Source organism: Cryptomeria japonica, chromosome 9 (assembly GCF_030272615.1).
Source record: "Cryptomeria japonica chromosome 9, Sugi_1.0, whole genome shotgun sequence".
Taxonomy (NCBI): Eukaryota; Viridiplantae; Streptophyta; class Pinopsida; order Cupressales; family Cupressaceae; genus Cryptomeria; species Cryptomeria japonica.
In genome coordinates, this window is record NC_081413.1 from 219708574 (window position 1) to 219780662 (window position 72089).

The 72089-nt window shown below is 36.0% G+C and overlaps 2 protein-coding genes across 3 annotated transcripts; one reads left to right on the forward strand and one right to left on the reverse strand.

The window, feature by feature from the left end:
- Positions 1–5056: 5056 nt before the first annotated feature.
- Positions 5057–46275, forward strand: LOC131044583 (CBS domain-containing protein CBSCBSPB3). Of its 2 annotated transcripts, none has more exons than XM_057977939.2 (14): positions 5057–5506; positions 12962–13121; positions 13315–13447; positions 13531–13692; positions 22036–22114; positions 22293–22406; positions 22548–22614; positions 23525–23630; positions 23704–23762; positions 42739–42836; positions 42968–43098; positions 43209–43294; positions 43426–43515; positions 45205–46275. In XM_057977939.2, the coding sequence occupies exons 1-14, from the start codon at positions 5373–5375 to the stop codon at positions 45385–45387; spliced, it is 1602 nt and encodes a 533-aa protein (XP_057833922.1). In that variant the 5' UTR covers positions 5057–5372; the 3' UTR covers positions 45388–46275. The 2 variants fall into 2 exon arrangements, with proteins under 2 accessions (XP_057833922.1, XP_057833921.1); XM_057977938.2 differs by lacking the exon at positions 5057–5506 and adding an exon at positions 11007–11444.
- Positions 30492–31460, reverse strand: LOC131858189 (uncharacterized). The gene is made up of 4 exons (XM_059211310.1): positions 31275–31460; positions 30923–31155; positions 30670–30822; positions 30492–30573 (listed from the first exon to the last, which is right to left on the reverse strand). The coding sequence occupies exons 1-4, from the start codon at positions 31361–31363 to the stop codon at positions 30566–30568; spliced, it is 483 nt and encodes a 160-aa protein (XP_059067293.1). The 5' UTR covers positions 31364–31460; the 3' UTR covers positions 30492–30565.
- Positions 46276–72089: the final 25814 nt, after the last annotated feature.

The following is a 72089-nucleotide window of genomic DNA, read 5'->3' on the forward strand; positions in this document are numbered from 1 at the left end:
GACTCAAGAAGGACAATGGAAGTCAATCAAGAAAGGGGGATGGAAGATAGAAGATATGAAAGTGAAAGAGCTTCTTGTGCGTTATCATCATTGAGCTTTATTATGGCAAGATAGGTTATGACAATCGAGGCATATGTTTGACCCACAAAGTCATTGTACCTTTTTGCATGAAGATAAGACAGTTGCAAACAAGGAATGCCCCCGTTCATACTAGACTCACAGTGTCCTCATATCCTTGGACAAGTCATAGCATTACTAAGAGACAATCCACAGACAACAAAGAAAAATAGGTGACGATACCCCATCCTCGCCTTTCTAGTCAAAGACATCCTGGAGATAAAATCTCTAGTCAGAGACATCCTGGAAAAGCTAAAAGACATGTCACCAAAAGATAAAATCAAAATGAAAACCAAGACTCGACACCAACATCCATTGTAGTCCTCAAGTTTAGTGTCTCTTGTCACTTGTATAAGTCTAGCTGATTGTGGTCACAATGTTTACTTTCACAAAAGGATATATAGCACTTAACCATAATGTTGTCTAAGTCTGTTGAAAGATTTGATTTGTTGAAGCCCATTGTTGTTGTTGTACCTCATTTGAAACTGACTAAATTCATGAAACTGATACTTTATTGTGGAGAATACAAAACTTTATTGCGGTCTGGTGATGCAAATGCTGCTTTATTGCGAATTGTGCGCGGATAGACTGAAAAAAACTGGAAGAAACTATACTCCTCAAAGCGTGTGATACTCTAAGTTCCACACCCATCACTAGACGTAGGATTAGCCTTAGCCACAGATAGGATCTGATTTATTATGGATGGAAAAGGGGTGAAAAGGGAGGTTTATTATGAATGGCTAACCAAGCTTAGGTAGATCAATAACAAGCCATGATGGGAATGGGTAAGTTTATTATGGATGGATAGGTTGTGAGTGTGTGCAAAGTGAAGTGATGAAAGAGAATCCTGAAGGAGGGAGGAGCAATGTCTCTACACATGGCACCGGTGACCCGGTTTTCACCATGGTACTTGCCCAGGGCACCACCAAAGTGGTTTTCACTATTGGACGAAATGTTTTTCTATTTTTCAAATTTTTTGTGTCACAAGGCGCCTGTTTGCTAGGTTTTCACCAAGTAACGATTTTTTTTGTATTTTGAATTTTTTGATTTTTTTGTATTTTTGAATTAGGATACTCTAAAGAGCTATGTGTAAAACCTGCGAAGGTGCATGCTGTTGATAGGATCCTCCAAAGATTCTCCCTCTGTGGTTGAGAGCTGATATGCACCGGATCCATAGGCTGCTGTGATGATGTAAGGACCAAGCCAATTTGGTTTGAACTTGCCCTTCTTCTCTCTATCTTGCTGATTTCTTGGATTCTCATTGAGAACTAAGTCACCTACCTCAAATGTATGAGGCTTAACCTTATGATTGTAGCTGCGTTGTTCCTTGACTGAATGATGTGTAGCTCGAGTGACTATCTTCCTTGATAAAGGAACTGAGATAGAATTACTAGCGTGTGGACTACACAAGCCCACATGCGTGTCACCTAAAGAAGTTTGGGCATCCCTGATAACAAAGTCCTTCAAGGAAGCTCCATTAAAGGTCCACGATGCATCGCCAAAAGGGGATGGATTTATGGAACAAGTGGATGAGGAATGAAGGCTTATGATTGCGAAAAGAAGTGAAAGTAGGATGGCATGATGAAGACTTAGGATCAACAAGTATGCTTTTTGACTTAAATTTGTTGAATTTTTGCCCCTAGTTATTTTTATATTAGGGGAGATCATCTCTTTCTCTTTTTTGTTCATAGGATTTTTATCCTTGACCTTGATTTTTGCAGAGTTCAATAGCTTTTGATTTTGCAGACGCGCCTAGCTAACCTAGATGCGCCTGACACTAGCACAGACGCGCCTCAACATTTTTTGACCTTGTTTGACATATTCTAGAATGCATTTATTGCATTACCTACCCTTTCATTATTTTCTTATTTCCTTTACCTACCCTCTAATCATAGCTGACCATTTATCTCCTACACCTCTCAATCTTATCCCTCCATTTCTTATAGTATCTTCTATATAAGGAGATGCTTCCTTCATTATCAAGGCCCTCATGACACACCCGACTACTCTACGTTTTCGAACTTGCATATGCGATCAAGCCTACTTGCAACCACATTTTCGTTCTTTGTTGAGCTCTTGTGCACACATATAATCTAAGAGCAAATATATCAAGCAAGATCAATGGAGATAGGAAGAATAGAGATCCAAATCCTATTGGACATGTGATGGTATAATCTTTGTGATTTCATTTGATTTGCATTGTCTTAGGTAATCTTCATATGTTATGGTGGATCTTTGTTGTTGTTAGGCTAGGGTTTTGTGGTCGAATCCATTTAGTCTTTCAATATTGTTATTGTTGTTATCCATTTTCACCTTAAACACAAACAATTTGTGGAAAGCAGATAATCTATCATCATAAAGTATTTAAAATAATCAGGAAGTTAAGAGGTGCCCTAACCAACAACCCGAAGCAATCCTATCCTATGAAGCCTTGTAAGAACCTGTAATGCTGTAACTTCACTCAACAGTAAAGGTTAGGATAAAAAGATATCATTATTCATCCTATCCTCATCCCCTGCTAACCTTACTCAATGCTGAATTAAATTTTCAATCATCTAAAATGGAATTTAACCATCTTGAAAATATCAAGCCTAATTTAGCCTTCTATAAAATGAAATTTAAGCCATCCTTGATATGTTAACATTTATACTCAGGGCAGATTAGCCAAATATGACTTGCTGAGATAGACATAACCAAGTGCCCATCCTTATGAAGCATAATCTTGTTAGATATAGGCCATAACTAACTGAAATCAGAGTAAAACTACGTGCAAACAAATATGAAATGCCAGAGAGATAAAACTACGTGCAAACAGATATGAAATGCCAAAGAGACAAGAATATAACTAGAGAAGGAATCTACCATTACTGGTGCATAATGAGGATAAAACTTAAGAAAACAAGAGCCAACCCAATATTGGAATCTGCAGAATAGGAAACAAACAAGAATCCATCATACAATTCTACATAACAAGAAACAAACAAAACAAAGACCAAAAACTCATACGGAAGGAGCCAAGAAAGCTTAACCACGAAATAACATAGCAACCCACACAATATTAAGCTACTAGATATTTCACAATAATATTAGCAGAGAATAGTCAGTAGATTTTACGAGTTCACCACCATAAAAACCATCATAGATACCATCAGAATACCATATAACCAAGTCTAGTTAGTTATAAAGTCTAGATAACTAAAGCAGTTGGAATGATAAGTATAAAACCATCATAGAGAAGATATTAAGTTCTGGGTGAATCTCAAAGCCAAAATGCCCTTCCTCTATAGGGTTTAGTTCGACATATTTCTTTTACCCTTGCAGTCAATGTCAGCGAAGCCAACAAATTTCTCATCAAAAATATCAGTTACTGCCCTTCTCTTATGGCTACCCCCACTTTCACGCTTGGAAGAACTCATTTTCTTTTTAGCTAGCTCCGTAGTGTCCTCATCATCATTCAAGAAGGAGGCATTGGGTATGTTTAAGACTTCATCATACCCATAAATCCCTTCCTCCATGAGTTATTGAGCAAACCATTGGTGACAATTTGGCCTCTTAATGTGAAACAACTAAAACAGGAAATTCAAATTCTGGGTAATTTCAGGCACCCTCAAATTTCAAACCTGTCCCAGTCCTCAATATCTAGGATGAGATATTTTGGAATTGCTTTACTTCGCCATACTAACCTATCATAATGCCTAGGTTTGGGGATTGTGAAGTCTTCATAGATGTTAATCAAAACTCTATCTAGATTACCCAATATTAAATCTTTGAATAGGCTCTTGCAGATACCTTTAACCACCTCTCTATCTTTCTCAAAGTACATAGCTAAAGCTAAAAAGATAGATGCAATATCAGAGTTAGTCCTAGTTTTGTCCTCATTAAGGGCATATTCGTCCCCAAACATTTTTAAAATGACACCAATTACCAGATCATGAGGGAATTGACAATCCCTACCAGATGGTCCCAAGTGACCACATTCAAAATTGCCATTTGCCTCTTACTACAAGACAGTTTTACCGGAGCATCCATTTATAGTAAGGTCTTGCTAAACTTGGAATTAGATGGGAAAATAACATAAACTGGATGAGGAGGACGCCACACAAGTCACTTATAGAATCGCTTATGAGAAAAGTTGTCCCTTTCATAATGATCTGGTATAATAAAATAGTGTGCATTAAACACCCCAAGCCTTCGAAAAGCGAAAAGCCGACGCTAATCTCATATAATCATATGATATCACATATTATGCCTACCAAAAGGACATGTAAATATGAAAAATCCAGTCGTAACACATATGGAGATTAAAACTTGTCCCTAGGCCACTATCGGAGATCGCTAGATTATCCTCTATCCTTCAAAAGGAGGCCCTACTAATTAATGATTAGATGTATCACATGAGTGCCGAGTAGATCGCAACAAAGGGATAAATGCCCATACGAGAAGAAACAATAAAAATGCATGCCCCCAAAAAACAACGAAGGCAGCTTAAGTTAGTTAACTTCCTAACTAAGAAATGAAAAAGGCTGAATATAGAGATATATATATACATACATACATATAAGTATTATCATATATTATATGAAACCAAAACAGCACATTCTATGATCCATCCTTAAAAAATAAAAAACATGAGAAAAAAAGATTTGTAATTTTTTCTAAATTTAACTCTTAAACTTTTAAAATCTATGATCTATCATTAAAAAACGAAAGAAAAAAAAAAGAAGTTAGTAATTTTTTCGCTTAACACTTTGGAAAACCGACAAATCAGAACTAACTTACAAAAGCTCTTGCGAAGCTCGCGTCCTGAACGATTACTTTTCGCTGTAGTAAGACACTTTTGGAGGCAGACAGAAAAGCACCTTTACGGAAGAAGGGCGCGTGGGCCACATTTTGGCATTTGGTGCGAAAATGCCTCATCAAAAACTTGTGGAAGACCGCACGAATCGTATTACAAATGGAAGGCCACTATCTCTAAATTCAAAGCAACCACACATTTAATAACGTTGCTCCATTTCACTGTGACAAGACTAAAGATTTAGCGTATAATATCAGCATGAGCTTCTGAAGATGCGAAAAATAAAACAAATTGGATTACTTACTAGAGATTAACATGCTGTTAGGGTTTAAATTCCTAGAGAGATGTCGGCTGCTGTAAACCTTTAGCTCATTAGGTTTTAGGGTGAAGGCTTCGAACCCTGGTCGCCCTGTAGACAGCAATTTAAATTCTAAGTCATTAATATATTTTGAATTAAAGGATGGAAAAGGGGAACGGCGGCTCTGCTACGAAACAGGGAATACTGCAGAGAAAGACAGCGATGACTTCAACAGTGGCGAAGCCCCTCGAAAATGGAAACACTCCAATGCCTCAGAATTCCACTTCTCTCTTGCCGTATGTAGATTCTCTCTGTTTCGTTGAAAGTTGTTTTACTTTTTCCCTATTTTCTTATTCAGTCAAAATTTCTGTGCTCTGTTGATGTAAAGGAAGAAATATTTAAGAGCCTCTCGATTTTCGTCGCCCTAAGCACAATTTTCTATGTTAGGGAATTAAAATCCTTTATGTTTCCATTCAGGCGGCTGTCAGTTCTGTTTCTTGCAAGTTTTCACTTTTCTGTTCATGTAATGAAAATTTTGTTCTGTTGCAATTCCAGGAATTTTCTGGATTGTAGATGTTTGAGAAATTTAGGTTTTTCTAGTTTCAATGACGCAATTATTCAACCTGTAATAGGCTGTAGGCAATTTTGCAGCCACTCAAACCACATGCTAGGAGCTCACACTCCGCTCACCTGCTGCTGCAGGTTAATGGCAATACAGAACGATTTGTTCTTCATTTTGTGGATAGAAAATATATCTACATAACATACAATTCTGCATTAAATGATAGAATACTTAAATGGCGGCCCCCTTTCAGCTATTTTCTTTTCCCAAAACAAGAACTTAAACCGAGCATCTAGAAACGAAGAACGAAGTTTAACATTTTATCATACAACTAGGAGGAACTTAGAACAAAGGATTTGTATATCATCATAAAACCAGAAGGAACTTAGAACAAAGGATTTGCATATCATCATAGAACCAGAAGGAATTTGATTTGCATGTTTTAGAAATAAAGTTGAAACGGCATGCCTTCCCTATGAGCACTTTTCACATATTGCAAATGATGTCATTGCTTGAGATGAGCTTTTTAAAGTCCTCATTCGAGGGCTCAAATTTCCATTGGAGACGTCAGCTATGCACCGAATTTGACCCCTCATTTGTGGGAAAGACATGGCATGATATTTTGTTTCTTGTTTAGAATTTGAGACCAAGGAACAACTTTTTTAGATGCTTATTTCTATTTTGAGAAGTTTTTTCTTTTTCTTTATTTTTGAATTTAAATATTTTTTTAATATTTTTATTAACTTATTTAAAATTGTATTTTTTTTAGTCATGAATGGTGCATATTTAATTCAAAGAGTTTGGAATGCAATTTATAGAATTTTGTAGTATGTGTATTTTGTCTTTTATAATATTTTTAACAAAGAAATTTGTACAATTTTAATATATTTTAAAAAATATAAATACATCTTGTTTTAAAGGATTTTTTAAGATATTAGATTTATTAGTTTTAGGTCTTCCTTTATTTATTTATTTATTTAAGAGATATATATTAACAATAAAAAAGAGTATAAAATTTAATTTGTTATAGATCACAATGTTTAAAAACAATAGTATTATTCTTAAGTTTGATTTTTTAAAATTTGCTTTAAAATATCATTTAAAATAACATTCAATTGTTTTCAATAGTTTTCATGGTCTAAAATATCGATCTTCAAAATAAATCAATTTTTTTAGAGGCTCTTTATTGTTTTAATTGTTTAAATTCACATAATTAAAATTCTTGAAATTTATTTTATAACAATAAAACAATTTTTTTTTTTTATATTAGAAATCGAGAGACCGATAATAGAGTTTATACAAAAGAGATCAAGGGAGGCAGAGCCTCAACCACCAAATAGTGAAACCAAAGAGACTAACCGAGTAGCATATACAGTCACCTACTAAACCCAAAAAAGAGGAGAGATTGAGGAGTATATATAGCTATGTTACTATCATAAGGCACTAATGCAGAATCTCATCCTGATCCTCCAGCCATGTAGTCCAGCCTTGTGGTCCTTCCATCCAGACCACCTTTTTTCGCTCCAGGATTTGGGTGCACATCTCTATCTTATTGAAGGGAAGAACTCTGGTATCTTGAAGTTCCTTGATCAGTTTCTTCACTGCATCCTCAAAGGCGGTTTGGTTCTCTGCGATCTTGGCCCATTCATATCCATCTTGCATTTCGTAGATAAACATGGTTGCTCGACCGTCTTTGAGTAACTGCATCAATTTGTTCTTCTCAACGTTCATCAGAAAGCATACCTGCACAACAATTTTGTAATGTGTGAGTTTTTTTAAAAAACCAGTAAGCTCCCTATCATTGCCTTGAAACTTCTCCTCATTTCTGAGTTTTCAAATAAACCAAAGTATGAAAGAAGATAGAATTTGCCAGACTAAGTTAGCATCCTTCTTAAGCCCATGGACGAGACCAGTAACTATATCAAGAGTAAAGACATGTTCAGTGATAGAGATTCCAAACATTAACCAAACCTCTCTAGCAAAAGGGCAGTCAAGGAAGATGTGTCGAGTAGTCTCAGGCTTCTTGCGGACAGAGCATAGGTTGTATGCAGCCAAATTATTCTTAATAGGCAGTCTATCTAGTATGAGTTGCCACCTGAAGCATTTGATCTTAGGGGGGATGGGAGATTTCTAAAGCTTCTCAAAGGTTTTCTGCCATGCAATGGAGTTATGGTCAACATACCACATAGTATTAACATGATCGATCACCGAGGTGTCATGGTTGAGCAAGTTATAAATAACCTTGGCTTTGTTCTTGGGGAGGGGGGAGCCATCCTTCCATAGTAATGAGAGGTATCTGTGAGCGTCTACATGAGTGTTTCTGGGAAGATTGAAGGTAGCACATGCATTTCTAATCATATTGTAGGTCCTCTTATGCGGAGCAAGGAGATCATACTTATTACTAAGATTCTCCCAGCTGATGAGATTATCATGCTCCAGAATATCCATAAGATACTTAATTCCCATATTATGCTAGTACCTAGCAGAGCATCCTTGGGTTAAGGCTAGAGGTTTAGATTTATGATATAGATTCCACCATATAGATCTTTCACCATGGAGAGTGTTATCACAGTCAACGCTAGAGTTATCAATAAGTCTACGCACATGCTCCCAGGCTTTCCAGATGGACTTAAACACCCAAGTGCCTTGGACAGACACAGAAACTGCCAGCAACCAAATCACTGAACGAGAGAGCTTTCCAGGATTTGGCAGCCTTAGGGACACCATTTTGTATGTTGTTTCTGACGAGAATCTTCCAAGGTTCTTGACCTTCCAGTGCATGGAATATCCATTTGGTCGTGAGGGAAATTCCTTGCATTCTGAGATCCTTAAGGCCCAACCCACCAAGTTTTTTGTTTAAGTGGCACCAGGCCCATTTTATCGCATGAGCTTTTCTTTTTCCCTTGCCATCAGACCATAGGAAGCGTCTGATAGCTTTTTGGATTTCAAAAACTTGTTAGTTGCTGAATATCCAAACCGAGGAGTAGTAAATACTGTACGAGGAGAGGATTTTCTAGCAGACTTGAATCCTACCAACTAGGGAGAGGATCCTATTGTTCCACTTGTTAAGATTTCTATCAATTTTTTCTTTGACCCAAATCCACATGTCTCTAAGAGAGGGAGATACAGAGAAGGGGATACCGAGGTATCTGACTATCATATTAGGTCCTCCCCATGGATATCCAAACTGCTGAAGCCAGTCCGGTGGTTTATCTTTCCACCCAAGTAGAATAGATTTGGAGCTGGAGATTTGGGCACTAGAGGCTCTACCAAAGGTGTCAAGTTTTTGATTGAGGGAGTCAATATTATGCCTAGAGAGCTCTAGGAAGAGCGAGGTATCATCGGCAAACTGGATATTGAGCAATTCAGAGTCATCCGACATCTTAATTCCATGAACTCTAGGGGATAGGGTGTCATCTCTAAGGAGATAGAATAAGGCATCCGATGCAATAACAAACAAAGCATGGGCAAGAGGGCAACCCTGCCTAATGGATCTAGAGAGAGGAATAGGTTGGGAAAGAGTCCCATTGACTTCAATCAGGGCGGAAGCATCTTTGAGGAGGATTCGAACATACTCACAAAATTCGTTAAGGAAGCCAAAGACTTTGAGCATCATAAGGATGAAGTCCCATTCCACCATGTCATAGGCTTTTTCAAAGTCAACAAGGAACATGGTTGAGTAAAGACTAAATGGTTTGAAATAATGATCTAGAATATATATAGTATTTCAATATATGGAGTAAAGAATTTTGACTCAATATTTACTTCATGATTAGAATATTTTATATTTAGTGCTCAAGCTTGAATTCATGATCGTCTTGTCTTTCACTTGTGGACTTGATATGGTGACTGAAAAAAATCTCCACTTTGCACAATTTGCCTTGACCTCTTTTGCATATGACGATGATACTTAAGAACACCTTGGTAGGGGCATTGCTACGTCATAAGGGAACATGTTCTTTTAGTCAACTTCCGTAAGTGTTTACATAAGATCAAATACAACACTACTTAGAAATGCATATGCTCTTAGGAGTACTCATGCAGATCTAGATTCTTTTTATTGTACTAATTAGAGTTTAAAATGTAGATGATAAGCGAATTTATCATTCAAAGTCATGGATGTTTAGAATGCATTGAATACACTAAAATATAAGAACACACTAATAAACTTTGTGAATTTATGTTTAATTGATCCTTGAACCAAAATGTTTTACTCATATTTGACTCAAATTTAAATTTAAAAAGGTCAAGTTTACAATTAACCTCATGATCATAATTTTGACATAATATAGTAGTAGCCATATATATTAGACAAAATATAGTTTACAAAAATAAGTATAACAATAAAGACAAAAATACAATATAAATTATATAACATAAAAAAAATAAAAAGAAAAGCATTACGAGTATAGTAAAACACTCTCCTTAGAAAACCAATTACAATGCTTTCGATAATTTTTTTATCTTCGCATGATTCAATTTAAAAATAATCAATCACAAATAACATCATAAATAATCATAACAAAAAGATAACTTTACTCCAGATATGTCCGTTCCCTTATAACATCAATATATTTTCAACCCTAGAACTTGGCCCACATGCTATGTAACTTTGCTTGCACATATGATTTAGTTGTCTAAAATTTTGGCATTACTCCATGCAGCATTTGACTTTTTGAAAGTGGGCCCATGCTATAGTATACCATCCCTATGTCTTTCGGATGCACATTCCATGCTGAGAGCTTGGAGCGCATTCCATAGAGCTCGGAGTGCATGTAGACCGTCCCTTACGATTTTTCTGATGGGGAAACTTAAGCAACTAAAAACAATTTTTTTTGTTATAGCCTTTTAAGCAAGTTTTAGACAACCACTCACGAATAAATCAAAGAGTTATGACATGGATTCCGTAAAAGTTGCTTAGTCTTTAAAAAGCATTAGTTGCATTCGCAATTTTAGTATCTCTTTTTTCCATGCGTCAACATGCAGCGATTTCGATCCCTAAAAAAGACACAAAAAAACACCGAAGAACGCTTCAAATTTTGTCCTATTGGAGATGAACCGATTAATAAGAAAAGCATCTTCGAATCAAGCAATGGCGCGAAAAACGTGTTTTGTCCCGGGTACACGAGTAGTGAGCGAGTCGGAACTTACCTCTTAATAAATATTCGTCCACACAACCTAAATTTTTAATAAATAATAAATAAACTGGGAGACGATCTCGTCGACCACTTTAATGGAAGCCAACTAACTCAAATTTCAAACGACTAATTTTTAATTTTTAACCTTTCTGTTTTTGACTGCTTGGAAGGAAGATGAAGAGTTAACCCTAAAATACTATCTCCTAGTTGTCGTTTACTGCGGAGAGTATGGGGCGTGGCGAAAGATAAATTAATTGAACTCGAGCTTCGCCTTGGATTGAAATAAATAGTGCTATCAGCTGCAGAAGACTTTTAATTTATAATTTCAGTTCAAGATTCGAACGCGGGTGGCCTAGCAGCTAGGGTTTTAGAGCCTGAAACGTTTAAAATGGAGAAAGGATTAACCTTTCCAGGTAAAAGACAGACCATAATGCAGAAAAAAACGACGCCGGCGGCTTCAACTATAGCGAAACAGCAGGTTCCAGCTGAAAATGGAAGCACTGTTCCACGAAATTCTACCTCGCCTAGTTCGCCGTATGTAAAATTACCGTCTTTCTTTGAAAATTTCATTTTTTTAGCTCTTTGTTGAAAATATTTTCTCGTTGAATGAAAAATTTGAGAATCTCTACGTTTTCGGGGCCTTGTAATTTATCTTGAGTGTTTTAAGCCGATGTGAAATCCCTTTGTGCTTTTCTGGTCTGCCAATTTTTGTGTGTCTGGGGTTAAAAACCACTTCCCGCTAGTAGAGGCATATTAATAGTAGTGCCCTGCGATTACCTTTGGTTCAGAACCCACTTATGTCCATGGATGAGATTGAATTTTTAAATTTGCTGATTCCTGCGTCCGTATGAAAGAACTTTTATAATTGTTGCCTTTTTCCGTTTTTGGCAGTCGCTGTAAAATTATTTTCATTTTTGCTTTGTGGACAAATTTCTTTGTTTTTGTTATGGAATTTGAGACCATTACTGTATATAAAAGTTTTCTCTGGCTAATAATTCTAATCCTCTTAACACTACATTCTGTAAATATGTTTTATATATTTTTCGTCTGAAAAAAGTTATTTTATCTGCCTACGTTTCACCAAGTTCCCTTTTTTCATGAGAGAAGGGCAGGTGAACACAGGGACGCATAAAAGAACTCTCTTAAATCTAGAATGAAACTGAATTAGAAATAGAATGAAACTGAATTATAAAATAGCACGGGGACATAAATAGCAGTCACATTTTAGTTGAGCATGGTTAACGTTTAGCTTGCAACATGTATAACAGAGTGATCATCCATCTCATTTCTGTGAAAGGGATTTTAAACTGAGCCATATTCTTGTAAGTTATTTGTGTCTCCAAAATTTATGACACCTCATGGATGGTCTTAGATGAAATTAATTTGTTAATTCACTGTAAAATCATTTGCTGCTCTTCGCTAAATGTAAAACTTCTGTTTTAGCTATGGTATGTAATAATCTAAGTCTCAATTCTGGTTTTGGGTTTGGGCATGGGAGCTTGATATGTTGCTTGGACACCGTGTATGGCAGAGGTTATGCTAGTCTGTACAAAAAATATAAAAGGTAAAGAGAAAATAAACAAAATTAACCATAAAAGCAATTTTCTTTGGATTAAAAGAAAAACATTACTGATAAATGATAATTTAAAATCAATTTTCATTATTTAGCCTTTCTGTCAAAATTTCCATGTTTTCAACATAGAATAAACCTATACGTATGTTATGTAGTGTTTGTTGTAAAACTATTTTCTTTTAAATTTTTTTCCCTTTCGTGGTGAAATTACTTGTTTTTTTTTGGTTCAGAGATGAAGAATTTTCTTTTGCAAATTTCTATGTTTTAATTTCATGGATTGAAGTAAATATTTAATTCTGTATCCCTCTTTAAACTCAAATTTCTTAATTTCTTAGTTTTTGCAAGATAATTTTTATTTCTGGTTCAACCACTGTAAAGTTGATTTGAGTTTCTGACCTTGTGGCACAGTTGTTGTTTTCTGGTGATGGAATGAAATTAAATGTTTGTTATTTACATTTTTGTGGCTTTTTTCAAATAGAGGTGAGAGGACTGTTAGGAGGCTGAGATTGTCAAGGGCACTGACTATTTCAGAGGACACAAAAGTCTCTGATGCATGCCGTCGCATGGTCCTGCGCAAGGTGGATGCTGTACTACTCACAGATTCAAAATCTGTTCTTTGTGGGATTATGACCGACAAGGTTTGTATCCAAATAAATTAATATCTTTTTCCCTTCAATTTTCCTTCTATAAATTATAGCATGGAGCATGATTTTCTTTCTGTCCTTTCAAGATAAGGTTTGTGTTCAATATTAGTTTCTTTTGATTATTTGCATTTTTTATCGTATATTTCAATATTTCTAATGTGAGCTCAATTTTGTGTTTTCTTTTTAGGATATAGCAACCAGGGTTATAGCAGAAGGTTTGAAGCCAGACTTGACACCGGTTTCAAAGGTTATGACAAAGGATCCCACCTATGTTATGATGGACACCTCAGCTGTTGAAGCCCTTGAGAAGATGGTTCAAGGTGGGAATCTTATATTAATTTGCTTTCAAGCTGTGCTTTACTTCTTTTGCAATGTACTTATTTTACTTATGGAATGTGTGCAGGTAAATTCAGGCACCTGCCTGTTGTGGAAAATTCTGAAGTCAAAGCATTGCTTGATATTACAAAGTGCCTCTATGATGCCATAGCAAGAATGGAAAAGGCTGCAGAGAAGGGAAGTGCCATTGCAGCTGCAGTTGAAGGTGTTGAACGGCAGTATGGAGATGGTTAGTTTTTACTTGTATTTTTGAATGGAACTTTTTTAAGGTTAACTAAATTAAAACTACTGCAAATGTTCAGTATGGAGGCGAGGCATTAAAACACCACCTGAAATCCAAAGACAAAAAAGCTTCATGTTCTGCGGAGACACAAAAATCATATATTCTGAATCTCTCATCCACTTAATAGTACTTTCTGTTGCGAGGTATTCACACATCGCCCCATTGCAAATGGGGACCCCCACTTTTTTTTTCTACTTTCTAGGTAGTGTTTGGATCTTTTGCTATTAGCCTTTGCATTCGAAGGGTGTAAGTTGTCAAGAATGGCTAAGGAGTCAAGTAGATAGTCTTGCATGAGTGTGAAGTAAGTAAGTTTGTAAGGTCTAGATGTCAAAAGTACAATCATGAGTAATTTGCAGGTCACTTCAATTGCTGCTCTTAAAGAGCAAACTTCACTTCATGAACACTCCTTGTGTAGTGAATTTCTTACACTTCTCCCACAGAGCGAAGACTCACTCTAAGATCTCATGTGGAGCAAGTTACAGGGTATTGAAGTTGAGAGCGTAAGTGAAAATGAACAAAAGGGAGTTTGGTCTTGGTTTGAAATCCACTTCATGAACTTAACCTCAGAAGCGAACTTCATCCTCAAAGCCTCAGGAGTGAATTTCACCTTCAAAACTTCATGAACTCAGGGTTTGGAGTGAACTTCATGCTTGAGAGGCTTGGAGGGAACCTCATGCTTGAGAGGTTTGGAGTGAGGTTCTTCATGTTGGAAGTGGAGGAATGGAGGAAATTGCCTACTTCATGATCAAATACTCAAGAGCAAGCTTCATGAGTTCACCATTTGAATCGAAATTCACACTTCATGACTTCACCTTTTGGAGCAAATTCTTAACTTAATGACTAGATGATCTCAAGCTAACTTCATGAGTTGGGGTATTGGAGCGAATTTCACCTTCAAGGCTTCACAAGCGAAATAGAAGATAAGGAGATGAAAGAAGTTTAGAATCACTCACTTCATGTTCTAGCATTCACAAGCAAACTTTAGGAGTTAGCATCTTGGAGCAAACTTCATGAGTTGTCTTCTTGGAGCGAAATTCATGACTTGCCTTCTTGAAGCGAACTTCATGACCATGTCTTTTGGAGGGAACTTCATGACTTTGTCTTTTGGAGGGAACTTCATGACTTTGTGGTTTGGAGCGAACTTCATGATTTCACTTCTTGGAGCGAAATTCCCTACCTCATGAGTTACTAAGTTGGAGCAAACTTTAACTTCCTGAGTTGGAGTGATGGAGCGAATTTTAGGTTGGAGAGATTTGGAGTGGATTTCACATTTAAGAAACTTCATGAGCTGGAGTGATGGAACGAACTTCAGGTTGGAAAGTTTTGAAGCGGATTTCATGTTTGGGAAAGACCAGCAAGTCTAGCAGCCAAGGCAATGGAAATAAGACTTCATGTGCACACTCCTTAGAGCGGATTTTGTAACTTCATGAGTTGCCACTTTGTAGTGGATTTTTACAACTTCGTGAATTGCCATTTTGGAGCGAATTTTCTTTACTTCATGAGTTGCCTTCCAGGAGCAAAATTCACAACTTCATGAGTTGCAAGCTTCAAGAAAAATTTCTATTTCATGAATTAAGCTATTGGAGCAAAATTCCTACTTCTGGAGTTGATGATTTGGAGCGAATTTCTACATGGGCGAATTTCATGACTTCAAGGTAGGAAGCGAACTTCATGAATCAAGGAGGAGCGAATTTCATGCAAGACTTAACTTCATGAGTTGCCTTCCAGGAACGAAATTCACAACTTCATGAGTTGCAAGACTGAAGCGGAATCTTTACTTCATGAGTTGAGCAACAAGAGCGAAATTCCTACTTCATGATCTCATAGTTTGGAGCGAAATTCACATTTAGGGCAACTTCATGAGTTGAATTATTAGAGCGAACTTCAGGCTGGAGAGTTTTGGGGTGAATTTCACAACTTCATGAGTTGCTAGGTTGCAGCGAATTTCATGTATGAGATACTTGGAGCAAATTTCAAACATACTTCATGAGTTAAGGGTCTCAAGCAAACTTCATGAATCACTAAGGAGGAGTGAATTTTATACTTCATGAGTTCATAATCACAAGCGAACTTCAGGAGTTTAGGAGTTGGAGCGAATTCCATATAACAAGCAACTTCATGAGTTGATAAAATGGAACAAAATTGACTAATGCATGACTTAGGCGTCCAAAACAAATTTGAAATCAAATGGGGCAGGTCGGCCAAAGCTAATTTTTATTTGTTTTAATGTGACAAAGTCGGCCTACATTGGAAAAGGCACAACCTTTCACCCTGATCACCTATAAAGGTAAGAGTGAAATAATCATTTAGCATCAAATCAAACGATTATTCTTTGTCTCTTGAGCAGCAGTCAACGAATTTTATCTATTCATGAGCGAACTTCACAAACTCGACATATAAAAGTGAACTTCATGAATGGACAGAGGGGAGTGAACTTCATGTTCCAAGCTTCAAGGGTAAATTTCAAGTGTAAAAGTTATGGAGTGAATTCTACTTCATTTGTTCCTAATTGAGAGTGAATTGGCAAGATTGACTACAAGACCACTACATTGAAAGAGATTTGATGATTGGAAAGAATCATTTTGAATTGAAAGGATGAAAATTCAAAGATCACTTTATGAGAAGTAAGGCGAACTTTATGAGCAAGGGCTTAAGAGTTGACTTCAAGAGCTCCTCTTCACACGCAAAAAGCAACTTCAAGTGTCCCTTTATGAGGGTGAATTCTCTTTATATGCTTTAATTAAATCTATATATCAAGTATATTTGATACAAGCTTGTTTGTTTTGCAGGAAATGAAGAAAGAAATAAGGAGATCACACAAGAGGCATTCACTGACACAAAGACATGATCTACAACATCAACAACACGAAGGGAGTCACAAGAGAAGGAGTTTGAAACTTTGAAGGGGAAAGGCAGTAGTGACATCAAGAGGTCGTTCCAAGGCATCATCAATACTTCAAAACTAAGATCTATACCTTGCACTTCCATGATCAAGGCATTCGAGAAGATAGTTTCAAAAGAGTTAATCAAAGTTAGAAGATCATCGTCATCATTGCTAAAGCTGAATAATGTTGAGTATCAAGAGATATTCCTTCATGATGATCTATCAAACCTACAAAGTGCGAGTTGAAGTGGCATCCTAGTCATCGTTCCAGTCACTACCTCCACCAATCTGAAGGGTCCACATCAACACGTCTCAATTCAATGAACCTGACTCACCAGTGATGGCACAAACTTCGAGGCACCTTCCCTTGATATTTATTGGTCCACAATGAATGTAATTTTCTCATTGGCTAAGGAAAGTTTGTTGTAACAAACCCTAATTAGGGTTTTCATTGTAAAATCTTGGCCATTGATGGAGATTCAATACTGACCATTCATTGTAAATGAGCTCTCTATAAAAGCTCAGACTCTTCATTTGTAAAGGTTAATGGAGAATAATTAGCTAATAGTGAGTAGAATAGTAGAATGGTGAATAGAATAGCAATTAGAATAGAAGTTAGAATAGGAGAAGGCAAAGATTGTTGCCAAACCTTGTTGCAAAGAACAATCGATTTCATTGAAGTTATGGTGAATTTGATTTGTTACTTCAACAACTCGCATGGTCTTTGCTTCTCAATTTGCTTTTATGTAATTAGATTGAGTGGAGGAATTTGTTGAATGTATTCATGTGAAATCCGCCTAATCCATGCCACTAGCCTCTTGTTGTTTGTAAGTGTGCCTTGTGTGGTCAATTGGAATGATAAGAGTTTAACTTCAAATTGTTCTACATTCATTGTTTATGCATTAACTTGAATGGTAATCGATGTTTGATGGTATTGATTCGAATATCTTTGAAATATCCTTAGAAGATTGCATTGAGCTTGTGTCAAATTGTTCAGTTTGATGGTGAGACCTTGCTCAGTAGGATTCCATCTAATTATTCACTCATCTTACTACATTCTTAGGATTAGAATAAACTCTCTCAACCCCTCATCTTTTGATATTTTTTAAAATCAAGCTAGTTTAAGACAGAGAGCATCACCATATAGCAACATCAGATGATCGAGTTCCAACAAATCAAGCATTCAGGCATTCGAATGTAAGTCCCCTTGTGATTCCAGCATAATCACATCAACCAGCGAAGCTTATCCACACGTAGTGACCCTACATTCATGAACCTTGGAGTCTTCTCAAGTGATCCTTAAGCTAATCTTCAGCATTTGAGAGATTTTGTTCAAGAGAGGATAAGATACTCGGGTATTTTATTGTGTGTTCGCATGTGCGTAAAAAACACATCAACACTTGCCACCAATGTCACTACACAAAATATGGATATGAGACACAAAAATCATATAATCTAAATCTCTCATACACTTGATAGTACTTGCCACCAATGTCACTAGACAAAAAATGAATATAAGTTGTCTTATGTCCAATGGTCCATAGAAACAATAGAGATATAAACTACATAAAATGAACTTAACCTCTGTGGAATGGCTGAGAGCACTTGGAGACATCATTATCATTGTGGTGTTTTGTAGGCTTTTAGCCGCATATTATTGAACTTCTATCTAAGATATCCAACAGTATAGCCATAGTTTGATTATGTGGTCTACTATGTCAAATGTGCAGATAATGTCATATTTTTTATTCATCTACACCCTATACATACCCTGTCACTTGAGATTTACTCCAAACCTGGGGTGTGTTTACGTGTTGTGCACCAATCTCGTGTTTTACACAAAAAGAAAACTGTTTGTAACATAGTTGAAAAAATAAAAGTTAATATCATGTAAGAGCATTTAACCCTAGCAAAATAATGTTTTAGCTTTTGTATAGTCCTGATTTTGGATACTTAACATATGCATTTTGGGTGTTTGAGCATTGATAAATTAACAATTTATGCTTTTCTAATGATTGACATATTTTGGTGTTTATCATTGTACATGTTTAGTGTTTAAAGTGTTGGAGTTTTCCGTTGTATATGTATTGTGCTTTAAATGGTTAATATCATTCCTTTTGTTTTTTATTTTTTATTTTTTTAAATAAGTGCTTGGTAAACTTTTTAACATGACCGATGACATTGGCACGACTTGCCCTCGGGCTCCACATGGAACGCTTTTGACTGGAGCTATGAACTGGTGAGGTCACAAATGGAGGATGCCATCTCCATTTATCAAAGCACAAGCTCAAACCTGCAATCACAATGGTCTAGTGGGGTTTGAACTTTGAACCTTGGTGGCCACAAACAACAACACCGCCACTTAACCAACACATTATGGGAAGAATCCCAGTGAATATCATTACTTAATATATTTAATGTAGTATTTAATTTTTGGTTTTTTGATTGCTACCAAGGGAATTTCTAGCTTGGTGAAAGCTAGGTGAGGCCACAAACAAGGAACCTCATTCCTGGCATGAACATTCTGCATTAATACAACAAGGGTAGGAACAACTCCATCATTAACACCAATGGAAATTTGAACCTTGGTGGCAGCATCAACACTACCGCGACTTAACCATTGCGCTATGCCATGAATGGCATGTAGTATTTAGTTTATTGATGTACTATATAGTTTTTTAATTTTCCTTAAAACTTTACACATTTGCACTTGCAGACCCAAGTTTTTGAAAAATAAATGCAGAGATCAGGAAACTTTAGATCAACACTAGTAGTTGAGATATTGAGAGTATCAATGAAATGCTCGTAGGATCTGGGAAGGCTTTTCAGCATGATCACTACCATATGCTCTTCCACCATGGTTCGGCCTATAGCTTCCAATTGGTCACGGATTTCCTTGATCTTCGTGAGATGTGCCTGGATAGATGACTTCTCATCCATCATGATAGAAAACAGCATATTCTTCAAAAAGAAAGTTTGGCTCTTGTTGGACTTTTCATGATGATCCTTCAAGAGATCCTAGATCTCTTTTGCGGTTTTACCTGAAGGCACCTGTGGGAGTTGATCATCTGTGATAGAGAGTTTGATAAGCATGACAACCCCTCGATTCTTCACATCATGTTTGTCTTGATCATCACCTGCTGTTGCAGGACGAGATTCCTTGCCCAAAACAAGCTGATCAAGGCAACAATACTCAAAGATTGATAACATGCGTTGTTTCCAGGTGTTGTAGTTGAGGCCGTTGAACTTCTGATTGTGTTGCAACATGATGTTGGTCAAAGATGCCATCATAGAAACTGAGGTTGAATGTGGTCAACCTAGTGAAGGCACAAAGAATGAGACAAAAGATTCTGATTAAAAATCAAAATAGAAGCAACTGCACAAAAAATCTGAAACCCTAGAGGAGAATTTTGGCACGAATTCTAAGGAGCGAATTTCGAGGTTTGGAAGAAATCCAGAAATTAAAATTTTCTGCGAACTTAAAATCTGAATTTTTTTCTGAAATTAATCAGAAAAAAATAATAATTTGCAGAAAATAAAAAAATACCTCCGATTTTTTTGTAAAAAAAAGGGGGAAAATATTGACGATTTTTTTGTTAAAAAAAGGGGGAAAATATTGACGATTTTTTTTCCCAAAAAAACGCAAAAAAAAATAGGGGTAGAAACCCTAGGTCGGATATACAACATAAACGGTGCCTAGAAGACACCAAAATTCCTGACGTCCACAGAATTAGCAGAAATCATTGACTGTTTTTAAATTCCAAGGCAAATTCGCTGGCACAAAATTTGAGGCACCCAAAACAATTTGAGACCAACCCAGAAAAGCTCTCGAAAAACCCACCAAGAATCTGAAATCAGAATGTAGATCCGACGGCTCAAAAATCGAGGCATGTAAAATGATGCACTCAAAAAAATCTGACGACGACCCAATTGATGTCTCGAAAAACCCACCTAGAATCTGCAACCAGAATAAAATTTCGACTTGAACTGAAGGGTCAAAACCCTAGTTGAGAATTGCAGAAACCTTAGGAAAATTTTCAACCTGCAAAAATCTGCCTAGGAAGAGACAAAGAACCTGCGCTTTTTTTTAGTTTTAAAAAAAAATCTCTTCAATAAAAACTTAAAAAATTTCCATGCTTTGATACCATGAAAAATAAATTGAATGAATGATTCAATAATTGGATAATTACATTGAACGATATACACTCGTATATATAGAGGTTACAAGACGATGTTCTATAATTAGAACATAATGCTAAAGTAAAAGATTAAAGAGCTAAAAGCTAAATTAAGCGTGAAAGCTAAATTAAGCTTAAAAGCTAATTAACTAAAAAGAAAAAGCTAAATGCTAAATAAAGCTTAAAAGCTAATTAACTAAAAAACTAAATGCTAATAAAGCTTAAAAGCTAATTACATAATAAAAAGCTAACTTAACAAGCTAAATAAGTCAACAGCTTAAAAGAGAAGACGACCACTAAAAATAGAAGATGACCATTATAGAAGATATTAAATATTATTTTAACAGTTTTAGTACCTGTCTATTGTGTATCGCCCTGCCTGCATTTTTTGATGTAATCTATCAATACATTTTTATCTGCAAATGTGATGTAAAGCTAGCTCTTATGTGTCTGTGTGTATATGTAATAAAAAAGGAAGACATTAACAAACTTGCTTGTGGTGTCCTTAAGAAATATCATGTAATGTGGGAATTCTAGAGAAATCAGAGAAGTAAAAAGCATATTATGGTCAACTTCACATTTAAAAATTTAAGTAACATAAACAAATACACAGGAATCATTTAATTGTAAAAGTTGTACTGGGAAACCTTTTATGGATTGCATTAAGAATTATCCTAGTAATTCATGTCATTTGCATAGTTGAATTAAAACTATGCTTGTATGTAATTGATAAGAAAGAATTTAGAAAGTGGCACAATTGGGAAGGGTAGACATGAGGCTCTGAGTGTCAAGTAAACTTTATTTACCTCATTTGTTAAGCAGAATAGTCTACTCCTAGTAAATTAGGTGGTGACACAAAAGACCAGACGATACATCACACAAGAAAAAAAATTCAGTAAGTGAGAAGTCATACTGGGTGCATCATGCGAATTTGGGTGTTTTTTCACACATTAATATCAAGAAAGCGCATCATGGAATTTGGGTGTTTTTTCACATATGTAAATGTCAACAAATTAATTGAATAATGGCGAGTCATGATGGGTGCACCAAAACAGGTGTAGAAGTTACTTGTTTTCCTTAAATAACATTTCAAATGTTTTTATAAAAAGTTATAATATTTGAGCACTTGTAGATTACTCTTTCTTTATTAATTTGTTCTGTTTCATTTGTATTGAAATGTATTTGTTAATGCATCCTACTTACACATTATGTATTTCATACTTGCAGCTCCAAGTACCTTCATTGAATCATTACGGGAGCAGATGTTTAGGCCCACTTTATCAACACTCATCACAGATAATAGAAAGTGGGTGTTACTATAATCATAGTGGTTATCTAGCGTTTTTTTTTTTTTTGGAGGATAGTCTTATAGGAAAAAAAATAAAAATAAAAAAACTGTACTATTACCTTTTCTTATTATCTTAAAAAAGCACAAATATCTATCATCTATCCAGCAATGTAAAATTGAAGCTTTTTTGGTTCAGGATAGCGACCGTCTCACCATTTGAATCTGTTTATATGGCTACAAAGAAGATGCGTGAATATAAAGTTAATTCAGTTGTCATTACAACTGGAAATAAACCGAAAGGAATTCTCACGTATGTGCCCTTTTGCATAGTGTGCGAGTTCCTGCTTTGTTAAAAATTTCAGTTTGGTAATACAACTTGGATGTTTTTTTTCTTTGAATAGTCTTTAGCACGGTGAAAAATATTAAAAGCTGTACATATGTTGGACTGCAGTTCAAAGGATGTGCTTGTACGGGTTGTTGCACAAAACCTTTCTGCAGAGTCGACTCTTGTAGATAAGGTTTGTTTTATGTTGTAGATTCTGATTTATGCTCTGTTGCTATGCTGCATGTGGTTGATGCAAAAGAAACATTTGAAGGATCAAGCACTGGCTTTAAAAATGAAAAGATGAGCATGTTTTGTTTAACATTGAACTTCGTTCACTTCATTTATTACAGTAGCATGATGACAGCCTAAGGTTTCTAGGGAAAATAGAAATAGTCTGGAACATAACATATATAAGCACTTGAGATTGGTCACTTGGTACAATAATTGGTATATAGAGGAGGTAGAAGTTAGTTATTATCATCATATTGAGTATCATGTTCTTCTTGAAAACTATTGGAGGTATTCCCCTTGAAGTGGCATATTATTTATCATCAAGTATTTGTAGCATATTTCTTCTATTGTGCAGTTTGTTTCATTACATAATGCTTGTACCAAAATTTGGGGAATTGGCTTATTTTGTTGCCACAATTTTCATCTTAAGCTAGCAAGGATGATTAAAAAGCAATTGATGAATGAAATTCTTTTTACATTGCTAGGTTTTGATTAAGAGGAAGGAATCATAGTTGGAGTGAGAAGTTATAGAAAATTTGGCTAGCATTTTTTTGTCTTTATTTTGTTTTGAATTTAAAAATCTAAACTGTGATGCAAACAACAGTCTGCATGAGGTAGTGTAGCTAGAAATTTTATATTGTTGAGAAGAGTTTGGTTCTGTTTACTTGTGTTTTTCTTTACTTAACATGATAAAGGGTTACTTTTCCCTTGCATATGTTTTAGCAGTGGTTCGTTTACGTTCTTAGCATCAGACTAGAGTTTTATCCTATGCCATTTGCCTCACTATATATTGATTTCTTATATGACATGATGCAATAATCTGATATTTGATTCCTTTTTAATATTCTTTAAAATCTGTTTCTTCCAAGTAGGTAATGACTCGAAATCCAGAGTGTGCAACTACAGACACAACAATTGTTGATGCACTGCATATCATGCATGATGGGAAGTTTTTGCATCTTCCAGTTATTGATAAAGGTAAGTGCTGGGCTAAATGTTAGCAAGGTTCATTTGGGAAAGACACACTTTTGACTGTGCTAAGTCTGTGCAGATGGATTCGTTGTAGCCTGTGTAGATGTATTACAGATAACTCATGCAGCAATATCGACAGTAAGCTTTCATTTCTGTTTTTATTGTCTCTTTTTGAACTTTGCGATTTCAGTATTTTAGTTTAACACAAAAGCTTGATTGTGCTAAGAATTTTTTTTTGAGTACAATGTACATGTATTAATTTAATTGATTGTGCTGAATTTTTAACGGCATTTGATTGATCTAATAATCAGTGTTTCTCCAAGTTTCCAGGGCAGAGGACAGAGGATGGGGTCTTGGTGATGGGAAGAAGTTTCTTAAATTTTAGGGATGGTTATAGATAAACTATAATTTACAAAAACATTATAAACCATTATGTACAAAACCAAAATTGCAGATATTGTTACTGAAATCTTAAGTGAATTTGTTTAAATAAAGTTTTAAAACAATTTAGGGGCCAAGAAAATAATGTGAACAAATTTTTTATAATTATAAAGAAAGGCTCTTAAGTTCTAAGGTCATCAATTTTAAAGGCTGTGGAAATAGGATACTAAATAAACTGTTTTACAACTACAGCTGCCCCTTCTACTTATTCTCCATGTGTCCTATCCTTTGAAAATGGCCATTCAACCAGTGCAATCAAGTTCGAGTTTTGAATAAAATAAAAATATGCAACAGTTTAATAGAGTTATTACCTCCTAATATTTGCAGTATTGTTTGCAACTCAACATTTATGTAGAGCCTGATTTTAAAATATTAAAAAACAACTTGAAAATTAAAACAATACAACTCCATCAGTCAGGATAATTAGCATCATTATTAGCAACACTATTTTTCCTCTGCACCAGGGTACAGAATGTCAATGCAGATATGCCCAATGAACTAGACGATTTCCAGACCAAATAGAAGAATTGATGACACAAGAATGACTATGAGACAGACAATTATCCAGATTGACATCTAAACTACAACCAGCAGCTGCTCCTTTGCAGCTGTACAATCCCATAAATCACTACTCCAAAATATGAGTACAAAGACCCTGAACCAAAAATATAAATATCTTAATCAGCAATAAATCTTTTGGCCGAAATTTTTTAAAAAATCGGGAAAAAATCAGGCAATAAATCGGCAAAATTATCAAACATTTGAAAATATATAATTTCTTAAAATATTCTTAAAAAACACATATACACATATTATTAATAATTAAAATTCTAAAAAATATATTTTAAAATATTAATAATTGCCAAATCAATAAATAAAATAGAATAATGATAAGTTACAAGATACTATATATTTATATTTTAATAAATAATTAATATAAATTAAAATTACAAAAGAATAAAACTCACTCGATAAGTAAAAAAACAATATTAAGAACATTAATCTTTAACTTAATAATACTTTCATCGGAATATGAATCACAAAGATTATAATAATAAATATCAAGAACATAAATATTTAACGTAAGGGAAAAAAAAACAAACCTAAAATGACAACAAGAATCGATAGAAGAATCACGAACAACTTGCATGGTGGGGAAACCTATGACGAGAATCACGAACAGTGTGCACTGCGGGGAAACCTGCGTAGGAGCTCACGAACACAAACGGAGCATGAAAAGAAGCACACAAATGAAGTAGGAGCACACGAACAACACACATGAAGCTTCAGTCGTGCCAGACCAACTTCAGCTTCTGACGAAACTCTAAAAAACTCACGATTTTTTGGCATTAGTTCGCGATTTTTCTCTGAAAAACTCGCAATTTTTAGCTAAAAATCATTGCTATTTTTCGAAGATTAAATCGTTTCGGGTTTTAAATCTTGATAAATCGCGACTCATACGATTTATCGGCGATTTTTTCCTCCTTGCCCTGAACACCAAATGCAGATACATGAAAAGTTGAAAATTGAGGATGCTATGACTAAGCACAGAAACAAAGTGGCACTAACAAGAAAGAAGCTCCAGGGAAAGGCATGTTGTGTAGAGTAGTGGAAGAATTAGATGGCTCATTAGATGTCTATTGGGGATGCCCTAGGAACCCCATGGAAACTCCCTTGTGGGTATGTCTTAGGTGATGTCCCCCATGATTAGGGTGTCCTTGGGACAACCCCAAGTTTTCGAGGGAAAAGGGGATGGGGTGCAGATGTTTTGTTTGTCTTTCACCATCAACAAAATGTCCCCCATCATTTGAATAGGGTTAAAAAATTGGGAATACGTCCTAGGGGAACATTCTAGTAATAATCCTTTTGATAATCATAATGACATAATATAATTTTTAAATTTTATAGTGCTTCACCAGGTTTCCAGGATTGGGAGGTTTCCTAAATTCTGGGAACAATGGGGGAATGGTGTGTCCCAAGAAACACTTGCATTAATAATTCCTTTGATAATCAGATTCACATCATATGAATTTTTAAATTTTATAATGTTTCTTCAAGTTTGTTTATGTCATAGGTGGATGCGAGGATGGCAAACATTTTCTTAAAATTTGGGGATGATGTGGGGATGGCTAGATATATGCATATACCACAATTTCACAAAATGGATAAAATTAAAATTGCAGATGTTTTTACCAGAATATTAAGTAAACGAAAATTTATAAAATTTATCAATAAGTTGGAGCCAAGAAAATTATGTGAACCAATATTTTATAATTATAAAGGAAGGCTTTTAAGTCTGTAGGCCGCAGTGTTCCACGGGGATGCGTTTCCCCCCCTTTTGGGCCGCGTCTCGGAGACGGGGACGTTGCCAAGATGGGGGGATGGGGATGCGATGTCTCCCGCTGTCCTGCCACTGCCACCGGAGCTCCGCCAGAGACGGGGAAACATCTCGGTGTCTCCAAGTCTCCTTGGGAGACTCCCAGGCGTCTCCAAGTTTCCTTGGGAAACTCTCAGGCGTCTCCAAGTCTCCTTGGGAAACTCCCAGGCATCTCGAAGTCTCCTTGGGAGACTCCTGGGCGTCTCTGGAGGGGCGAGGAGACTTGCAGGAATCTCCCATCCGACGTCTCTTGAAGGGCAAGGAGACTTGCAGGTGTCTCCCGTTCGAACACATCAGACTAAAAAAGCAAGAGGGCAATTTGGGTTTGCAAGAAAATTTCAATATTTCATTGGCATCATATTTAAAGATTCTTATATCGATTTTCAGTAGATCTGCATCATTTCCAGCAATGACAACCTTTCTAGCATTGTACAGCCAGCCATACGTCTTCAAACAGCAGTCATACCTGTCATCGACCTCTTGTGTCTGTTTACAAACATTGCAGGGCCTGATCTAAATCTAACTTGCATCTTTTCAGTTAGGTACAACATTCTATGAGTGCACAGATATCTTGTAAATTCTGATTTGTACTTTTTAGCATCGTCATTCATTGTTTTCAGTGGCTATAATGTTCAAATAAATCATATTGGAAGATTATTTGGCTGCGCTTATTTAGATGATATACATCAGCAAAGTTTGATGATATTTATTGCAATTGTGGATTGATATCAGTAATTTTAAGGGTCTTGAAAAGTTTGGCCAGAATTTGTACTTGCTGTTTGGATTTGTTGCCTTACAAAAAAATTCAGAAAATAAATAAAATACAAAAAGGCTCATTACAGTAACAGAAGATGTTTTATTGACTTCTAGTGATTGCATGTGTCAACAAAATAGTGACGGCGTCAAGGCAGAAAGGGCTTTATGGGTTGGATGCAAAGGGTTAAGAGGGAGAAACATGGGCTATCCTTTGAACTTCCAAAGGGTGAGCTATCCTTTGAACTTCCAAAGGGTGAGCTATTGATTGAATTTTAGAGTAATATTTTGGATGGAGATGCATTTGAAGGAAAGATTTTGAGTCTCAAGTATAGAAGTGTTGAGGGTATCTCTGTAATTCCTACTCTTTCTACTTTGAGCATAAATACCCTATTGTTTTACATTTTTGAATAACAAAAAAAAGAAAATAAAATTAGGTACTCCAGAGAAGCGTGCCCTATATTTTTTGCCTGTGCCCCCTATCAGTATTCTTTTGCGGACATGGTGATGGGTTGGAAACATCATCTTGCATCCAGTACCCCATAAATTTAGGAATTGTTTTGGAAACAGTAAAAAATAAATAGGAAATGGCAGGAGATGACTAATTGTACTTAATGTCCTAGACATTAGTTAAAAAAGCAAATTTAAAAAAGAAACACAAAATTGAGATTTTTTGGCAGGAGATGACTAATTGTACTCAATGTCCCAGACATTAGTTAAAAAAGCAAATTTAAAAAAGAAACATAAAATTGAGATTTTTTGGTATGTTTTGTTTTCTAACATAACATATTTTGAATACTTGAACAACCATCTGTAATTGCTGATTGATTGCAATGTTGTATTTTGGTCTGGATGTTGAAAGGATTCTTGTCTTATTTCTTCTAATCATGGAGATAAACCATTGTTGGCTGATAGCTTTCTGAGTTATGCTGTTTACATTCTTATGAGATGGAAAAAAATTATATTGATGTCTGTAGATGACCAAAAGTAGGTCAGTGGGACTAGAGGTTACAGAAGTTAACAGAAAGTTCTAGAAAGAGAGAACTCTAGAACTGAAACAATAAGAGTACACAAGATAGAAGAAAGCCCTGTGCCACTAACAGATAGTTATACAAATAGCAAAGAAGGGTGAATAAGAGCCCCAAAAGATCATTTAAGTGAATTGGGCATCTAGATCAGTCTATAAATTTTCCTCTGCATGTACTTTCTTGCGTATCTTGTCAAATGCATTGACAATGTAAACATCAGCTCCTGCCTTCGCCCACCACCAACACCGATATTATCAACAATTTGATGCCTGCAAAACCAACAACACGTGAATCTCTGAATGTTTTCAATCCATACCAAAGAAACGGGACTCGGACTCGGCTCGGACTCGGCAAGGCCAAATCGGACTCGGACTCGGGACTCGGCGTCAGACTCGGCTCCAGACTCGACTGGACTCGGGAAAGTGAAAAACTCAAAAAATTTAGAGATTTTTTAAGATTTAAAACTTGTTTCATGCACCCTTTATTGAATAAGACACAATAACATCATCAAACTTGGCTCATTTCATTACATAATACATACACAAGTATACATCTATGATCTATCACATAAGCATAAACGCAAATTGTAGCTGAAGGAAATAACAAACATAGATATATAAATATTGTCAAATGTATACAATATTACAAAACTCATGGAATAAAAAATCCATGTCATCATATGATCATCGTCAAATGTTCCATACAAATAACAAAGGTAAATACATCTACAAGCCTATGGCGCAGAGGAGTCTGCACCCTCTGGCCCCGACGTCGGCTCCGATGAAGGCCCTGGCCCCCTACAAAGGCGTCTAAGGTAGGTCATAGATGATTGGGCAGCCATAGCCGCTCCTCGTGACACCACGCCATGCTCACCAACATCAGGAACATCTGTGTCACTGTCACCATCTGTGTCACTATCACCATTTGCCTCTGAATCTCCTCTCTCTGCTCGTGCTCTCTGCTCCTCCTCTGCCATGGCTACAGCCTCAGCCTCTATATCTACCTGGTCGATCCAATCAGTGTCATCATCACTAAAGACAGCCACAGGATCTGTCTCAACGGCCCACTGTGCCTCAGGATCAACCTCATCTAGAATGATAGGAGAGATGTCAGCTAATGCATTCTTTCTCATTCTCAGGCGGAGGTTGTAGTGAACAAAGATAAGATCATTCATCTTCTCCACGGATAATCTATTGCGCCTCTTGGAGTGTATGTGCTCAAACATACTCCAATTGCGCTCACAACCAGATGCACTGCATGGTTGGCTCAAGATGCGAATGGCCAACTTCTGAAGATTTGGTGTCGTTGGGCCAAAAAAGCTCCACCAATTATCTGAGTTTGAAATGAGAAAAATAAATAAAATCAGTCTCTCATAAACTCATTTAACAATATACAATAAAACTAAAATTAAGCCTTACAATTTATTTTTACCTGGCATCATAGTTGTCCTACTTTCTTTGGCGATAGGACGAGAAAAGGTCTCCCCTTGTGCATTTGAGAACAACTGTAGCTCTCGCATAAGATCTGTCTGAGTACAACCAACAGGTGCCATCTTCTCCATGACTGAGTATAGCCCATCAAGGACCTCCGCATCAGCCCTGAAAGTAGGGCTAAAATGGAATGCCGGATTCAAATAATAGGCTGCTGCATGGATGGGCCTATGAAGCTGATGATGCCATCTCTTATCAATGATCTGCCAAATGGGACCATACTTGCTCTCATCTCCTGCATAGATAGATTTGATGCCCTCTTTCGCCCTATCCATGCCCTCATATATGTAGCCCATTGCGGGCTTTTCTCCATCCGCAACTCGCAACAAAACCACCAAGGGCTTAACAAACTGTAAAATTGAAAAAATTGTGTAATTTAAAACATGAGCAAATAAGAGAATATGATGAATAAGTTATAAAACAAAAAGTTAAATAAAAATTGTAGAATTTATAAAAAAATTACCTTCACTATCTCATCACAAGGGCTCCAAAAGCCTCGCTCATCAAAAATGCAGTCTGCCATATCTTTCCCTGCTGGGGTGGCAGCATAGGATGAGGAAGACCACTCCTCACCAACAATCATACGTCTCAAGGCCATCTTACAACGAAGCATGGACTGCAATGTGATGAAGTTTGTGGCAAATCTTGTGATTCCTGGACGAGCTAACTCCTTATGCTCTGTGTATTGTCTCATAAGAGCCAACACCCATGAATGATTATATACAAATTTGCACACATTTCTTGCCTTTTCTACACATGTCTTGACCCATGGAAGTTTTCCAATATCCTCTAACATGAGGTCAATGCAATGGGCGGCACATGGAGTCCAAACTATAGATGGGCGCCTCTCCATCAATAGTCTGCCTGCAACAACATAATTTGTTGCATTGTAATTAATGAGGTTACAAAATAGAAATTAATTTGCAAACAAAATTAGTTTGTAATCAAAAGTTTACCTGCAGCAACATAATTTGGTGCATTGTCAGTCACCACCTGTACCACGTTCTCTTCACCCACCTCATTAATCACCTCCTCTATCTGCTCACATAGGTAGGTGGCATTCTTGCAATGGGCAGAGGCATCAATAGACTTGATGAAAACAGTGCCCCCTGAAATAAAAAAATAAAGCAAGATCAATGATCATTCAATAAATCATTAAATGAAAAATAAAAAATTAATGCCTAAATGAAACTAAAATTAATCAATCACCTGCGGAAGAAACAAGAAAATTAAGGAGAGTTCTATTTCTCCTGTCTGTCCAACCATCAGTCATGATGGTGCAACCTTTAGTGCTCCATATTTGGCGTTGATCACCCAATTCTTTCTTCACATCATTCACCAATTCAGTCAAAATGGGTCCCCTCAAATCAAACTCAGAAGGGGCTTTGAACCCCGCCCCACAAATGGTAAGGGCATCAACCATTTCTTGCCAATAAGGTGACCTGTCACAAATAATTTTAATGAGATAAGTATGTACTATGTATAATGAACTATATACAACAAAAATTAATACGAACAATCAAATTATAAAAATTAAAACAATCAAACATAAAACATTTACCTGGCTGTGAAGAATGGAATACTGCCATAGATCCAAAATCTGCCAACTGCCATTTTAGCAGCATCATGGACCTCCTTGTTCCAACCCATGCTCTCAAGTGACTGTTGGGACCCAGGAGTAGTGCGAGGTGCAAAAAAGGTATCCAACCTAGATTTACGAATCCTAGGTCCAATGCTAACACTCCCACTACCACTGCCAATGCTAGGAACATGAGAAGGGGCAGAGGCACTGGCACTGGCACTTATAGAAGCAGAACCGGAAGCATGAGTAGTAGCAAAATGAGTGGGACGATATGAAGGTAAGGAAGAAGGCCCTCCAACACAACCTAATTGTGTCCCTGTTCCTAAAGGTGCATGTCTCCCAATGACTGTGAGATCCTCTTTTTTTTTCCTTTTCCTTTCAATTTCTTCAACCATTACATAGCAATCACGTACGGGCTCAGTGACTGCTTTTGTGCATGGGTCGGCATCATGCCCACGCACACCAGCAATATGGTATTTCAATCTATATATGCCTCCATGGAATATTGTTTTGCAAAATATACACTTTGTTTGCCCTTTTCTTTGCCCTGGAAAATCCTCATGATATTTCCAAGCAGGGTCCTTTCTAATGGGAGGTCTAGAAGAGGACATTGTATAATTGTTTTGTGAAACTTGAGGCAAATAAGAATGTGAAGGTTGCTGCAATAAAACATTACAAATGCAAAAATAAATTTAAGACATTCATTCTGTGTTGTGCATTCATAATTTCATTCTCATTGAACATTTTTTTCAAAAAAGCTAAAGTAGGGTTTGCAATTTTTTTTTTTTAAATTGTAGGGTTTGTCAAACCCTACTTTAAAAAAAATAAAATTACAAACCCTGGGCCTACATAGTAACATAGAAAAGATTTTGGAATAAAATGTAAAACTTTCAAAAAAAAAAAGAATAGAAAAATGAATTTTTGCATATAAGAAACAAAAAAATCTCAAAAAAACAATGTTACCTCTTAGAACTCTTGAAGAAAATTGAAGAAATTGAAGAAATCTTCCTTGCTGGTTTTTCTTCAATGCACCCTTGTTATTCTTTTTATCTCACTTTACTCCTCCTATTTTTGCAAATGAATGAAATGAAAGTCACTTTTAGGTATAAAACAAAAATAACACAAAAGAAACAAGTCAAAAAAACCATTTAAAATTGTTTTTTTTTTAACTTTTCATTGACTTCGCCGCCGGCGGAGTCCCAGGCACGGGACTCGCCGAGTTTGGCGAGTTTGGGCCAAACTCGCCAAACTCGGCGAGTCTGGCGAGTCTGGCTCCTGGACTCGGCAGAGTCCGAGTCCGAGTCCCCAGGACTCGGCGAGGGTGACTCGCACTCGGACTCGCCGAGTCCAGGCGAGTCCAGGCGATATTCGTTTCTCTGATCCATACTATTGTCATAGCCTGCAACTTCAACATTACCTGCCCTATCAGTTTTTGTATTTTTATTATAATAATACACTGTTTCAAGTATAATTGGTGTGAGGATCCCCTTAATTATATTTATTTTTATTTTTTAATTATTATTATTTTTTAAAATGTATTTATTCCTCACCATCAATTGGTTGAGACTACAAACTTATACAGCCTTAGTCTTTAAAATTTGAAGAGCATTATATTGAGCTGATTCCTCATTGGTGAAATGTACATCCAACCCCACCATGATAGTTAACTTGATTATACATTGAAATGTTATTAATTTGCATGTTGTGATTTTCAATCCACCTCTAATGTTTCATAATATAGTTGTATAGTGAATATGGTGAATGCATTATCATATGAATATTTGACATTTTCTATGTTTTAAAATTTTATCTATTTGTTTTAGTTGTCATCCCCTGCTGTCCCCTAAAAGATGGCCTCTTGGAAGTGCTTGTGGAATTGTGCCCCCCTGCCCCTTTATTACTCTTTGGCTTCCCTCAACAAAGATGGACAATTGCTTGGGATAGCAATGACTGTCCCTGCAACTGTCCTTGTTTGGGAGATGGACAGATACCTTGGATGACAATGGGCATTCATGTAACTGCCAAGCAATGGTCTTCAAGAATAGATCACCCATACAGCTTGCACAGGTAACTAAAATGACTGCAATCTATAACATGGCAACCTGCCAACATGAAAACAAATAGCTAGCCACCAAAGGGAAAACAAGCTATTGTGGCTCCAAGGTGAAGAAACAACCTGACAATGAAACCACATTTGGTGCCTACAATGAAGACTGTATGTGGCCAAGGAAAAGTCATAATACCACTTTAACAAGAGATACAGCTACCTCTTCAAATTCTTCTGCCTTAAATGCTTCCCAGCCGATGGTATTCAGCCAGACCTGCCCTGCAGAAAGTTTAGATGTGGGTAATCAACTCCATATGCATTGTGATGATGTTCTGGACCATCACTAGCTACCCATAGAAATGATCTCCAATTATAGTTGTTGTTTATCCTTTTCTGACACTTGTAGCATTGCTGGAAGCAATACAGATCTCTCAACAATGATTCAGCAGAAGGTTAGCTCCCAATGACCTGCACAAGACAAGCTTTGTACCCACAAACAATCTGGCAACATTTGGAGGATAAAAGAAATGCCTGCAGCATGTTAGGTAACACTTGCAGCAGCTGAATAAAACACCTACGGGATGTTGTAGAACACCTGCAGCAGCTTACTGTTACCTGTGACACTGCTGACAGTGTCCTATTTTTTGCTGCAAGTGAACCTGGAGCCCGTGGCTAGCTGGAAACCTTCCCAATTCGTTCATCAATCAAATTTTGGATCAGTAGAACAGTGGAAGAATTACTGAGGACATTGTAGGGATGCTGGCGATGCCCTGGTGTTCCCCTTGTGATGAGTATCTTAGGAGAAGCCCCTAATGTTGAAGGAGCATTCTTGGGATGCGTTCAAATTTTACAGGAAAAAGGGAACAGCGTGGGGATGTTTTGTCTGCCTCACTATCCTCAAAATGTTCCCCACCTCCAAAATGGGTTGAAAACCCTGGGGATGTGTCCTTGGGCAGCACAGAATTTTATTTGTCAATGAAAGTTAAAAAGTGCAAACCAACCTTGAATTGCAAGTGAAAAACATCAAAATGACAATATGGCAATATGAAAACAAGTGAGTCTGGTTGAACAACAATCTCAGAAATCAGAGTCATAATCCTATAAGAATCTTGGAAACTCCTCATTACTGGAACTGCTGGATTATAAAAAGATTAGTTTTTTTTCTTTGTTGTGAATGTTTTATCCCTGTCTTAAAGCTCCCAAAACAGATGGGTCAAAAGCCTCAGGGACATGTCCATAGGAATTTCTGGAATTAACCCCAGCTCACAAGCCAATACCAAAATAAATGATAAAAGATTTGTCCTATAACTTGCATAAAGGTGCAACTCTCGAATTGGATTTGATCTAATAATAATAAAGTCTTCAGAAAGTCTACTGAGGGTGTTTAGGCCACCTACCTGAGATTGTATGCCTTTTTAAAGGATTGTGAATCTGGAAAAATCAAAGATCACATTAATGTGAGAATGAAACCAACTCCTCTCGTACATGCAAGTAGTGACTAATGAAACTACATAACCCTCTCTCAGCTATTGAGAATGTGTAGAGGACTAAAATGCTAAGAGAGTAGCATATAGGAAAGGTATTTTGAGCATTATAAATTAGATAAAAGGCTAAACAATCATTGTCTGGAATACTTGCTAAATGATGTGGCCAATGCTAGATAAAGGTGTTAAAATTTACTGAGGAGTAGAAAAGTTAAACATTGAGTCTGCAACACATATAAGTAGCTGCAAAAGCCAAAAGGAGATCCCCAGAAAATGTAGAAACTTTTGAGGTGAGCAACGAGTTGTGATCAGATCTCTAGAGAGTTCCAGTGTAGTTAACACACCCAAAAAGATTTAAACACCTTATAAAGGGAAACATGTTGAATATACAGAATGAGCTCATTTACACAAATGATACAAAAATTCAGCTTATGTTTCACCAAAGGTGGAACTCCCAAACCAGATTTGGTCCACAATAATAAACTTTTCAGACAGTCCACCAAGGTTGGTTAGACCACCCATCTGAGATCCTATGCTTGTATTTTAGAGTTTTGAAACCGGGAAAATGCAACATCTTGTTGGTTATAATTAGGGCCTGGCGGATTCCTATTGCCTTGGGCAACATTGGAATCCGCCAAAGGGGCCAGCTCCTTCTCCTATATATAGGGCCAGGCCCTATACCTCTCGGCTCCACCTAAAAGTCTTCACGCCACATCCAAACTCACCACGCTTCCTTGATAGGGCCAACCCTATCCATTTCGGTTAAAAGGAATTAAATGAATTAATATGTTTAATTGCAAGAAGGCCGACATGATTAAGAAGCATTGCTACTCCTATAAATAAAGCATACACTTCACACAACATAAATTCAATTCAGTCTTTTGCAACAAGGTGCGAAATATACTAAGGAAGCGAAATTGATATTCAAGTCGATTAATTTACAGCGAACTATACTAAGAGGTGTGCAGATCAGTAACAGAAGACAACGAACTATACTAAGAGGTGTGCAGATCAGTAACAGAAGACAGCAAACTTAAGCAAGGCAGCAGATCATCTTCAAGAGATAAAGAACTCCATAGAAGGGTTGCTGCTACCATTGTTACATACAGCAAGTCAGATTAGAAGAACTGCAATTCATGACCTCCATTAGCAAACTAATTATGAAGGCCTCTATGTCATCTCCCTTGTGACTGCAACATCTATACTCCAGATAAGTGTGTAATCACCAGTTGAATTCAAAACCATAATCAGATCCGTGGATCTTTTCAGGCTGGGTTTTTCCTCCTAGGAGGTTTTCCCAGGGTATCCTTGTCTTGTCTTTATGCATTCATTTTCTGTTTCTATGCTTAAATCTGAAAACAATAAATCTAATTAAACCTAGTTATCAACAATTCTAATTTTCTAAGTGTTATCTAATCTGAAAGTACTAAAAATAACAGATCTTACCAATAATAGTGAATGAAACTAACAACTCTTATACATATGAGTAGTAATTAATGAAACTATAACATATTAACACCTCTATCACCGATCAAGAACAAGTAGATGACTAACATGGTAAGAGAGACACATGGTGAAGATATTTTGAGCATTTTAAAAGATCTAAAGCCAAATAATCCTAAACTGAATTGCTTGCAGAATTATGGGAATTAAAGTTTAACAACCTCTATCACCAATCAAGAATGAGTGGATGACTAACGTTGTAAGAGAGAAACACATGGTGAAGATATGTTGAGCACTATAAAAGATCCTATGCTTGTATTTTAGAGTTTAGAAACCTGTAAAATGCAAGATCTTACCAATAATAGAGAATGAAACTAACAACTTTTTTACATATGAGCATTAATGAATGAAATTATATCAACCTCTATCACCAATCAAGAATGAATAGATCACTAACATGGTAAGAGACACATGGTGAAGATATTTTGAGCACTATAAAAGATCTAAAGCCAAATAATCCTAAAGTGAATTGCTTGCAGAATGATGGGAATGTAAGTATAACAACCTCTTCACCAATCAAGAATGAGTGGATGACTAACATTGTAAGAGAGAAACACATGGTGAAGATATGTTGAGCACTGTAAAAGATCCAAAGTCAAATAACCCTAAACGGAATTGCTTGCAGAATGATGGGGGTGATGCTATGTGCTATAATTTTTTTGGGATGTGTATATAAAATTGCATCATGGATATGCAACACATTCAGTAGTTGCAAAAGGGGAACTCCAAAGAATATAGGAACACTTTAGGAGAGTGATGGGTTGTGATCATAACGTAAGAGGGTTCCAATAGACACAATTAAAAATGTATTAAGTTTAAAACGGGTAAGTTTGACAAATAATTTCAACTAGTAGCACTACACCTTGTGTTGTTTTCTGTCAATTTGCTCAATGTTTTTATTTTTCAGACTTCTCATCAACATAGGTAGATTTTGTCAAAGTGTTCCTTTAAGGTCTACCAAGATTGAATATTTTTCTTGATATTCTTGTACCTTGACACTCATAGTTTGTGTCCATTGAATTCTTTAGTTTCCTCCTAAACCTTTTCTATAAATGGGTGTAATTTATGACAATTTAATCCTTGGATTTGTCCAATGCAATAATGTCCATTATAATAATTAAGCTTGTTATTTGACAAGGGCTATTCAGCCAGTCTATTAGTTGATTGCTTGGAATTTTAATACTATTGTCTTTCTTGAGGAATTGTCTAGTGGTTCTACCTCTCAATGCCTTTAATCATTTCCTCTTTCATATCTTCCAAATTCTCTTACTGTACATTCCGTTGTTTTACGATTGACATTGCATTTGCATATTTATGTATGAAATCGCATTTGAATGCACTTTTTTTTTGGTTTTACTTTTTTTTGGTTGAGTTTTTCAATATTTATTAATGGATTTTTTTTTAAGGTATTGAATATCTACTAAATGCTATTCAAATCCTTTCTTTATTAAAATGTGAATGTAAAACCTAGACGATGGTAGAACAACTGGGGGGGGTTGATTTAGGGTTCACAGTAGTGTCATTAATGTGAAGGTTTTTGGAAAAACTGTCAAAACTCTTTGTGGGTTCTCTTGGGTTTGTTCGTGACAAACCCACAGGTCAAATCTTGAACCCTAGCTGCACCCTTTGCTGCACACATGCCTGCACTAGACTAGTATCTAGACCTGAAATGGATCGTACTTGAACAGTTGAACCAGCAAGGTAATTCGGACAAACTGGTATAATAGTTTAAATATATTTTTGTCATCAAAAGATTCTAAACAAATACATTGATATTGTTCACATGCCATCAAGGCAAGTACTTTGAAATTTTGTTTATCAAAACAAATACATTGAGTGTATATTTGATTAATATTGCTTTTGGTATATACCAACGAAATAAATGAAATTAAAGTTTCCTGTGATCTATTTGGGTTTACTGCTTCATCAGAAGATCTCTACACTAAAAGAGCTATGGACTCAGTACCATAACGAAAATCCAAACAGAAGTCAAGTAATTTATCTAACATGTTGGTCACTTTAACAGGTAGAATACTATTGGTACAAGTTGTGTTCTTACAGGTGACAAGATAATCAAATTTTAACAAGCTGCTGGGAATTAGTTTGCCAAACTCATGGTTCACATAGAGAGGCATAATTGTATATCTAATAGTTCAACTCAAGTGTTTTGAGTTTTTTTTAATTGCAATAGAATAGACACAACAGCAATGAAATGATTGCAATTCAATTAAAAAAATGTTGTAGAGAACAATTTCGAAATTGGCCCTGATAGATTTAATTACACCCACCCGACATGGCATAGATAGTGAATTATTGCAGGGGAATATAGGAAAAATTGAAATGGGAAAAGAAATTTCTTACAACTGGAAAACCTTATCTCTGCTCATGTTTCTTCTTGTTTATGTTTTAGGGTTTTCTTTTTTGTTTTGAACTTTTGACCTGGATATGGCACACTTATCTTGGGTGCCATATCCAGTCATATCCTAATTAGCTCTAAATTTAACCTGATTTTGGGCATGGCAGGCATGGCAGGCATGGTGGCCAAGCTGTATCTATGCCATATCGAACCTGTACCAGGTATGCCAGTATGCATGCAAATCGAGGGGCTGGCATATCCTGTAACCTGGACAAAATGGTTTTACCTTACCTTATAGGTCTAGGATGGTTGAATATCATTTCAAAATCAAAATGAAGACAACATTATAATTTATGCTAGTTGCCATAAAGACATCACTAATTTGGGAGTACAACAGACTTATCTTTATTGTCTATTATTCATACACACGTGAGCACAATGATTTAAGTTAGCATGAAATTTGACATTATGGTCATCTTCTCATTGCCAACCTTTCTTGTCACGGGCTTTAGATACATAATTGTTAGAGACATAATATATCTACAGTCTATGTCATCCTTGCGAATTTTGTGATTGGTGGACCATTGGAATGAGTTTGTTGTTCGTGCCTCAACTATGGGCCAAGTATTTTGTAACTAGTCATTTTATAATATTGAGATACAGTTAAGATCTATGCAAATCATATTAAGAAGCATTTGTGATGACGGATACCCATAAATCAGCTGTGAATATGCTTATGCAAACGACTTGATGACAACTGAAACATTGCTATCACGAGTGCTTCTTTAGTTGTCACCAAATCATTCGTACGATATATCCACAGCTGATATATAGGTATCAGTCATCATGAATGCAATCTATATAATATGATTTGTATAGATCCTTAATTATATCTCAATATTATAATAATATAATATGATTAGTTCAAATACCCAACCTATGGCTGGGGCACCGGCAATAAACGTATTCCTGTGATCCACCAGTCAGAAGATTCACTCCAAGGATAACTTACAAATGTTCACAATGGGAATTCAGTCTATACAAAGTACTAGATCATTTATTTACAATAGTCAACGACTCCTAGTTTAGTCAACTTTAGTATAGTAATTAGCTTAGCAGTTAAAACAATATTTTATCCAATTGATGTAATTCAGTTGACGATCAACCATTTCTGAGATTCCCTTGAATTAACAGAAGAGAGCGATAAAAGGAAATGGGGGAGAAATTTGCAGATTAGTATTCGTGAACTAACTTTAAAGTCCTTGAAATTGTAGGTGGCAGGCCTTGGGTTAGGCCAAGACAATTTTATAAAGTCTAGAATCTGCGTCAAATAATTGGCATTGTATATGCAAATCTTTATTATCTGTTTGGGGACATTTGTGGGTCCCTCTGATTTTGTTTGCCTTGGATTCCCTATGTCACCGGTTCATCTTTTTTAAAGCAAATATTTCAAATATGTTGAACTTAAAAGAAAAATGGAAAAAATAGTTGTGGTTCACCTAAAAATTTGTACAGTGAAATATTTAGGATTGTTTTTCAAAAAAAAGGGATAAACGTTTTTGATCTGGAGCTATGAACCGGTGAGTTCACAAATGGGGGACCTCATCCCCATTTAAACATTCAACAATACCACCTTAGTGGGGTTTGACCCTTGATGGCAAGAACAACAACACAACAACTTAACCATCACATCATGCCACTGCTGGCGATATTTAGGATTTTGTTAGTCAAAATATCTTTTAGCAGTTTGTGGTTTTCATGGGCTTCATTATTATTTCGATTTGTTTTCATTTTAGTCTGCTGCTTGTTGTGCAGACATGGGGGCTGCTTGTTTGCTCTTGCAGAAGATTTTTTATACATAGTTTGTCCTTCCTGCTTCCAAGGCCCTACTTTCTATACTTGCACTTCCATGTCCAATCTATGGGCCAGGGCCAGCCAGAAGGACTGAAGTATGGCTATTAATAAATCATAATGAAAGCAGCTAGTGGTTCAGTGGGGCAGTGCTTTCTGTAGCGAGTTCAATTTCTGAAGTAATTGTGGGAAGAAGTAGGTAAGGGTGAGCTTGTGTGCCCCAGTTCCCTTTCTACTCGTACAGTTGCTCATTGGGTCCACTACACATAACAGAGAGGGGCTACTCTACAATTTTTTTTTATTTTATTAAAACTTAATTTTGTAAAATCTTTACTTTAGATTTTTTTTTTTTATGAACTGTAGGAATTGGGTATAGCACCCCCCTATAAACTGCAGTGCGCCGGGTAAACTTTTTAACGTGACTGGTGACGCTGGCAGGACACATCCTCCAGTACCACGTGGTCTGGGGGGAGAATAGACCTCGTGACCTTGTGCTTCATCACAAGAAGCTCTCGCCAATCGAGCTAGGCCCCCAGCCCAAAATAGTGATAATGGGGTTCAAACCAAGAACCACCAATATACAAGTTTTGTGCTTTACTTTAGATTTTTAATTATTAATTTTTATTCACATATTTATTGTATTTAACTAAATTTTGTAAGGCTTGTTTATATTAAAATATTTTTTATATCTACTATAATGTATTATTTTGTATATTAAAAAAATTGCAAATTTTAAATTAGTTGAACATAATCATGATTTTTTTTTTCTATTCTATTGTAGCCAAACTAAATCTGAATTTTATCGTTGCCAAACTCAAGCACGGACACAAACTTTGTGACATAGCTTGCGATATAGGATGGTGCATCCGTCTCCCATAGAATTGTAGGGGCCCTCCAATCGTACTCAAAGCAGGTAGATGGATAGGGCAAATTGAACCACAAAACATCTGCTGGGGTTATTCTAGCTTTCTCTTGATTTCAAAATGATGTTTTTATTTTTATGTGCATCATAATATTAATACTGATTTTTGTGGCACATAAGGTTTATTTTATTAGGATCTCATTTGTTTACATATTCCATCACAGTGGTACGGAGCAATTAGCTTCTCTAATAAAAATGCATTTGTACCTCAATTGGAGTTGTGCCCCATCTCAGCTACTTTTTGTTTTTTGTGTTTTTTTATTTCAATTGGAGTTGTAGCAGCTTTGAGGCAATTGTTGTAGGTTTTCATTACAATATGCTCTCTCTCTAGTTTCAGCTTTGAGTGCAACTTTGCTCTCTACCTCCTTCAAATGCTATTTTTGGCTATATGTGGGTTTCATTTTTTTCCTTTTCCAAATGTACATTGTTGCTATGGGTAAAATTATTGTTTGTCAATCTTGTTTTGAAAGAAGTGATACATGCAGAGATTGAGATTAGAAGTTTGTTTGTTTTGATCAAGATTTCACAATCCATGATTTTTACTATTTTACATAGATATCAGGTTTGAAAAAACTGATATGTTAGGGGTTTAAAATAATTAAGAAATTTGGAATATTAAAAAAAAGTTGGTAAAGATTCTATAGGAATGAAGAGCCCTGATGGAATTAGACAAATTCAGCCAGTCCAAAAAAATTGAATCGAGGCAAATTTGAATAAAATCTGGCTGGGTTTGGTAACTATGGAGTCACAAGTACCATTACAAATTAACATCAACACGGACCAACCAGATTCTGGGTGTTGTTGTCTTATTGTAGATTCTTTCATGTGAAGATATGGAATGTCTTTTCAGGAGGTGGTTGTGAATGAAGAACTGCTTTGTCATTTCTCTGATTAGACTCCATACTTGCTTATTTGAGTTATGCTTGTGTATAATGTATAATAACTTTGGCTAACATGTTATTTTGCTTAAGCAATTCCTCTTCATTCTCTGATCCATTTGTGAGCTGCAATCTTGCCATTTTGCACGTAATAATTACTCAGCTACTTATGTTACAAATAGTAGTGATGTTTTGATTGGATTGGTTCTGCTTGAGGTTTGACCTCAAAATAAGGCTCTTTTAATTCGTAATGGAGGAGAGGGCATGATTAGTCCTGTGTAACTAGGACAGCTTTATTTCATTTATTATAATGTTATTTATTATAGCTAAAAATAAAACAACTACAAATGTTTATTATTCATGATATAAGGTCCCCTAAGGTTTGTAATGGGTTACCTGCAGGTTGGAGGTGCAAATGATGTGGGAAGCTCAATGCTGCAGAAGTTTTTGGATTCAACCCTTTCACTAGAGCCGCGGGAGGATGAGGAGGATAGTCGCAGGTATGCTTATCAAAAATATTATACCTTTATATTTTGTATAAAGAGGTTGAGAGTCACCTTTATACCTGGATCTTACCACCTGTCAAGCATTTTAAGATGTACATTGGATTATCTGTCATTTTGGCGTGCAGTGATATCTCCTCAAGGTTGCCAAATGATGTCTTAGAAACTGGAAAAGTAGGATACCCATATTTAGGTCTTGGAAATTCCTTTGCTTTCAAGTTACATGATTCGAAGGGACGGGTTCATCGCTTTAATTGTGGTATGTACCAAGCTTCATTGTATTCCTCTTTTAGAGATGTGCTAGAAATTGATAATGCAGATCTTTGTGAGAATGCTACAAATAAAAAAATAATGCTGTTTTGCATATAGGTACGGAGAGCTTGACAGAACTGGCATCTGCTATTGTTCAACGAATAGGAGATGACCTTGATCAAAGTCAGCCCACTCAGATTCTGGTAGACCTGCAATATCAATTTAGTTTAAGCAATATAATTGATGTCAGTGAATACTGGTACTTTAAAATGAATAGCTTAAGCATGTTTCAGTCAGATTGCATTGATATTATGTTCCTTTTTTTTGATGTTAGTATGAAGATGATGAAGGCGATAAAGTCCTCCTCTCAACAGATAGTGACCTTTCTGATGCAGTAAGCCATGCCAGGCTTGCAGGGTGGAAGGTATCTCTCAAGCTTTTCATTCTCTATATTATAATATTATTTTTCTATGAAGGGGTATCATATTAATTAGATTCACATAAGGTGCTTGTGTTTTGTATTCGCTATATCTTGTGCTTGTTATTGATGTGATGCTAGTTAATTATGCTGTGGTCATCTCCAATTAGGATCTGGCCAGGAAGTTCATCAGTATCTTCTATAATGACAAATTTATGGTTGAAAAAGTTGGGACAGTATCTTGTGTGACAGAGAAACAAATATCCCCTTACACATGACCATGGATTTCAATATAAATTTAGCTGTTCTTGAAATTTTATTGTGATGGAGAGATTTTTGTTGGACAACATTCTGTCGCTTGTGGAGAGAGTGTAAGGTTTATTGAATATCACAAAAGGTGCAATAGCAATATTGAATAATGCAGGAGGAAGATTGGTGAACCATGGTGCTACACTGTTCTCTTCATCCAGTTATACATCCATTGTAATCTATGGGTAAAAAATTGAACTTGATGGCTCCTGTGAACATGTTATCTTGTACAAAATTTGGCCTGAAATAACTTCCATGTCGTAACACTCCACCTGCAAAATATGAAATTGGACATAAGTTAAAGGGCTAATGCGACTGCAGCTCACAAGCTTGGAGATGGGAACTAGCAGAAATGTTTGACAAAGTGTCTAACTCACACTGTTAGATTAGTATGTCGATTCACATAGCACTGCAGAAAGGTTACATGGAAATAACACAGCTTACTTAATATTGCAGTTGCCCATAGATCTGTACTCTGCCCCACTGGTTGCTTGTTTCCTGTACTGGAAATGTGCCCTTGTCTTGGAGAAACATATCTGAATGTCTCTAGATATTAGGAGACTTCAGAAGGGTTTCCCATTATCTGTCTCTTTGGATGCATCCTCTGAAAATTGAGAAACTTCTAGAATTGAGAAACTTCTTACAGGAGTTTCCTAGATATGTCATTACATATACCATAAACTATAAGAGTTAAAGACTTAAAGCAGAGCACTTACATTTGATTTTCCATTTTTTTGCTGAAATTCATCGTGTTTTTTTAGTGTAAGAATTTCTTATGAATTCTGAAGTGTAGTACTGGAGAAGTGAAATATTAAGAAGGGTTAAGATGCATATGTGTACAAAAGTTACAGCAATTGAATCATTGATTGAATGGGAAAGATAGGTACTCAATGGTAGTATCTTACGCTAGTAAAACTCAAGTGCTCTAGATGTAAATTTAACACTAAAATCTTTATATTTCTTTTCCACACAATACCTGTTTCTACCGTAGATATGTCTTGTCTTCACATGACTACGGACAATATGGTGTTGCATTTGTTCATGTTTATTATCCTTTATACTTATTTTCTTACAGGATATATATATATATATTTTCTTATTTGTCTTCAGATTAGCAATTGAATTAGCTTCCTAAGATGTTATGTATAGTGAAACATACATTTGAAATTTCAAAGCATAAGTGATTCTATTCAGAGGTTCTGTACAAGAAGTTATCACATAAGTAATCTTGTCAATGCTAAATTAGTTCTTTGTGCCGAATTGTGGAAAGAGTTTCAAGCTACATAAATATAAAGGAATACCAAATTTGTACTGTAAATATAAATTTCTTGAGATGCCTTAATTTGTTCATTGTTTTATCTCTATTTAACTATTGAATGCTTACAGGTACTGAGGTTGCACATTGACAACATGAAATCATTGGTTAATGAAATTCTTCAGCCTAGGGAACCTGTTGCGTTAGATATTGCAAAGAATCACCATTCATCTTCAGCATATACTGCAGTTATCACAGGAGCTGTTATACTGGCTGCTGTCAGTTTAACCGTCTATTTGAAAAGGTCTTCGTAAACATAAACAAAGTATAAAAAATGACAAGCTTGCACCACTTCAAGGAATAAAGTTGCTTGATTTTCAGTGGTCTATCTAAAAGCTCAATACTACAAATATTTATCCAATAAGTTACGCAGTTAGCTGATTTGTTTCACTGTTCAAGCAGATGTGGGTTATCTCATTTCCCTTTTGGGAAAATGATAACCTATCAGATGGTCTTCAATTTTAGGATATTTGAGGGATGCCAGTATTAGTGTTATACTGGTATTCTTGAGTACAAGAAAATATCTATGCCTCAGTTTACAGTGCTGTATAATGTGATTACGTAAAATACTTTGGATACCAACGAGGAGTCTGTTACCTAAAAAATCTCCTGTAGTTTCATATTTGTTCATATACCTGGATATCCTTTTAAAAATTTAAGTTGCTGGAGTTAATAATAGGCTCTGGTTGGAAGGCAAAACACCTGGGGGTGCCTCTCTAAAAAGAACTGAAATTGATCTTTTAAGTGCTGGTTAGGAGATGTTTCTGTTGCAGATGGGTAAATGGTAACAGAGACATTCATTTTTGATAGTAAATTGGTGAGATGTAAAATTCCCGAAGCTTGTACAGAGCAAATGCCAGTATGTTGGACGGGTGTCTGGATGACAAAAATGGGAGTCATGTTTTGTAAAATTTGCATTTGTAACTTTGCACAATTCTCTGGTAAGGCGTGCACTGAATTTTGGGTCTTCAAAGTGCAAAACCTTTTTTAGCATATAATTTTCTACAAGAAAATTCGTTTGGCATTTTCTGTAAAAAATTCCATTGATTTTGAAATTAGTAGTTTCGCTGCTAAGTCCTTTTTACATGTAATTAGCAGTTTCCTTTGTTTAACTATCAATGGAGTGAAAGTCTTTTCCTTTAGTGATGGATAAATGATTACTTAGGATATGGTCGAGTAAAATGATATATAATGTTTAGGGAGAGGATACCGTCAATGCAATCACACAAAGTATGGTTAACAAAAATAGATGGCTCATGGAGTGCTTTTGAATCAAACTAGCCATATATTAATATTGTTATGTCTTTTGAAGGTATAATATCACAATAATATTGTTCCTTAAATTATATTTAAGGAAAATTATAAGTTAATATAATGTCATTTTGTACAAAATTATGATAGATATTTTTAAATACATTTATCTAAAAAATGTCAAGTAGTTGTTTTATTTATTACATATATGAAGAGAAATTTTAATGTGCTGTTTATTTGAAAAATATTATATTTATTATTAAGTATTAATATTTTGATGTAGAAATGATTGTCAAATTTAAGGTTAAATGTTAAATGTTAAATGTTCAGTGTTCGTTAACATACACCATTACACTTCTCCCATATGACAATCTTCTTATAACCACATAACAATTGAATAATGTTTGTATAATATAATGAAATATGTATAAGTATATAATAATGAAATATGTATAAAAATTAAAATAATTAAAATATTTAAATAACTTACCAAATAAAAATGATAAATGTTACATTATTTTCTAATTGAATGAATGTTTAATGTATATGCTATATTGTGATATATAAATTAGTATAATTCTAGGTGAATTTTAATATAACCTAGAATCAAATTTGTGGAGTTGAGTGAGGAGCCCACACTAAATTTGAATGTAGATGCATAACATTCTTTTATGCGAATTGAAATGATTAAATGATGTAAGAGTAGTTGGATACAGATGCAATCAAAATGATTTAGCGCTCATTTTTTTGCTTTTGTTTCCATTTTGAACCATACTGTGTATATATCTATATATATATATTTAAATTTTTTTTTCCTTGAGAGATGTTGTAGCAAGGTTTTAATATTTCATTGGACATTGGTCTTGAAGTTGTGTTGTAGAATGTTTGTAGGTTGTTTAAGATAATTTTCATGATACTTTAGGATAGTTTTAAGGAATTTTAAAATTATTTTTAAATTGTTTCTAAAAATTGTTATTGATGGATATTATGTAATTTTGATTCATGGTTGTATGTTATTTTTGCACATGATAATGTGTTATTCAATTATGTAATGTTTATGCAATTTTAATTTTAAGAAGTTAAACATTTAACTATTTATTTTATTGATATTCAGTGGTTGCATAAATTAAACAAAATGTTGTTTTTTCTATTCAAAGTTCGACCATATGATATAATTAGATCAATGCTTATTGCTGCATATGGTAATGTAATTGAATGGAGGTTGTATTTTAAACTCTTAATTTGTTTGCAAGTTCTATTATTGGAATTGGTGAGTATAGATCTAAGTTTTCATCTTCATTGCCAAGTTAAATTTAAAATTAATTGGAGAGATACAATCAAATCTTGAAGTTGTGCCTTTCTATTTTGGATGTTGTTTTCTTGGGTTAAATGGTTTCTTGGCCATTAGTGCTTTAGTTTTGTTGTTCGAGGCCATAATTTTCATTGTAATTTGATGGTTTCACTTTGTTTTTTGGACTGAGTAATAAAGTATACAATTCCTCCATAGGAGTCAAAATCTTTCTTTTCTTTTCTACAAAGAGTCTATGGAGCTAATTTAAGCCTACTCCAACATACCAACACCAATCACTTTTAGACATCTTGGGAAGGTTAGATCACTTGGTTCTAATAGTGTTAGCCTTAGAATAAACTTATTGATCTTTTTGGTTTGATTTGGGTTTCCATATTGTCTTAAGTTTCAAAACCTAATTTGGTGTTGCAAGTGCATGCCATTTTGTTTTAGTCATCCATTGACCTAGTATCACTAGTTTTCGATTTCTTAAATTGTCACTTAAGCCCTTCAAATCATGTAGTTCACCAACCCCTTTGTCTAGTAGTTACTAGCTTGATCGAAAGATCAAAGACTTAATATTTCACATGTTGAGGGTTTAAGCTTTTATCAGGCTTGATTGATGGTCAAGATGTAAGTTGGGGGATCAAATGATTTCTGTACATTTTCAAGGTTTGTGTGGGACTCATCTCTCAAGGCTACAAAAATGTAGGATGAAGATATTTTAGCTCTATGTCAATGGATCAATTAGCTTCCATGCACTTGCAGGATGTTTGTGAGAACCATCTATTGTAGTCGCAAAACTATAGAATGGTGACATGTTTTCTTTGGTGTTAGTAGATCAATGACTAGCACACAAGCACACTCTAAAACATGTCAAAGGTTGCGTTAGTCATGAAATTGTGTGATCATTCCATATGTCCATGATGGGACCAAGCATCAACACTATTTAGCTCGATTCAATCTTGCATCGTGAGCATTCATTATGCCATGAAAATAATTTTGAATATGTTAGTGTATTGGTTACCCCTGATTGATTCTCAATCCCAATATTTTAATATGGTCATTGGAGGTCGGTATAATTTATGAAATACCTTGGGAACCCTATATAAGGGCATCTTTCCTAAGAGCAAGCATTATAAGTGAATTTCTTCAAATTTGATTATGGAGCATTAAGTTACAACAATCTTCATGCAAGTGGTTTTTAATGATTGATTTTATCTTGTGATATCATGTTATTGTATCAACATTTGTGGGTCCTATCCAAAGAGCATTGCATCATCATCAACAATATCAAGCTTGAGGTAATATCATTGTGATTCTATCTATTACTTCAAATTTCATATCCTTTCTATCTATTTTCATTATAGGGTTAATTCCAAACCTAGGGATTGACTTATGCAAACCCCCTATCAACCCCATACCATTTTTGCTCTCTTGTGTGTGTGTAGGCTATAGGTTCAACCGAGAAGGAATGAAAATTCAGAAAGTGTAGGTTGAGATAGGGAACTAGACTTTGAAGAAGCAAAAAACCTTGGACATTGTGGCTTAGCCATATAGTCCAATGCTTTTGGGTTCAGATTGCAGACACAAGTTCCTTCTTGATCCTTGTTTCTAGATCCGTACTCAGAATCTACATATCTGTTATGTAGCTTATTTTTTATGCTATTTACTATGAGTTTCGCATCATTAGCCCTATTTTTCACATTCACTTATCAGATCAAATTATAGTGCCCAACTCTTTCCAATAGGTCCAATGTTGTACCTATTGATTATTCTTGAATGTATTGATGTGGTAATTGAGCTTTATTCCTAGTTTATATAATTATATTCATGGATCCGATTTTACTCACATTACATTTTGGTGAAGCCAACACATCTTATATTTTTGTATAAATTTGATTGGGTGTTTTCAAATCTTTTTTTCACAATGAAATTTAAACAAAATCTGATTGGTTTGCAATTTTAAATGTAATTACATGGTTTATTAGCTATATTTATCAAAATCATATGTTGAGTAGTGGCTTCTTTCACTTTCTGTTGCTTGCATTTATCCATTGCATTCTAATGTATTTCATAATTGATAACACAATGATGAACAATGAGTACCAAACCGATACTGAGAGGGGGGGGGGTGTGAATCAGTACAGGCACAAAAACTTTTCCTGAACCGGTTTGATTGCAGACTGTAAACTACTGGAAATCCCTAATACCGGTCCAAACCAGATTACTACCGGTTAAACACAGTGCAACTGTAAAAGACATGAACTGGTCAATCTTCTTAGCTTTCCATACAACCTACTCCCTCATTTCCACTTTGTCCTTATGCATAAACAGATAATCTATCATAAGAAATATAATAACTTGCTAGGTCAACATGATTCACCACGTGACAGAAAACAACAAAGCATCACATGAAAAAGACATCACATATGGCACACATATTTTTCATGTGGAAACCCAACTGAGAAAAACCACGATGGGGATGAATACCCACAATCTGTTTTTTAACTCTTTAGAAGTCCGCTCTGTTAGAAGCCTATTCTGGTTAAAGACTGTTACAACAGGTTCTGTTAGGAACCGATCCTGTTAGGGATCACCCGGTTAAGGGATGGATAGAATACCCGATTAAGGGTTAAACCCTGTTAGAGGTTACCTTGTTAGAGGATTTTATGAACTCAATGGCTTTGAGTCACCCTGTTAAAGGATTTTCAGCAAGCTGGTTAAAGCTACCTTGTTAAGGGATTTTCCAACTATTGAAGTGGTTAGAGATCAACAGGTATTACAATGATCTGGTAAATGGCACTTCAATGCCAATGCAGATCCGCTTTAGTTCCTTTCTTCTGCATACACACTCTGCAGGTATCAATCCTCTCAATTGGTCTGGCAAGAATTACGTATCTCTGCGCATAGATACACACACAACATTTGCCAACAACTTCAACATGAAACACAACATCAACCTTATAGGAAACAGATAGGTCGGTAACATAAACCCTAAACCCTAAACATTTAGGTTGAGCGATTTAGTCGGTTCAATCCTGACCATTGAACACTTTGCATTTGAATACAACGGTCTTGAACAGATCTCAAGACATTCTCCATCGTTTGTTCTTTGCCGCTTCTTGGAGGTGATAACCCATCACGCGTTCTACACCGTTTGTAGAGACTTCGCACATTCCTAAGGTAGATAGGATCAATCTCCTTCATGCAAGATCCTTCATGTGCACGAGGCTGACGTGGCAACACGATCTGATCTCCGTTACAATGCTAACTCATCACACAATGCCATCGGTTGAGATACACAGACTCGAAACACTTTAACCGGAAACCCTGAAGCCGAGACTACCAACTAGTAGTCATGCCATATGAACCCTTGATACAAAACATTCCATATACCAGTTCTCATTCCGACATACCGGTTCTGGTTCACAACATCATACCGGTTCACTTTGACAAGCATACCGCTTCACTTTTTCACATATGCCGGTTCACAACATCATACCGGTTCTCTTTGTCAGTTGCTTAACTTCAATAATCCTGTTCACTCTTCAACATATTACCGGTTCTCTTTCAACATATTGACATCAATGACAACACAATATAATAATGTCAACATATTCTGCACATATGCCAACAATAATAAGGGTTTCAAAGATGTTTCCTACATTCACTTCATTTCTAAAAGATTTGATATCTATTTCGTGTTCTTATATGATGATATTTTTAAAGAGGTTCATGGAATGTTTGGATATCATTAGAACTTTAGTGGATATTTCAAGTGTTACCTTTGATGATCCTCCTAAGGATGATGTTGATATGAATCATGCTTGTACCTCTCCTAGAATATTCTTTAATCATGAGGAAAGAGTTAATTCTCCTATGAATGATGTTTCTAATGGAGATGTAGTAGTAAAGAGTAATAGTGAATCCTCTTCTTACAAGGTTACTTTGGTGCAAGAGGGAAAGCTAAACATAATGATAATCAAAATATTAACACATGTATCACCTTAGATCCTCCTCATTGTGCAAATGCTTATCTTAGCTGCCAACATGTTTTAAGGCATGATATTACACATTTACTTAATGATATATCACCTAATATAACATTAAGTAGAGATGAAGCTACAATTAATGAGAACACTTCTTCCGAACCTAACAAAGTGGGTATGAATAATGGTGATAAAGATGTGCATCCCCCTGCAAGGATCAATCTCCCTTTACATATTCATCACTTTGGTTCTTCAAAGTTTACTTACACAAGAAACTTCAATGAAGTCTATAATTAAAGTCCTCCTTCACATTTGCAAATAAATTATGAGGTTGGATAGGACACGATTTCCAATTATGGATATAGTGGACAAGGTCTTGGAAAAATGGAAAAAGGAACCAGTCCCTATAGAACCTCCATCTCAATACACTACAAAAGGTGTAGCATTTCATCCTCCATGCCACATCCTTTTCCAAAGCCTAACCTTCCCATCCAACAAGAAAAAATGTGCTTTCTATAGTAGAAAAAGTCTTTTGTTAACTTATAAATGATGTTGAAATCACCTTTCCTCCCGATAGATGTATAGCTAAACCAAATGAATGCACAAAATATTGTCTTTATCATTGTGTGTATTGTCATATTATTGCTAATTGCCATGAATTTAAAAGATATGTTAGAACACTTGATGCTTCAGTTCTTATAACAAATGATATGCAAATTTTTCTTAGTGAAATATAGCGCATTAGCTCTCCTTTGCTTGATTATGCTACTCCTTACTATGTGACATTAGTATCTTACCTTTTGGAAAGCTCTTTATCATTCATGGTGTTACAATTTCATGTACAATAATACTTGGCTAGTAACATAATAGCCTTGTTATTCTTGTCCCTATGTTGGGGGGCAAGAGTAATTTTAAGTCTTTTCCCTCCTTTCTAACGATTCACTTTTCCTTTGTTGAGTTGCATCATTTATAAGGATATCCTTTTTTGCATAGAATTATTTGTCCTTCATGAAGAGTTTGGCCGTTCTTGGAGGTGTGCATCCTTCACGAGGACCTCTTCCTTGCTTGAAAGTGTTTATTTTTTATAAATGATCCCTCAGTGTTGAAAGTGTGTAATCCTTCATCAAGAATCTCCTTTCCTAGAAATAGGGAAGGTGTGCATCATTGGTCTCCTTCACTTTCCTTTGAAGATGTTATCTTTCATAAAGATATGCTCTTGGAGGTAAATATCTTTGGGAAATGATCTCTTCATCCTCCTTTATTTTTGATTAGGATAAACATGTTTTGATGGGGCCCTAAAACCCATTATAATCAATGAGCTGCCATCGAAAAATGGAATAGACTATACAACAGCGAACCATAGGTTTTTGAAAGGACCTGAAACCTTTTGGACTTACGAACGTCTAGATCCCAAAATCCAAAGGCTGCACAAAAAATAAATAGAAAAACAATGCAACCACAAATAGACAAACACCAGCCAAACAACAGAGTTAAAGATTACAAACCAGGCTGGTCACAACAGACATTCAAATTCAACAAACACAAGACTTCAAAGAACATAGAACAAGGGTTTTGTAGGCACCCTCTGCCAACAAGAAGGGTTTTCCCAGGCTCCCATAACTTGTGACATAATCTTCAGACCAGACAACCCAGTCAACCTTGATCCTAACCAAAAACAAACATTGTCCAGACTAGGCCCTTTAAAACTATCAACATCTAGTCTGTCCCTGAAAACAAAAACCATAGGGTTTTTCCAGGCTCCCTCAACCTTGAGATTGGGTTTTACAAGGCTCCCACAACCTAAAAAAATGTTTTTTACAAGGTTCCCACAACTAGACAGGACCCAGATAACAACAAAATATCCTAAAGGTACAATCTGGGACATAGGGTGCAAAGCAGGCACCCACAACCAACTGCCAAAAAAGACATGAGGGTTTTGGTAGGCTCCCTCAACCAACAATACAAACACCAGCCAGAAAAATCCCTCACACCATCTCCCTACCTTAATAGGAGAGAAAGCCACCTCAATAGGCCAAGAAGGAGAGAAAATCGTCTGCCCCACCAACTTCCTCACAACCCAAATTCCAAGCAACCTCTCCACATCCATAGGAGAGCAAAACACCATAAACTAAGTTCCAAAAAAACAATAGGCCTTAAATAGGTAAGAAACTTATCTACCCCCTAAATAAAGACATTAATCCACTGAGGGGGAAACCAAACCCAAAGCCACCCAAAAACAGAGCAACCGTTGTCCAAAACCAACTCCACAGAAAAAGAGCTACCATCTCTGTCTACAAAAGACGTCTCCACCTCAATAAGAAACATATCCAACAAGATAACCGCACAGAACGAGGATGGAAGTCTCCAAAACATCCAAACCCTAGGCTTTTCCGACACAATCCACTCCACCTCTATAGGAATGGAAGGCATCTCCATAATAGATGAAAAGGGAAAAACCAAAGGCATGATGGTGAAAGCCCACAAAGGGAACAAGCAAGCCAATAAGATCAGAGGTACAAACTAGACCAAAAACCCCACTGCACCTCCGAGAGGGGAAGCACCAACCAATGGGGGCCCGAACATAGCCGTAACACTGGCTCGGAAAGGAACCTACCAAGTATCTTCATCCTCCTTTATTAGTCATGTATCTTTGAAATGTATCCCTTTACACTTGTTGAAAGATATGTGTTTTACAATTATCGTTTTTTTGGTTAAAAGAGTTGTATCCTCTTCCTACCTTGGAATGCATATGTTGTTGCTTGAAGGATATCTCCTTCATGGTGAAGGTGTTTATCCTTAATGTGTTTCTCTTTCCTCTTTAAGATATCAACACGTAGCTATGTTGATATTTAAAGGGGTGGCATATTTGTGGCATCCTTGTTGCCATTGTTGGTGCATGCTACAACACCCATTTTCCAGTAGAGTTTTCAAATTGCCTTGCAAACAAAGGGCTTTGTCTAGTAGTCCTTATGTTGGTGCATGCTATAACACCCATTTTCTAGTAGACTTTTTTAGATTACCTTGCAAATAGAGGGTTTTGTTTGGTAATATTTATGAACATGAGTCAACTAGCATAACACACCTTGCTAGCCCAATTTGACTCTCCTTTCTTTCACATGGATCACACAACATATGGTACTTTGTTTCCTAGTGGAATTTGTGCTTCTCTCTCTTTTTACATGGACCACCTAGCATAACACAACTTGGTATCTAGTTGAATCCACGTTCCTTTATCTCTCTTTCAACATTAACCCATAACATGATATACCTTGATAGTTCTTGGATCATGGTTTCTTGTCTCATCAATTTCGTGTATTCTCTTGCTCTTTCTATATGACCTTTTGTTCTCTTGCAACAATATTTAGAGAATGATATTAGTAGTTGAGACATTTTGATTATCAAGGTCTCTTCAATTAGTTGACTTGGAGCCCTTTTTTTTAGTACGAACCCATTTATGGTGTCTTTTTATTTATCTTTCTTACCCTTTTGTTTGGATTTTCTTTGTTTCTTATTGTGTGTGTCCTTCTTTGTAAGTGATTGTGTGAGCTAAGATCCTGAGCTTCTGGTCTTGTTCTCTCAAATTTAGTAACATCTTATCTCTTGGTAATCTCGCTTTGGGTTGCTCAAATCTCTCTCCCTCTTTCTTCTACCTTATGCTAAGTATAAGCATAGGTTCTGTTGATCACTAACAGTTGAGAGAGGGGGGGGGTGGGGTGAATCAACATTCACAAAAACTTGATCATATTAAGATATCCGAACAATAACATTCATCCAATACTTATGTAAGAAAGTAAACAACTCAATCATAAAACCACTCTCACAAGAACACCACAAATTTGTTAGACTTGTGTGAATATTGTCATTATTGTCATTGATGTCAAACTAGTTATCCGGTTTGGTCCAGATGGTATATGTGGATGATAGGATGTTATATATATGTATGTATAGTTGGTATGTGCAAATGATGTATGCGGTTTTGGTATTGCTAGGATATAATGCAGTAAGGTGTAGATGATATATTGAAGTCATTTATGGAAGATTCTCATCTCTGGAATATTGAGTTATGTTTACATTGGTCTCGATATCAGTTGCGTGTCTCAGTAAATTAGCCATTTTAGTTATGCCAGTTGTATTTTTATGTCTCATGGTCGATATTTGTGGCACACATAGCATTCACATTTTGGAGTTTAGAGTTGTGCTTGGAATTTTTTGTTTATGGGTATAATCTATGGGTCTGGTTGACCCTTGTTCTATTCCAGTAATTAAGGTATGTGCATCGGTTAATGAACTGTGTAAAGGAAGTGTATAGAGATCTTGTGGAGGCTAACTTGGTTAAGGAAGTGTATAGAGATCTTGTGGAGGCTAACTTGGTTATCATATTTTTATATCAAGGCTTTATTGGATAACGTGTTAATTCGAGCAGCATACTACTTATGCTTGGCCAACATATTATCCTGGTGTGTAAGCTTTCCAGTATATATAGAAAGTATGGATAGAAGATGAGACATGAGTGGTATGAAGTAGTGTGTGAAGTGCGAGGTGTAGACAGTGAAGCAGTTGGAATGGTGTCAGAGTGCAGAGAGTGTTGCATTAACCCTTCATCGGATCTACTGCAAGTGTTTGTGGATAGTGGTACAAAGATCTTTTACCGGATTTGCTGTAGGTTTTGTGATTTGTGATTCGAGCTTAATCTAGAATTGATTTCATGCATTTGGAGATGCAACTTTATTTAGTTCATTTATACTTATTGCAGTGAGCATTCCGATAGTAAGTCGCTTTTGTAATCTTGTAGCAAGCATTTTGGTAGTGAGACGTTTTTGTAATCTGGCAGTGAGCCACCCATTTTGTAAACACCATATAACTAGTTATATTATCTTGAGAGCTAACATTCTCCGTGTTTTTACCCATTTGGGTTTTCCACGTATAAAATCTGGTGTTCCATTTGTGGCTGTGTTTTCATGTTTAATCTGCATTTACTATTTCATGTTGTTGTGCTTAATTGGTAAATCTGTTATATCAATAAAAGGTTAAGAAGTTGAAAGAAAGTTTTTAGAATATGTGGGAATATTGATTCATCCCCCCTCTGTATTCCAGTCTCTTCAACCAATTTGACAATTGATATCAAAGCTTTGGTCCGTTGCTTGAAAGCTTAACTGCTTGAGGGAGATCCTTGTTGGTTGAGTCATGGCACCTATGTGTACGACCGAAGAACTTCAATTGGATGAGGAATTACAGACAACTCTTGAGGATTTGAAAAGTGTTGAATCTGAGAATGAGGAACTGAAAGAGAATGTGAAGGTAGCGAATGAATGTGTGCAAAATTTGGAAATTCAAATTGAGGCATAAGGAAGTTAACAATTGAGACTGTTTAAGATCCGATGCAGAAGATTGAGGAGAAGAATAAGATAGAGGAAACCTTGAAAGAATAAATCAAGTTGAAGACTGAGGAATGTGAGAAGATAGAGCAAGAAGTGAAGATGCTGAAGGTGGAGAATAAGGTTCTTGACAGGAGTAAGCTCTTGGAAGAATTGATCAACATGCAGAAAGCTGACCATTTGGACAAGAATGGACTTGGATTTCAACTCGGTGAATGTTCAAATTAGGCTGACAAAGACAAAAGAAAAGAGGTTAAGACAGAAGCAGAGAAGAAATCATAAGATGTAAGAAAAACCCGAAATCAAAATACTAATGCAAGGAGACTATCGGTTCATCAACCTAATGCACAAAGGTACCCATTTTTTAATGGTTATTGTTTTCAATGCAATACATTTGGTCATAAGGCTGCAAACTGTACAAGGATTCAATGTTATAGTTGCAAGAGATTTGGTCATAAAGAAAATTACTGTCAGAATCACAATCTGGTTGAAGCAAATAAGGTATGTAATATCTTTCATGGATATTGTCATACTTGCAATGGTTATGGTCATAAAGCTAATCAGTGTAGATATAGAACTCTTTCAGTAAAATTAGTGAAGAAGAACATCAGTTGTTTTAAGTGCAAGCAATCCGAACATTATGCTAATTAGTGCGGAAATGGAAGTATGTAGAAATATACTAAGAAGAATGAAATGAATAATGATGGATCAAATAAGAAAGAAAATTTGGTTTAGAGAAAGAAGTAGGTGGATAATGGAAGCAAGCCTGATGTACCGAAATCCGATGCATGCACCTCTTTCTTTGGTAAGTAAGCACATTGCTTCGGCTTAGGGGAACTTTTTGAAGGAAAATATTTTGATACCCCCATCTGAGTAGATCATGTCGTTGATCCGGCATGACTATGGTAAAGAGGCTATCCAATAACCAATGGTTTGTGCCGACATCATCTACAAGACACTTTTTAGCGGCAAAACCCTAAGGTGATTTTTGGCAAGATAAGTATTGATGTTTGAAGTCATTTTTATTTATCATATTTGACAGTGTTGTGAATAGTTGAAGAGCAACAAAGAAAGAAAGAAAAGAAAATTATCATGGAATGCAAGATGATCATCGGGGAATCAAGCAGTGTAGAATTTCAGGTTGTGGAAAAGGTATTTTTGGACGAATTTGACCCTGAGAAGATCATGAAGGTGGAAAGTAGTTTGAGTGATGTAGAGCAACAGAGAATCAAGGTGTTAGAACATAAAGGACTGAATCTTTGGACAATATTTCCTTGGTTTGAAGATGCGGAAGTGATCAGAGTGATCCTTAGTCTTGTGAAGAATGACATCATCATGTTGGATAAACCCTATCCAATCATGAAGGAGATTATTTTGATTGTTAATGGTCTATTTGACAATGGAGTTGTTCCAACTAAGAAGTCAATAAAGAACAAAGAGGTGGAAACCCTAACCAGCATAAAGGGTGATCAACAGACATTAATCATTGACAAGATCATCAATCCTATTGTGAGGTATGTTGCATATGACATTTCCTATAAGATATATTTTAGAAATAGGGAAGGAGAAACTTTGACTATTGCAGTTTACTTGGCACATTTGCTTGTAATGGACGATAAATTGTTCGACTTGTGTGAATTGTTGAGGGAAAATATTAAGATGTTAAAAGAGGAGAATTATCCCTTTCAATATGAATCATTACTTATTTTCATAGCTATGTATTGTTTGGAATCCCTTACGACAATAGAAAATGTGATGTGGGAGTCCAGTGTTCCAATTGCAAGGCAGATATTTAGATATTTAAGCAGTTTGGATAGAAGAGATGAGGCATGCAATGTATATTTCCAATCTTTCCTAGATATGTGGAGTGTTGGTCTAGTATCCCCTGCTACCAGTTCTCCTAAAGGAGGTTCTTCCTCCAGTAAGAGGAAAATGAGAGAATATGTATCTTTCAGCGTCTCGGTATCCAAGAAAAAGCAAGAAGGATTAGAAAAAAGAAAATGATGTAATTATTGATGATCCAGATGCTCCTGTAGCTATAGGAGAATTGATTGTTGCAGAGCAAGAAGTTAAGAATCTGATGATGAATCAAATCTATTGGAGATTGTTGGCAGTGTTGATGAAATTAAGAAAATTGGCAAGTTGTGGCTTTCTGTTGAGTCAGATAGAATTGAAAATGTTCTGATGAAGGAATAGTATCAACATTGAGGATGTTAGTAATGTGCTTCTGGAGTCTCTATGTGAAATTGTTAAGGAAAAATTGCCTGTGCAACTTGTTGATGCTGAGGTATTAGAAGAAAAAGGTGTGGATATGCAAAATTTGTTAAGGGAGTGCAACGATGCACATAAAGCCCTATCTGTATGCATTAATGAGATGAAATTCTATATCTACAGTGCTAGTAGTGTTTATAGATATTGTCTCTCATGATCGATAGTTGTGGTAAAGCATAAATCTAAGATTGATGCGATTGAGGATGAACTGAGCTCATTGGGTAAATCCTTTGATTTTCTGAGTGACAAGGATGAAGAGCAGAGGAAAAGGATAAATTCTCTTCAAGCTGAACTATTGTATCTACAGAGGCAAAGAGAATATTTGTGAGTGTGGTTTGGAAAGTAAAAGAAATTGTTGAAGCAAAATTGGAGCATTTTTCAACATTTCTTGATAATTCAGTTGAGTATGAGTAGAATCCATTTGCTTTGGACAATTTTTCCCATGTTGTTGATTTATTGGTGGAGTACAAGAGTTTGTCAGTAAGCAATAAATTGGCTACAAATTTTTGGGAGGTTCCTCTTCTGGAATTGAAAGAGAAGTATAAGAGCTAATCTTCCCAAAGAAGAGGAGTTGAAAGTTCTTTTGGGATTGGTACTCATTTTTGACATTATTTTTGTGGTTGAATATATTCTTTTTTTTTCTTTTCTTTTTTTCATCAAAGGAACCCTTTGTCCTTGATGCCAAAGGGGGAGAAAAGATTGTGGCAATTGAAGAAATGTTTTGGAGTAAGGAGATATATGAGTTAGGGGGAGTTGTAAGAAGATATGTTTCTTTTCAAGATGTTTTGGCATCAATGATAAAGGGGGAGATTGTTAGACTTGTGTGAATATTGTCATTATTTTTGATTAAGGGAAAATAGGTTTTAGGGGGACCCGAAACTCCATACAACAGGTTTTGGAGGGACCTGAAACCCAATAGATTTTACTAGGATCTAGAACCCAACAAAGTAGGCTACACAAATAAATTCACAATGAAAACCACAACCAAAAAACTAGCACAATTGGCACAAAAGCACCCAACTACAATAAAACAAGGCTGCTAAAAAGAGTAAACATCAGAAATCCAGCAGGCCTACCAAAACCAGGACTGAAAAGATCAGCCCCAAGAATGAACACAAGGGTAAAATAGAGGCACCCTTAGCCTATAACTGCAACCATGGGTGAATCCAGACACCCATAACCCCAAACATAAACTACATAATACAACATTTGACCATACATACCTAGTTTGGATACAAAGGGTTTTGAAAGGCTCCCCAAACCTTGAATCTGGGTTTTGAAATGGCACCCAAAACCAGCAAAGGGATTCCCAGGATCTCCAAACCACCAACAAATAAATTAGGTCATCAAAAGAATAACCCACCCTTAACCAAAAACCAGAACCATAACTGGCTAGGTTGGGCCCTTGAAAACTACCAACATTCAACAAAGCCACAACACCCAAAAATTGAAACAAAAAGGCCAGACCAAGATACAACAAGAAGACCCCTGGATACAAAACCAGTTGGGAATTTGAGATGATAAAGTCCCAAACCCATCCGGGAAGACACCTTTGAGATAATAAACCAACAACCTCAGCTAGCAACACAAACAACATCAACAGTCGCAAAGCCCCATCACTCCATCTCCCCACCTCAATAGGAAAGTTGACCACCTCAAATGGATGCGGAATAAAGCTGATAGACAACATACAATTATCACTCACAACTAGCAAAAGCCAACCCTCTCCCCTCCTCCACGTTTCCACCTCAATAGAAAATAGGGTCACCTCAAACAAACAAGGAAGGGAGAAGAACGTGAATATTGTCATTGTTGTCATTGGTGTCAAACTAGTTATCTGGTTTGGTCCGGATGGTATATGTAGATGACATGATGTTATATATGTATACATAGTTGTTATGTGTAGATGGTCTATGTAGTTTTGGTATTACTGGGATATGATGTAGTAAGGTGTAGATGATATATTGGAGTCATTTCCGAAAGATCCTCATCTCCTAAATCCCAAGTTATGTTTACAGTGGTCCCAGTATCAGTTGTGTGTTCTGGTATTAGCCATTTCAATTATGACAGTTGTATCTTTTATGTCTTGTAGTTTGATATCCATGGCATGGGTGACATTAATATTTTGGAATTTGGAGTTTCTGTGCTTGGAATTTTGTGTTTATGGGTCAACATCTATGGGTCCGATTGACCCCTGTTCTATTCCGATAATTAAGGTATGTGCATCTGTGAATGAATTGTGTAAAGGAAGCGTATATAGAGATCTTGTTGAGGTTGACTTGGTTATCATATTTTTGGATCAAGGATTATATTGGATAACATTTTGATCTGAGCAACATATTACTTATGCTGGGCCAACATATTATCTCGGTGTGTAAGCTTTCCAATATATATAGAAAGTATGGATAGAAGATCTACATGCAAGAAGAGATGTTGGGTTAGGGTTTTCCTAGGTCAAACCTTGGGTTTGGAATTAACCCTATAATTGAATTGAAATTGAAACTTGGATTGAAATGCTTTAATTGAAATGATTGATTATACTTTCAATCAGTGATGCAATGCTCTAAGAATAAGTCCTCCATGTGTTGATGCAATAACATGATAAATCATAATAAAATTCATCATGAAATCATATTTATATTATAATTGAAGATGCCTTGATGTAGCTTGCTTCTCTTTAGACTTTTATTTTCTCTTGAAGTATTGCTCTTGAGTAGGAATGATGATAAGAATGTGATAATATAAGATGGTGAAATGTATCAAAAGGGATGTCTTATATAGGGATCTCAAAGTAAAATCACCTTTAGGTTGACTTCTAACTATCATTTTTTGCATCGGGGATAGTTTTGGAAATGGTAATATCGACATGTTACCCTTCTAAAATCTTGGCCAAAAAGTGTCATACAAGGTCACATCGAATGACCCTATCCTAACACTTTAGACCTGAATATGTAGGGATGGAAGACAATAGGGTCTTGATACCACAAATAGATTTATATGAAAAATTATAATATTCAGGTGTGGGAAAATGTACGTTAGACTTTGAAATAACATAAGACCCATATAAGTATGAAATGAAATAAGATAAAGGGAATAATTAAAATAAGGGCCCAGTTAGTAATTTAGTGTTGATGTATTTAAGTGAAATAGGATTCATATTATTGAATTAAAAATTAATTTAACATAATAAAGGTCGTATAATGTATAGAGGAATGGATAATACGAAAATGAGTGTTCAGGGAGTGTGAAACTGGACACTATAATTAAAGATGTACAATTTATGACACTACAATATGGTGGGATGAAATGCCACCTTAATATTCAGTGAATACTTGTGGATCAAAGTTATTGATGATGAAAAATGTAGGTTTGTTGTTGTGTCAAAATGAATTAGAAAAATGCTCTTATATAGGGTTCTCAAGGTATTTCCCTAATTAGGTTGACCTCCAATGGTCAAATTGAGACATCATGATCCAAAACCAACTGGTGAGAAGAAGTCACCAATATGTTCAAATTTGGGACTTGATTAGGGGGACACGAGTACCCTAAACACCCTTGTCCACCCAAAATAGGGTAAAAAAGCCAAGGATGGGGTGCACTCAGCTCAAGACATGGACTCAAATCATCATGCAAAAAAATGACATCAATTTCTAGGTAAAGAGGATAGAAAAATGATTGGCTAAGAGATAAAATGGTTTAGACTAAGGTAGGGGCAAACAAAAAGTGGTGTAAATTGTAGAAGGTTCTAGTTTATGATGCTACATTTAGCTCCCACTTTAGTGAGAGTGTTGGAAACATGAGTTTGTATGGTTATTATTGATGTCAAACTTGGTTTTCCGGATGGATTCTAGTTTGGATATACTCTTGAATGTTGCAATTATACTTTGGGTTGTAAATTGAGTTTGATATTATTAGTGTTGGTTGTGGTATTTTGATTCTAGTTTACAGAAGCTGATTATTGTTGTTTTTGGTAGTAAGAGTGTCTATCAGATTGGTCCGAAAAGTCTTCGGTGGATTTTAGATATGTTGCACTTTGTGTTGTAGTTTATTGGACATGATTTTATGGCTCATATAGTATTCTTAGTGTGATTATCTGGTGGGTTCTCTATTTTACAAGAGAGCTATGTTGATTTATGTTTGGGTTATTCAACTATATTTTGGTTCGGTGTGTCCAAATGAGCTATCTTGATTAGTTCATGTTATTTGATTCAAATATGCATTGGAGAAAAAAGAGTATTTTTTATGGATCTCACCATTATGTGTGGAGATCCATGTGGCATAATATGCATCTGAATATGTCTTTTGGTTGACTATTTGATAAGTTCTATTGCCTATCTACACATTATGTTTGATGGAGACTTTGGAGGATGAGTTAGCATGTGCATATCATTTGATTCATCTTCAAAGGATGTTTTATGATGTATTTAGGTCCCCTTTTTCTCCTAGGGTGGACCACCTTGAGTCTTTTTGGTTCGGATGGCTTGTTTTGTGCAATATTGTTTATTTTGATTGTGGCTGACTCTCAATTAAATTTTTTGATGATACATCTTATATTGAAGGAATGAGGTTGTCTGAGTTGTGTATGAACTATGTGTGATTTGATGACGAGTATATAAAATTGCTATGCAAGCAGTTTTGAGTTTCTGGATGTGCGAAAACTAGTTTGTGAAAAGCTTTGAAGGTGATATATTTAGAAAGATAGTGTGCAATGACACTGAAAAAGTTTAGATATGTTTGCTATGATATTGGTCTCTTGATCTTGATGTTCAAGAATAATTTCATGTTTAAGAGATCCTTCTCATATCACTTTTGCCATTTTTTCTGTTGTTGAATGACAGTGGGTCCTTTAACAACATTTTGTATCTTACCTTGAACCAGTGTGCCTTAGCTATGCAAGTCCATGTATCTTCCCCCAAGGTAGTGTGTCTTAGCCTACAGGTCCTTTGGGTACTATTACTCCTTAGAAGTGAGCCTAAAACATTGTAATAATTCATATTCATATTGTGAGTTAGATTCTCACTGTGGTTTTTCCATGTAAAAATGGCATTCTTATATTGATGGTTTATGTGTTTTTAGTATTATTGTTGAATGGTTGAATGTTGTTTATAATTTATCTATTTTGAAGTTTAGGACTAATTTTCCCCCCCTCCGAGTTTTTCCGTGGGTTCAACAATTGGTATTATACAAAGACTCCTCTTTGGAAAGTGTACACACTTAAATTTGGCTAATCAATTTAGTCAAATTTATTTCATTTATCCATTTAATTGATTAAATATCCAAATTAATTAAGACCATCCCTTGAATTAATTAATCTAATTAATTATTTCCCCCCTTTCCAATGCCTTGAATTAATTAATTCTCCCCTTTCGAATCCATTAATTAATTAATTCCCCTTGTTATCTCTTTTATTTGAATTAATAAAATTCAAAAATTCCCTTTTGATCACAGGTCTCTTAACTTCTAACTACTTAGCTAACCCCCTTCTAACTAACCTCCAATTTAAACCTTGTGTTCTAACCAACCCTATATCTCTCCAAACTAATCTTATCCTAACCTCCCCTCACATGTGTGCACATACACATATTCCATAATTTTCTTATTTTTAGGAAATTAAAGCCTATTTTGGGTGGCTTCCTCCCAAACAAGGCATGTGTCCTTGAGGACACATGTGATCCTTCCCCAAGACACGCATACCTCTTTTGGACACTTGTCTTTCCCTCTTGAGTGAGGAAAAGTGTGGAATATTGTTCCACTTGTCATTTCTGGGATTGCCACTTGTCCTCCTTGAGGACAAGTGTTGCATTTTACCAATCCTTTCCTCTCCTCCCTTCTATTTAATCCACCGTCATTTTCTAGAAAATCCTCCACACTTCATGCCATACATTGTTATGATGCAGTGTTTCAGATCCACTTACCATAATCCATATCACCATAATGTAGGTTTCCATATTCATATCCATTCAATTCATCCTTGAATCTTGAATCTAATCAACCTATCAACATCATGGAGCACAATAGAGTATGAGCTAATGTCATGAGCACACATCCTAATCAGGGATAATCAAATCAAAGTTGGAGTATGAGGTTTGAGTTCACTATTTTCTTGCTTTTCTATCTCATTTCCTTCTTTCTAAGCATCCCAATCTTGAGGTGTATTGAGTTAATAGTTTGTTTAATTGTTTTCATTATTATTTTGATCAATTTAGCATAGCATGCATATTTACCTCACACATTTTTTGGCACGCCCAATGGGACCCACTTCACAGGTTGATCTAATGGTTTTATGAGTGGTCATTTTGCAAGTAGTTTCATGATGGAAGGAAAAAGATTGCATCACCATTAACCTAATTTTTGCAAGTTACCTTACGCATTTGCACCCAGTTTTAACCAATTTGCATTCGCCATTACAATAATTAGTAATCTCCCCGACAGTAATTTACATTCACTTTGATAGTAATTTGCATTCACCTTGACAATGATGTGCATTAATTTTGATAGTAATTCATATCCGTATCAACAGGGATACACATTCATTTAATTAAAATTAAACTTTAGGGCATTTTGATGATTCCATCATATTTTGTGTCACCTCTATTTTCTCTATTTACTTGCTTTTCTAGAACTTAGAAATCTTAATTAGGGCAGAATATATGAGTAATTTTGTGAAATTTGCTAACTATGGCTTGAAAAATTAAAATATTAAATTCCAGGTTCTCATGAGCAGGCAGAGCCTAGGAGATCACAAAAGGAACAAGGATGAATCATCGAAGCGGAATTGGTCATTCGCGAAATGGAGGAACAAATCAAAAAAATTGCGTATGAATAAAAAATGGTTGAAATTATCTTGAAATTCAACATGCCCCCAACCATGCTTTGACTTTCCTAACCCTAATTTCTAAAAATTCTATCATTCTATTTTTTGCGAAATCAAGAAATTTTGATTTATGCTATTCTACTAACTAATGAGCATTAGCTTAGACACAAATTCATATTTTCTTATAGATTAGTTCAAATTTTCTTAGATGTTAGTTCACATTCACTATTATAGTAATTCACATTCACTCAGTTAGTAGTTTGCATTCACTCAGTTAGTAGTTTGCATTCGCTCAATTAGTGAGTTGCATTCGTTCTGTTGATTTGATGCTTCTCGATTTTTGCTTCATCTCTATTTACAGGTATTTTTCTATGTTACTAACTATTTGTTTGCAAAGGTTTTCGAACAATCAAAGAATCTAAAACCCCAAACTACTAATCAATTTTCTTGTAGGGACTTTCTGATCGGTCAAAGACAAATTTGAAAGCTTCTAACAGTTTGTTTTGCAGGGGTAACTTAAGAGTGTGTTTTCTTTTTACAGAAAACAAATTCTATATGGGGATTAAAATGAATCTTGTTTTTTTCATGTTTGGCACACTTGAGCACTCATAGGGTGGACCGATAGTTACACCTATTATCCTCTCCCCTTGCCTTCACAAAACTTGGGTGATGAGAAAGGTAGTTAATGATGTCCTTTTTTATCTTTATTATCAAATCACCTCTTGGGGGCCTCATCACCTCAAGGGAGTGTTTCAAAGTAGGGGTACGCTGGGGATAGCATCTCTCCCAGTGTGACCTCGAGTGGTGTTTTTTGAGCTGTTATACAAATACCTGGTCAAACGACCAGAGTGTTGAATAAATTTGTCATATGTGGAGGCATTCTCTGCACCGATAAGCTCAATTAGATCCTTAAGTGTCTTGCTTCACGAATGAGTTGTTGGATTGAACCCATCAAAAAATTACTACGAACCAATGTTTTAGTGGTCCTAATCCTTCTACTTGTTCGCTTAGGCATTGTGATATGCACATGCCGAAGATACCCCTCATGTAAACCCCAATCAGAGAGAGAAATTTTTTGTAGATCCTCGGATCTCTAGAAATTTAAAGCATGGCATGCCCTAGAAGTGTGCATCGAGGGTGGAGCCAATGCTGCCAAGCTTCTATCTATCCTGTTGGATGTGGTATTTTATGGTTAGGGGATTCAAAAAGTATCATCTTTGACTCTCCTAGGAAGTGCATATATGATTTTCATTATCATACTTGTGTGTTTTCCATGTTTGGTGTCGAAATAATCTTTGTCAAATATCAACTCAAAACATCAAACAATCTCATGTCACAAGGTCTTAGCTTGGCCTCATCCTTTAACAATCCTTTTGATCCATCAATTTTGCGTCTGTTATCCCATTATGTTGTCAAAATTTACCTAGGTCTAGTGTCAAATCAATTCATCTTGGTCTCAATTCAAATCTGACATCATCACTATCGTCTACTAAGGTCTTTGACTTACATAATCAAACTTTTATCATCACAATTGCTAAGTCAATACCTTGTCATCTGTTTCAAACTTGCATCATTACTATTGTCTAATAAGGTCTTTGACTTACATAATCAAACTTTTTTCATCACAATTGCTAAGTCAATACCTTTTCATTTGTTTTAAACTTTCATCATCACTGCAGTTTACTAAGGTCTTTGACTCATGAAATCAAACTTTCATCATCGGAATTTCTAAGTCATTACCTTGTCATAGATTCCAAATCTTGCATCATTACTATCGTCCTCTAAGGTTTTTGAATTACATAATCAAACTTTTATCCTTTCAACTAGAAGTCATAACTTTGGTCCCTCATTCCAATCGAACATTGCTAATCAGATCTTGATTCTCATTTCTAGCTTGCGTCATCATTATTGTCCATCATAATCCCTTGTCTCCCAATTTGTATCATCATTGCCTTCTTCCTGAGTTAGAGATCGAACATCAAATATCCAGAATCAAACATCAAACTTCATCCTCTTTCTAACTTCTTCAAAGTCAGTCCCCATCTCATCCTGAGTTTTAGTCTGTTGTGCTCTTTCATATTTCATCTTTCCAACTCATCAACTAATTGTCATGTCACAATTCTATTATGATGAGTTTGATCATCCTTCATTTTATCCCACTTCAGCCTATCCCGATGGTGATGAGGGTATGGTTGATCAAGATGAAATCTATCTTGATGATGAAGAGGGTATGGTTGATCAAGATAAATATGAAATTGAAAATCTTGATGCCGTCATCCTTATCAAGCTTGCACCAAGTGCTAGATACTAAAATCCAGTTGTTCATCCTAGCTACTCTACCATTCCTTCATGCACATCCACTCATAATCCTTATCACACCTTTGAAAAGGAAAATCCATCATGTCTTTTTCCCACAACCCCCTCATATCTCACTCCCACATATCCCTCATATGCAACATCCATACCTCCATCTTTTCCTCACAATGCTACCGCTTACATCCCTAATCCAAATCCACTATCTTGTTATCTCCGAATTCATTACACAATCCCTAATCATAGTCCTCCATCTTATCTAAATTCTCCATCCGGTTCTAATCCTCAATCTTATCTAAATTCTCCATGCATTTCTAATCCTCCATCTTATCTAAATCTTCCATTTAATTCTAATCTTCCATCCAATCTCAATCCTCCTTCTAATCCTAATCGACCATCATTTGTCACACAAGTTATGATTAGGGACATGAATTTCACAATGCCATTATCATCTATGCCCTCACTCGTATAATTAGTGCCACAAGTTGTTAGTGCTTGACAACATCAACCTCTAATGTAAACACAACCCGTTGTTTCAAAACCACGATTTAGTTATGTACAGGCACCACCTTCATCCATTATTGTGACAAACATTCACGAGTTGCCAAGTGGTACGAGTCACAATCTCCCATCGTATCTCAACCCATCATACTATCCCAAAACACCTTCATCCACCCCATCTTATCTCAATCGACCAACTTAACTTCCATCTCCTCCATCTTCCGCAGTTGATGAATCTCCAATCCTTTCATCCATTCCATCTCCCCTAGTTGAGGAACTTCTCATCCTCCAACCATTCGATCCATTTCCCCCAATCAATGAATCTCTAATATTTCCATCCACTTCATCTCTCCAAGTTGGTGAATCCCCCATCCTTTCATCCACTTTGTCTACCCCAGTTAGTGAGTCCCCCATCCTTTCATCTATCCCAACTACATAACCTCTCATCCTTCCATCTACCCTAGTCAAGGAACTTCCATCCTTCCGTCCGGTCCATTTATCCCAGTTGAAGAACTCCTCATCCTTCCATTTAGTCCATCTATCCCAATTGAAGAATCTCCCATCCTTCCATCTAGTCCATCCACCCAAGTCATTGAATCTTCCATCATTCCATCCATTCCCTCTGAAGAGTCTACTCACTCACTCCTTGCCACACAATCCACACCTATCCCAACATTCGAAGATATGGTTCCAGAGCATGTTGAAAGAATTATTCATCCAAATCAAGATCCCACCAGTTCATCTACTCCATCTCAAGAGCTCTTATCATTTCCTCCGCCAAATCAAGATCCTACCATCCCATCTACTCCATCTCAAGAGCCCTTATCATCCCCTCTTCCAAGTGAAGATCCTCCCATCTCGTCTACTTCACTTCTTGATGCTCCATATCCTCCTATCCAAACCATCCCACCACCTTCACTCTATGCCCTTGATATGCTTACATTCATCCATGGCAGTTCACTTGTAGAAGAAGAACATCTCATATACACCACCCATTCTCCTCCATCTAATAATGGACTCACATCTTGTTACCTAGAGAACAAGTATCCTACTTTAGATAAAATGCTTAAAAAATGAACTATCAAGGTAAAGGATCAGGACTACGTGTGTAAGGTAATTTGGAGCCCATCCATGTCAAAGCACATCCAGGATCTCATGGCTGGTTACATATCCCAAGGATCTTCAAATAAAAATGTTGGTACTCGATAAACTTATAAGGCACTGAGAGGGGGGGCGGGGTGAATCAGTGCAAGTAAAAACAATATAAATCTGATCACCACTTAATCAACTTGAAGCTAATCAAACATGCAAATAAAATAAACACATAAGCTAACACCCAATAAAATATGCACCACATAACACAATGTTTTTTCATGTGGAAACCCAAATGGGAAAAAACCACGGTGGGAATTGGTACCCACAAGATCAACTATCTGCAAAATAAGGATCTGACTGGTTAAGGTCTTACAACTGCTCTATTAGGAGCACACCCATTAAGAGTGTCTCAGCCCGGTGAAGAGATATTACAATAAGGCCTATTAGGACCAGCCCTTTTAGGAGATACCTAGCTATGGGATTTGCACAATGCAAGGTAATGTGTGACCTTGTTAAGGGATTTAAACCTTCGGACCTATGAGGATCCTATTGCATTTGGTTAGGAGTGACCTTGTGAGAGGATTTTATCTTGCTGCAACTGCTAGGGAACAACAAGTGACTGATCTGCATATAGCACCTCTGTGCTTGATTAGATCCACTTCAGTTCTACTTCTAACACTAACTAAGCATCAATATAGAGCTTCTTCTTTCACCGCACAACCAAATTCTCACTATAGATCTCATGTCTGATACATCGTCACACAATATACTCCTTTTTATAAACAACTTTGCTAAGTCAGCTAAAGCTGTTGGAACAATTTCCTAGGTTCAATGTATCTAGTCAATCTTGCTCAACATGCTTTACTTATGTCTGAAAAAACATAACACAACACAAAAACATAACATTATGTCTACCGGTTTACCGATCTAAGTGACTCTGCTCTACCAGTTCTATGTTCTTCTCGAGTGTCACTGTTCAATATATTATAACTCACCCATTTAGTTGAATCTGCTAATGTGGTTCAAGTCATAGACTCTTATCAATGTCATAAGCATGTGTTTCAAACCGCAACACTTAACTCTTCATCGATCTTCTGTATTGGTCACTTGAACATAACTCTATCATTGTTTACCGGTTCACTGATTAACTGCTTCCTCTACCGGTTAGGCTTTACCGGTTGGACAAAATGACTTAGATGACTGACAAAACATAGTTGCATCAATGACAAAATAAAACAAGTCATCAATCAACCTATTGCAACAGAATCATCATCAAGCCAACAATCTCCCCCTTTAGCATTGATGGAAACACTTAGGAAATTTTTTGTCTAAGTGTCACATTACAAAAATTATGACTCATGACTCAAATACATACAAAAATCCCCCTTAGCAATTACATACTATTACAAAATTTTAACTAACCAATACTACTCCCCCTTTGACAACAATGAAAAGGGTAAGAAAGTACATGAAAAGATAAATGCAATATATATCAAATTTGCATTACCAGATATATATAGGAGTTCAAAATGTTTTACAATGTCATCTTATGAAATACATCTGCAAAACTAGACTTCAAAAGTGTCAAATAATTGTTCCAAGTCTCTAAAAGTGTCCCTGTTATCTCAGTATGTGTCCAGATCTGAGATGCAAGATCTTCCATGGAATGGAGTGTGCTAATCTCCAGTGTAGCCAAAATTGCTTCAGTCTCCTTGTAGCCTCTCTACAAAATTTCAATCTTAGGGACTAATAAAGTCTGTAACTCCTGCAATGAAGTTGTCCTTTTTACCTGTTCATCTTCATAAACCTTAAGCTTCTGCTGTAGTGCAACAACTGATCTGCCAAAATTGATTGTAGAATCATTCAAGGGATTGAATGGTTCACTCAAAACTTTAAGCTCCTGCTGAGCTTCCTGCTTCTTCTTCTCAAGATCATCACAAAATAGTGAAAAGTATAAAATTGTGGAAAGGATTTTACCTCCGGTTTGTAGTGCTTTTTTCATTAGGTCCATGTTGATAGTAAAACCTACCCTATCTTTGTCATTTTCCTTCATCAA

Bases quoted from the DNA above. Each gene is read 5' to 3' on its own strand.
- LOC131858189 (XM_059211310.1), bottom strand. From the start codon at position 31,363: ATGGGTTGGAACAAGGAGGTCCATGATGCTGCTAAAATGGCAGTTGGC. The intron at 31,156-31,274 runs GTAAATGTTTTA...TATTTGTGACAG, and splicing joins ATTCCATTCTTCACAGCCAG to GTCACCTTATTGGCAAGAAA. The intron at 30,823-30,922 runs GTGATTGATTAA...TTTTTATTTCAG, and splicing joins TTTTCTTGTTTCTTCCGCAG to GGGGCACTGTTTTCATCAAG.
- LOC131044583 (XM_057977938.2), top strand. From the start codon at position 11,299: ATGGAGAAAGGATTAACCTTTCCAGGTAAAAGACAGACCATAATGCAG. The intron at 22,615-23,524 runs GTTTGTTTTATG...TCTTCCAAGTAG, and splicing joins AGTCGACTCTTGTAGATAAG to GTAATGACTCGAAATCCAGA. The intron at 23,763-42,738 runs GTAAGCTTTCAT...GGTTACCTGCAG, and splicing joins CTCATGCAGCAATATCGACA to GTTGGAGGTGCAAATGATGT.